Source organism: Balaenoptera musculus, chromosome 11 (genome assembly GCF_009873245.2).
Source record: "Balaenoptera musculus isolate JJ_BM4_2016_0621 chromosome 11, mBalMus1.pri.v3, whole genome shotgun sequence".
NCBI lineage: Eukaryota > Metazoa > Chordata > Mammalia > Artiodactyla > Balaenopteridae > Balaenoptera > Balaenoptera musculus.
Genome location: NC_045795.1, coordinates 26,457,644 through 26,529,732, shown reverse-complemented (window position 1 = coordinate 26,529,732; position 72,089 = coordinate 26,457,644). Strand labels below are relative to the sequence as shown.

At 42.6% G+C, this 72,089-nt stretch overlaps 1 protein-coding gene and 1 pseudogene across 5 annotated transcripts; both read left to right on the top strand.

Moving 5' to 3' along the window:
- Positions 1-5,804: 5,804 nt before the first annotated feature.
- On the top strand, positions 5,805-6,769 carry LOC118904202 (annotated as a pseudogene).
- Positions 6,770-34,122: 27,353 nt separating this feature from the next.
- TFAP2B (transcription factor AP-2 beta) lies at positions 34,123-63,287 on the top strand. Of its 5 annotated transcripts, XM_036870538.1 has the most exons (10): positions 35,111-35,776; positions 37,532-37,558; positions 38,766-39,224; positions 43,987-44,047; positions 51,541-51,760; positions 53,318-53,436; positions 55,573-55,714; positions 58,574-58,833; positions 59,897-59,959; positions 61,183-63,287. In XM_036870538.1, the coding sequence occupies exons 1-9, from the start codon at positions 35,615-35,617 to the stop codon at positions 59,956-59,958; spliced, it is 1,512 nt and encodes a 503-aa protein (XP_036726433.1). In that variant the 5' UTR covers positions 35,111-35,614; the 3' UTR covers position 59,959; positions 61,183-63,287. The 5 variants fall into 5 exon arrangements, with proteins under 5 accessions (XP_036726437.1, XP_036726436.1, XP_036726433.1 ...); XM_036870541.1 differs by lacking the exons at positions 35,111-35,776; positions 37,532-37,558 and adding an exon at positions 34,245-34,360 and having other exon boundaries at positions 59,897-63,287; XM_036870540.1 differs by lacking the exon at positions 37,532-37,558 and having other exon boundaries at positions 35,112-35,776; positions 59,897-63,287.
- The last annotated feature ends 8,802 nt before the right edge of the window (positions 63,288-72,089 follow it).

The following is a 72,089-nucleotide window of genomic DNA, read 5'->3' as shown; positions in this document are numbered from 1 at the left end:
CGGAAATATGTGGAGCATCTTTCTGTCTCCTCTTCCTTCGAATTCCAACCAGTATCTCCCATTGTCAGAACCTAATTAGAAGCTTGCTGGCAAAGGGTTATGAGAAAGATAGTTTCAGAAAGGCAATACAGAAAGGTGGGCACCTCTGCAGCTGCCAGCATCCACAGATGGCGATCCAGGCCACGTGGTCCCCCACACAGTTTGGTGGTACATAAACCCTCTCCACCCAGTTCTGGGACACAGATGGAAACCAAGAGGACCCTGAATGGACTGAGATAAAATTTCTGCCACGCTTAAAATGAAGGCTCAAATATATATAAAATAAAGTGACATTTCTCATATATCCACATTGACACAAAGGCATTCATACCTACTACTTTTAAAAACTGTATTTCAGCTACTTCCCATGTGCATCACAGAGGATTCAAAAGGACCAAGACACTTAAGAAAATTTGAAATAACCCCCCATAAAAGGCAGAAAAAAATAAAAATAAAAAAACATGGAATATGGACATGTGAGTGAGTTATTCCCAGTTAAAGTCTAATGTAAGTTTTCAAAGCTATTTTTCTTTAACATTGTATTTCCCTAATTATTTCTTTCATGTCAAGAGCTATTTGGAGAAAGAGCACTAAGATGATATTTAAGTTTGTGTTTAGTCTTCCTTCCAAGTTCAATCATGATGTTGTTGTAGTCAATAAAAGCTAACTGTATGCATAAATATTAGTATCAATTATCTTCCTACCACACCCATTCTCCCTGGGCAGTATCTTCTTGTATAATTTCAACTATCATGTCTTTTCTTATGGCAAAGACCAATAGCCATCTGATGAAAGTCCATTGGACATTTGTCCTGGGTGTTTACCTATTCCGAGGGTTGGCAAACTTTCTCTGTAAAGGGCCAGATAGTAAATATTCTAGGCTACACAGGCCATATAATCTCTGTTGCGACTACTCTGCCATTGTAGCATGAAAGTAGCCATAGACAATATGTAAGCAAATGGCCATGACTGTTCCAATAAATCTTTATTTACAAAAGTAGGCATTGGGATGGATTGGTGCATGCATTCCTGTAGTTTGCTAACCTCTAACCTAGATTAAATTTCTCAGCATTTCTTGCTGTTTGTAGCTATATGATTAAGTTCTCTCCACTGGAGGAATAGACGTGATATTTGCCATGTCCAGATTTTACCAATAAAAAGCAGCCCTGCACTTACTTTCCTTCATGTTATGTCCTCTTCTTCCTGCTGCATGAGATGACAATGAGGCCCTGGGGCAAGAATTCTCAACCTTGGCTCTACTGGGCCTTCATTGTGAGGGGCTGTCCCGTGTGTTGTAGGATGTTTAACAGATCCTTGGCCTCTATGTACTAGATGCCAGTAACATCTCTCCTAATTGTGACAATCAAAATTGGCTCCAGACATTGTTAAATGTCTCCAGGGGTAGAAAATCACTCCTAGCTAAGAACCACTGTCTTAGAGATGCCAGAAACACAAGATGGAAAGTACCCGGATCCCTGAATGACCATATGGAAGAGAAGTGCACATTACTCCAAGCTAAACTTCTACTACATTAAACCACTGAAGTTGGAGGTGGGCGTGGAGGGCAGGAGGGTCTTTTTGTTAGCCTGCCCTAACACAGTACTGATGAATTCCAAATCCATATCTCCACTGGTTTTCCGGCCTCTGGCCTTGCTCTTTTTTATTCCATTCTCCACACCGCAGAGAATCATTCTGAAAAGCAAATCTGATTTGCACATTGCAAATAAAACACTTCATGGCTTACTGTTGCCCTTACAATAAAGTCAAACTCTTCTAGAAGATTTACAACATCCTTCTGACCTAGCGTTTGCACTCTTCTCCAGCCTCCTCCAGCTTTATCTAGTATCTCTGTTTCCCCCATCACATTCCCTCCTCCCCCCAGCCACACACACACTCCATGGTCCAGCCACATAAGCCTTTTTTAAATTCCTGAAACTCTCCATGATCTAAGATTTAGCTTATTAGTCCTCTTAGCTTGAAACATTATGTTCTACCTAACCTCCTTCACAAGCCAGCTGTTGTTTATCTTTGGGATATCAACTTTGAATTCACTAATTTGGTGCAACTTTTATGAGTTTTCTATTGCTACATAACATTTTGCCACAAACTTAGTGGCTTAAGACAGCATCCATTTATTTGCGCACATTTCTATAGATCACAAGCCAGCCAGGCTTAACTGGATTCTCCGCTTAGACTCTCAGAAGGCTGAATTCAAGAAAGCAGCCGGGCTGGGAAGAATCCACTTCCAAGCTCATTCAGATGGTTGGCCAAATTCATTTTCTTGTGGTTGTAGCATACTAAGGTCCCCATCTCTTTGCTGGCTGTCATCCAGGGGTCACTCAGAGCTCCCAGGGTCTGCTCTCAGGTCTTTATCACATGCCTCCCTCCATGTTCAAAGCCAGTGACAGCACATCAAATCACAAGTATCTCTCTGACTTTTCCTTCTGCTACCAGCTGGAGAAAACTGCTTTCAAAGGGCTCACATGATTAGATTATGCCCACCCAGGTGATCTTCCTTTTGATTAACTCAGCATCAACTGATTAGTGGCATTAATTACTTCTGAAAAATTCCTTGATCACCCAAGTTAATATGCTTATGAATGTGATATCACAGTATATTCAGAGTCCCCGGGGATTAGGGTGGGAAATCATGGGAGTTCATCTTTAGAACTGGTCCTACCACAGAGGCCTTTTCTGATTCCCTAAACCAAGTTGCTTTTCTCTCCTTTGTGCCCTCATACCATCATTTATCCCTATCATGTCACTTATTAAAGACTTTTTAATAATAATTTGCTCAATTATCTTTCCTATGAGACAGATAATCCCCAGTTTCCATAACTGTAAAATGAGGATAATTATAGCATTCACATCATTAGGTTGTTATAAGGATTAAACGAAAATTTCCATGTAAAACAATAACTGAGCCTGAGACATAGTAAGGGCCCAAATGATGTTAGCTGTTAATATTATTGCAAATATTGGGATTGTTAGTATTAAACATCATTAGGTTTTGAAGCGGGAATCCATGTATCTTGCCTATTATTGTACTCTCAGCAACTAGCCCAGCGCCTACCCGGCATATGACTGGTAAGACACGAATGATGGGCAAATGAGGCAAATTCAAGGACTTGTCCAAGGTCTATAGAGAAAATATGTAAGGTTCTTTCTAAGAAAAGAGACAATCGTAAATTACTGGGAGCCCCAGAAGTGTTTTCAGATTCACAGTGGCAGAAAGAAAAGTGATAGGTGCAAAATATCTCCTGCATTAACACAGAAAGTCATTGTCATATTCACTCTCCAATGTATAAACCCTGTAAGCATGTTGCTAAAACCAAGATTTTGAATAAAAGAGCAATGCAAAATAAAACTGACAACTTATTGTCTCATGGACAGCAAAGCATTCTTGGTACAAAGTATCATATCCTCAAACAGCACTGAAATGGGTATAAATGCTTATTGTTCCTCATTATCCTAATTATCTATTTAAAGCCTATTTACTAGCAGTTAAGATGTTTTCTTTTTTCTGGGGTAATGGAGAGGGTATGGAGAAGCTGCATGTCCTTTCTGGCTTCCTAAATGTTTTCTCTAATTAGTCAACTTCCATTTTACAGTGGAAGATAAGTTCTGTTTTCTTAATGAATGACAGAATTCCACTGAAAATTATAGTCTTTTATCCTAGAGGATATAAAGCTATTATAAAGTCTTTGAGACAGAAGACTGTTATAATGGTTTTACTGAAAGGGTTTTGGAGAAGATTGCCTGTGACTGCCTTAGAACAATATTATGCTCAGAGCATACTGCATATAAGCTTTCCCTCTAGTGCCTGGCTACCCAGTATGAAAGCATGTATTTAATTGTTACATGGACATATAACTCCTAGAACAAATAACAGTAACTTTGGGAATTCCACATTTCGTTACAAATTGGTCAAGCTAAAATTCTAATTATCAGCAACAGATCATACTGAATAACAAAGACTTTCTTGAACCCAGAAAGTTTTCTTATAAAATCCTCTCACAGTCATTATCAGAATGGAAACTAATCAAATTTATTCATCTATTTATTCATTCAACAAATATTTATTGAGAACTTAGTATATGCAGGTCACTATGCTAAACATTTAATAGAAGATTCTGAATAAGTTCAGCCCTAGAACTTTAAATCTTATTCAACTTTTTGTTTTCATTCATCTTGTTCCTTTAAGATTCATATTAATTTCTAGTCCTAGACCTGAGAGATTAATGCTCATTTCCTGGCTATACAGCAATTCTTATTATGTACTTATTTTTTAGTAAGTCCTTGACTAGAAATACCATATTTTATTTTATGCATTAATACATGTATACCCCTAGATTCTTCAAAAATAAGATTTAATACAGCTTTCAGAAACTTAGACAAATAATAACATACTACATTTTAGGAACAGCGAGAAATACAAAGGCAAATTAATGATAAAGGTATAAAATAGAGCCAGAAATAAGGCTAAAACAAAATAGAGTTATGAGTATTTACAATACTACAGGTAAGTAACAAATTTAACTCTGAGCTTTCTCTAATAGCAAAATGGAAATTGAGCATTTATTCAATTCACTGTATTTGTGCCTAAGACTAAGCCAAAGCAATTGGTCAGCAGAAATACAACTATTTCTGAAACTTAGATTAAGGGAGGAAAAACGTTTTTCAAAAGAATCTTTGGAAAAAGAACTACGAATGACATTCTTTCAGCAGATTAGAGTTTCTCAGCCTCGGCACCTTTGAAATGAATTAACAAATAGACAAATTGTGTAAAGTGTGATTATGAAGACAAAATGACAAAGATTTAATTTCGACAAGAAGAGATAAGGCAAACCCCAGGAATGGAAAAGAATATGACCTGAAGGATGATGGTATTTACCCAGTCCAAAGCGGGAGGGGAGAGCATTCCTGGTGGAGAAACTGCGTGTGCTGAGTCCCCAAGGAGGGACAGAGCTTGGCATCTGTAGGAGCTGTCAGAGGTCAGTGTGGCTGCCATGGGGTGAATTAGGAGCAGGTGAGCCAGGGGGGGAGTGGGGATGAGACTGCAGGAATGTTCCAGACCTGCGGTCCAACTGAAGATCCTGTGTTTCATTATTAAGTGCAATAGAGAGCCAGTGAGGGTTTTTAATCCAGAAAGTGATGAAACCAATTGGAGTTTTCAGTCCTCAAAGCCTCTTACTATCTGCCCTTTAGAACTCTTATCTCCTTCTTTCTTTTTAGGGCTCCTTTCCCATTGGAAACAGGTGAGTGATTTTGGGAGCTTGGAAATAAGTGTTTTAAAATCTTATTATTGATAGAAAAGCAGGTGCATGTCCATAGGATCAGGTGGAAAAGGAGTGTTGGCAAGATCCCAGGGGGGAGGCGCTAGTATCTGCCCAGCCCCCTAACCCTCAGAAACAGGTGTGAGCATGATAATCTTCATTTTCAAAAACCAGGGATGCTGAAGCCCTCAGTGAAGACACCCAAATAAAGATCATATCAGAGCCACTTTCTTTGACGTCGAGGTTTTGAATTCCCTGGAAGGAGCTTGCTGATAGTGGATCTGGCAGTCAATTGATATTTGGGTATTTGCCACGTCATGTTTTATCTTTAGTATATGGCTTCCTTAGGAAGTGAACTTGACATTTTATATGTATTCCAAGCATTTTTGTAAAGTATAGTCAAGTGTGTTTCTGTTTTGTTTTTAATTGAGATATAATTGACAAATAGCATTATATTGCTCTTTTCTGGTTATCGCAGCGCGAGGCACCATGAGCAGCAAAGTCTCCGGCGACACCGTCTATGAGGTGGTGCGGGAAGTGCTGCAGGGGAACCAGCTCAAGCGCTGGAAGTTTTTGGAGACGGTGTAGCTTCAGATCTGCCTGAAGAACTATGACCCTCAGAAGGTCAAATGCCTCTCAGGCACCGTCCGGCTTAAATCCACTCCCGCCCCAAGTTCTCCGTATGTGTTCTGGGGGACCAGCAATGTAGTGATGTGACCAAGGCTGTGCATATTCCACATATGGACATCGAGGCACTGAAGAAACTCAACAAGGATAAGCAACTGGTCAAGAAGCTGGCCAAGAAGATGCTTTTTTTTTTTAAACTTTGGGATTATTTATTTATTTATTTATTTTTGGCTGTGTCGGGTCTTCGTTTCTGTGCGAGGGCTTTCTCTAGTTGCGGCAAGTGGGGGCCACTCTTCATCGCGGTGCGCGGGCCTCTCACTATCGCGGCCTCTCTTGTTGCGGAGCACAGGCTCCAGACGCGCAGGCTCAGTAATTGTGGCGCATGGGCCCAGCTGCTCCGCAGCATGTGGGATCTTCCCAGACCAGGGCTCGAAACCATGTCCCCTGCATTGGCAGGCAGACTCTCAACCACTGCGCCACCAGGGAAGCCCGATGATGCCTTTTTGTCTTCAGAGTCTCTGATCAAGCAGATCCCACGAATCCTGGGCCCAGGCCTGAATAAGGCCAGCAAGTTCCCTTCCTTGCTGATCCACAATGAGAACATGGTGGCCAAAGTTGGTGAAGTGAAGTCCACAATCAAGTTCCATGTGAAGAAGGTGCTGTGTCTGACAGTGGCTGTTGGCCACCTGAAGATGACACACGATGAGCTTGTGTTCAACATCCACTTAGCTGTCAACTTCCTGGTGTCATTGCTCAAGGAAAACTGGCAGAATGTCCGGGCTTTGTACATTGAGAGGACCATGGGCAAGCCCCAGTGCCTGTACTAAGGCACAGCTTAATAAACCATACTCCCACCATTAAAAACAAAACCCAAAGAACATTATCTTGGTTTCAGGTGTACAGTATAATGATTGGATATTCGTATGTATTGTGAAATGAGCACCACAATAAACCTAGTTAACATCCATCAACATCTACAGTCAAGTGTTTTGAACATGTCTGTGAACTGAACTTAATTTTCCATGTAAACAAGGTTGACAATTTCCTTGCAGAGAGGTGAAAAGAACAGTATTGGAGACTAAATATGTGTTAAATAAAAACTGATCTGGGGGCTTCCCTGGTGGCACAGTGGTTAAGAATCCGTTTGCCAATGCAGGGGATAAGGGTTCAAGCCCTGGTCCGGGAAGATCCCACATGCCGCGGAGCAACTAAGCCCGTGTGCCACAACTACTGAGCCTGCACTCTGGAGCCCGTGAGTCACAACTACTGAGCCCACGTGCCACAACTACTGAAGCTCATGTGCCTAGAGCACATGCTCTGCAACAAGAGAAGCCACTGCAATAAGAAGACCGTGCACCGCAACGAAGAGTAGCCCCTGCACGTCGCAACTAGAGAAAGACCGCGCAGCTACGAAGACCCAGCACAGCCAAAAATAAATAAATAAAATAAATAAAATAAATAAATTTATTTAAAAAAAACAAAAAAAAACCCTAATCTGGGCTTAGTTAAGGAGAAGCTTCATTCAAAGGGGTCATTCAAAAGGGTGAGGAAGGGAAGGGGGCCTCTTGCAGTAGGGAGAACCCCCCAACTGGAAGATCTGCCGGATCTCAACGGTCCAGCAGAAAAGGATTTTTCTTTAATACAGGATGGGGAGTAAACAAGGCTAGAAGGAATCTGGTGTGGGGAAATAAGTGGAGTGGCAGGACAGTTAATCCAGGAATGTCTTTCCTTTGGGTCAGCTGATTCTCAGAAGAGTGGTTAAGGAAGGCTTGTACACTGGCTCAGAATGAGAGTAATTCAGAGTTCAAGGGCTTGGGGGAAGGAGACCAGCTTCACTCTAGTTTGATCAAGTCAGGTATTTTGTTCAGATTAGTCAGTGGGTACAAACTGTTCAACCCGTCATTTATGAGACAAGGAATGAGAATGTGGAGGGTGTGTGTCTGGCATTGCCAAAGGTCAGCGAGGAGACATCTGGCTCTTATCTAAGTCATATGGGGAAGAATGTTTCTTGGCAGTAAGGCATTTCCCTGAACATAGAAGAGTGGGAGGATTTCTTAACCATTGCTGTTTCCCAAGAACACAGGGCTCCCGTAAAGTTTAACATTGTCACATGAATGAGATTGTTCCCAAAACTGATGCACAAAATAAGCAAAAAATACTGAGACTAGCCTAAAGAACTCCAGTTCATGCTGTGTTAATTTTCAAAACTATGAATGTTCCTGTAATATCAAGGAATATAAATATTGATGACATTAGTATAAAAATGCCCACCTTACCTTCTTTAGAGATAAAATGGGAAAAAGCCACTCCTATTTAAATAGGTAAGAGTCATCTAGATTTAGCATACAATTGTTTATTTAAAAAAAAGAGGACAGAGACTTGGGGTAAAATCAGTACGTGAAGTTGAATGTTGCTTTGGATTGATCAATGGTTTTAAACAAAATGAATCTTTCAAGTGTGAGGTTTTTTCCAAAAAAAAAAATCCTACGCCTACCTAATTAAGCCATTGGTCCTGTCGTCTTTGGTATTTTAAAGTACTTTTATCCATGCAACCCCCCCAAAATGGCTGTTTTGTATGTTTGACAAGTGTATCATTTCTCATTTTTAAAATTCATAATAATTATCACATAAGAAATGAAATATATGTTGTATGAAAATATTGTAACATGAAATGTCAAATTAACTAGAGTTCTAGAATTAAAAGTAATAATTAAAATATTATTTATATGATTAAAAACCACTTAGAGGCACTGGCAGAGTAAAGTAGCCATCAAAAAGGATGCCCAATTTAAATATCTTATTAAAAGTTTGGCCAGAAAATTCTCTGTGGCAATTCCTTAATAGCTACCACCTTGACAATTTTTAAAAACTGAAGTATAGTTGATTTACAGTGTTGTGTTAATTACTGCTGTACAGCAAAGTGATTCAGTTATACATATATACATTCTTTTTCATATTCTTTTCCATTATGGTTTATCACAGGATATTGAATACAGTTCCCTGTGCTATACACTAGGACCTTGTTGTTTACCCATTCTATATATACCAGTTTGCATCTGCTAACCCCAAACTCTGAATACATCCCTCTCCTACTCCCCACCCCCTTGGCAACCACCAGTCTATTCTCTCTGACAATTTTACTAACTAATTTTTGAGGAGAAATTTATTTCTGGGTATATTTTATCCTACCTTGTTCTTATCTTTTTATATAAACACATAAATGCCATATAAACAGAAAATGCTGCCTTGAAGTTTGCTAAAATGTGTAACAAACTTCCAGCAATCATAAAAGGGAGTATATAAAACCCCAAACCTCCCAGCCCCTCAGAACATGTCTGTAGGCAGGACTAAACTCTGCAGATCTAATGTACGGAGGCCAGCTAGTCACAAAAGCTCACCTGTACAGACCCACTAAGGATAGGTGTAGATATACTGTTTCTAATAAAAGGAACAGATGAACTTCAGTCTTATTTTGGCCATGTAATAATATTGTGGCCCAGGTTTTAAGTTGACTAAAACAAAGACAAATCTGTTGGAAGCCTGTTCTCCATGAGTCTCCTGTGTTTCTCTCTTTTGCACTGACTACTCTGGTCTGAACTAGCTCTTCGAGGTTGTTTGTATTGTAAACATTCTTGGGAGATAAAACAGTGTCTCCCTCTGGGGCAGGGGATAATCATGCTTCTGTTTACTGCCCTTTATAAATGATGTGTTCCATAAGCTCAGGTTTCCTCTCTTATAACACAACTCACTGCATGTACAGGTATCAATGGACCCTCTTCACATTGACCTGTAGGAACAGGTACAAATGCTTACATTCTAGTTCCTGCTATTACCATGAGTAATAAAGTCCTTTGTCTCTGACCCAGAAGTCTCGTGTCTTCTGCCAGCTTATATGAAATCAAGCCAAGCTAACTTGTTGGCTTGTAAGTATGGTAAAAATCTCAGACTCTACAAAGTACTTGACAAAACCATTCTCTGGGAAAGTTTCTTCTAATTTATTCCTTCAAATGAACTTCCATGTGTGGGAAAATTTAATGTTTTTTTCACTGATGTAAGTGTTCACTCAAATATTGATGAATAAATGAAATGAAAAGTAATCTTTGGAAAATACACATTTGATACAGGGTCCTTACAAAAAACTGTTTCTGCCATCCCCAAAGTAAGAATTCACAAAGTAGAAAATGGCACCCAATACCAAAGTGCATCCAGAAAATATTTCTTAAAACTTTAAGCAATTCTATTGAAGTGAATATTAGTTTTCCACTACTCTGTGGCAAAGTCCGAATACCTTGACTAGGCATAGGGACCCTTCAATTCTTTTGCTCTGTCAACCTCTCCAATTCCACCACCCACCACACTCACTCAGAGATCCTGGGAAGATCCTGAACATTTTCAACAATCTGAAAGAGCAAGTCATACCATCTAGATCCTGCACATGCTGAGACACTCTCCATCCACCACCTTCCCCTTTACCTCTCACACCTGTGAATCCTTTGGGTCTTCATTTACATATTATATCCCTTGGGAAGCATTCTCTGATGTCCCTCACCACCACCAAAACTACCACCCAAATCAAGGTTCAATGCGATCAGAGCATACGCTTCTCCCATCCACTCCATATTGTATTACTCTGATTACTTTTTTCATAGCACTTACCACTCACTCTTTGAAAGTATCTTATTTATTTGTTTAGTAATTTGTTTCATGCCTCCATGGGAGTGGGGTACCTGACACAGAGTAGGTCATCAATACATGTTAGTTAAGTAAATAAACAAAGGCTAAATGCAGGGGCAACACTATAATTCTTGATTAGATTTATCTATTCACTTGTGAGCTCTAATGAGCTGTAAAGTCCACGAGAGAGCAGGGTCTTCATCTGTCTTATTCCTACACTGCCTAGGACAGCAGGAAAATTTGTTGAAAATGTTGCATCAAACAACTCAGACAAACTCTCAGGTAAGAGCAGCTAATTAAATAATTTGGAGTTGGAATGAACCATACGTGTAATACAGTTCAGTCTCTTAGTCCTAAAAATAAGAATGAATACAGTATTTGAGGTGATACAGACTTTAAATCTTATCGAGAACAGCTACTAAGAACTGTGTTACTTTGTGACTTTGCTCAGCAAATCTTCCCATCTCTTCTATGGTGGCCCATCCTCCTTTCCTCCACATTGTTTCCCCAAATTCTAGTTTTACCTTCATCATGGCTAAGAAGCAGCTGAGTGTCTCCAGCACCAGGAGACCTCAAGGAGCTGTGATCTGGGGGAACAGTTCCATTTTCTTAACTCCTTGCACTTTGTCTTCCTAATCGAAACTTGGCACCGACAGTGATCACCGCAGTGGAAGAAGGGATGAGGGCGGTGGGGATATTTGTGGATGGTGGAGATGTGTACATGCAGGTGACAGGGAATGAAAATATGATCAAACAGGCAGTGAGATCAAAAAACTGAGGGGACTTCCTGCATATCTTCACACACTTACAGGAGTGGCATAAATACACAAGGTTTAGGATAAAATAATCTATAGAGGCAGGGCTCTGGAAGAGGATTTCTGCCCCCAAAACTTTTTTTAAGTTATTTTTAAATGTTTTTTGAATAACTAGTAAACAAACAAGTAATTATAGGGCACAGGTTTATCTGACTACTAAATCTTTTAGGAACTATAAGGCACAGATTTACCTTACTAAATAAACTAGTAACCATAGGGGTTATATTAATTTTCCTTATAACTCATTTCACAAGGAAATACAAAATGGATGAAATATTATTCAAGTATAGAAGATAATTCACAAAGATACAGGAAAAGTACAGGGTTATGTCATGATGAATGTTTTTGTGTCATGCACCAATTACCAATTCCCTGAAGAAGAAAAAAGTTACAATAAAAAATAATTTTTCATTCTCATAACAGGAATTAATGTAACCCTTACTGTTCCTCTAGATTTTTGCACCCAGAATTTTCCCATTACTCTATCTTCAGACGTATACTTCCTTTCCAAATATCAGCAATAGCTCCCAAGGCCTTGATAAGCAAGAGAGCGTATTCTACTGCCCTCTGCTGGAAGATGGAGTTATCACCCATCAACTGGAGAGGAAATGGCTGCTCTCTCCATAATCCCTTCAACTACTAGTTATCACCAGCCAGCTAATATATCATCTAATGTAGATGATGGATATAGATATAGATAGACAGACGATAGATGAATAGATCGATGGATAGCTAGATGTAGATAGATAGATAGATACATAGATACTAGATGAATGATAGATCATGGATAATAGATAGACGATAGATAGATAGATAGATAGATAGATAGATAGATAGATAGATAGATAGATAGATAGATAGATAGAGATGCTAGATAATTGATAGGTGTATAGATAGACAGACTATTATTCAGAGACAAGACTGAGTATATTCTGCCACTATATTATATCTATTTTCTGATCTAAGTCAAACTTCTATGAACCTGCAAAATAAAACTAGGATAACACTTTTTAAATGGTAAGCACTTGACAAGTAGGGAATGTGGAAGGAGATGCTCCTAACCAATGTACAGATAACTGATAAGCTGAAGATGCTCAGGACAGGGGAAAGATCTAGGTTAGACACAGGAAAATTGTTGTCAAATCTCCATTTACTTATGTGAAGTCCATGAGAGCACTTAATACAACATTTAATAAATAGCTGCATTGCTTTGTGCCTTAGATCACCCACCTTTAAAGCTTTTACTCCAACATTCTGAGCCCACTGAGAGTGACAAATAAACTGTGTGTGCTTATGTGTAAATTTTCTTAAAATATGGATGCTATATTTAATGTCATAGTATTATCAGAAGCATAGATTTAACTCAAAGTTTCCAGAAGGGTTATGTGAAATATAATGGCTTAAAAATTTGATAGGTCTTAGTTTGGGAACATGCTGTATCCTCCCTTGACAGTTACTGCTGACACTCCCTTCTGAATGATGCCTCCGTCCATGACTCACCGGGGTCGTGTTTGGGCTGGAACACTGGCTCAAGGATGTTATCCCATCATCAGGGAACAGGCATGGGTTTTAGACTCAAATAAACTTGGAATTTGATCTCGGCTCTAACAAAACATTGAATAACTGTTAGAGCAAACACTTGTGTAGTATGCACCGTGTTTAAGAGCCCCGGGAGAGAGGTGTCAATTTTACCAATGAAGAAACTAAGGCACAGGAAGTGTTAAGTAACTTTCACGTACTTGAGCCCCAGAGTTAGTAAGTCATGCAGTCTCTTCCCTGAATTATATTATCCTCATTTATAAAATGAGAGTAAAGAGATCCAGCTTGCTGGATTTGGGGCAGGATGAGGGAAAATGTATACAGAGTGTGAAGCACAGATCCTCGTACCTAGTAGGTGCTGAAAAAAATTGTTGCTGGTATTTTTGTCCCTTAATGGCTTGGTCCTTATGGACTACCTGACATTTATCCAGTTTCCAACAGCAGTAAATCACTCAATAAAGCCACTGCAGAGTCTTTCTGCAGAATTCAGGGTTAGAAGAAAAGCAAAAAATGACCTTTCCTAGACCCTCCATTTGGAGGGTGCAGACCCAAGAGCATGTGACCAGCTAGGAGAAACTGGAGCCCCTGTAGAGAATCGGAAGAGAGAGAGAAATACCCTTCTTTTTACATGTGCTATTGCTTCCCCAGCTCTTTCCCCCTTATCTATTCGTGACCAGGTTGGTCAGACCCAGCCGTAAGACGGTTTCCCTTTCTCTGACCTAACTGAGATGGTGTTCGCAACCAGAGCGGCTATGAAGGTGAGGTTTTCCTACTTCCAGCACTCACATCTTAACTAATGGAGTAATCCCATGACTTACCGAGACCTGGACCAGCTCACCCTATTTGAACTTGATATTTATTATAAGAATCTACATGTCCCAAATGCATAGAACAAGTGAAAATCAATCCATTCTCATGAGTCATTATTTAGAAGCAACGTGAGATCCGGGGACCACAGTAGAGATGTACTAGGTTGTCATTCTTGACTCACAGAGTCTCTTGGGCAATGAGGTGTCCTCCCTGCAGGTTTAATGGCTTCAGGAAAGATGTGTTTTGTTTCCTTTCAGCAGGCATGTCTTCAGCCCAGATTACTCCATTAATCATTCCATAACGTCCTCCCCTGTACAGAATGTTTACACTCCTTGGTTGCCTTAACCGGCAGAAGTGGTTCCTCCAAAGGATCAAAATGTTATCCTTCAAATCTTTCCTCATGTGTCTGCGGCTCCAACCTGCATAAGTAAGTAACAGATGGGACGGTGCCATGACCACACCTTACTTGTGAGCCACGAAATTATATGGTTCATTCATAAACCCTCTGGTGAAACAGGCTTTTATGACTCTAAGTTGGAAAATTTGAGGGGATTTCCACTTAACTTCATGTTAATTTCCATGGTACTAATCAGTACATTCCAACTGCATGTGGTATCTTTATTTCTTAAAAAATACTCTAAATAACTACTCCTGTAAATATAATACAAATTTATATGGCAGTAAAGTCACATTTAAGAATTCTTCACTTCTCAAAATATATTATCAGTTTCCTTTTTTATAAATGATCTTTTAGTGTCTTAAAAATATGCTTTGTTTTGTAAACACAAAAAATAGCAATTTTACTAACCTGATTTTTTTTTTTTTTAATGATTTTTTTTTAAATTTATTTATTTCTATTTATGGCTGTGTTGGGTCTTCGTTTCTCTGCGAGGGCTTTCTCTAGTTGTGGCAAGCGGGGGCCACTCTTCATCGCGGTGCGCGGGCCTCTCACTATCGCGGCCTCTCTTGTTGTGGAGCACAGGCTCCAGACGCGCAGGCTCAGTAATTGTGGCTCACGGGCCTAGTTGCTCCGCAGCATGTGGGATCTTCCCAGACCAGGGCTCGAACCCGTGTCCCCTGCATTGGCAGGCAGATTCTCAACCACTGCGCCACCAGGGAAGCCCCTAACCTGATTTTTGAAGTCTCATTTTATCAGCTAATTAAGAACGTGAGAGAAATAGGTGCTTCATATATATTTATGCATATTTTTCTTTGTTTTAAACATACCTTGTATTTTTATTTGCTTCCTGCCATTAAATAGACTGAAATTCTTCTGACACCTTCTTGAATATATGGGAAAATAGCTTATATGTCCACGGTCTTTTTTTTTTTTTTTTTGAAGTACAAATGTTATATTAGTTTCAGGTGTACAACATAGTGATTTGACATTTATATACATTATGAGATGGTTACCACCATAAGTCTAGTTACCGTAATTTAAAATTATTACAATATTATTGACTATATTTCCTATCTTGTACATTATAACCCCATGACTTATTTTATAACTGGAAGTTTGTGCCTCTTAATCCCCTTCACCTATTTTACCCTCCCCCCTCCATCTGCTGCTCTCTGGCAACCACCTGTTTTCTCTATGCATCTATAAGTCTGTTTCTGTTTTGTTTATTTATTTATTTTTTTAGATTCCACATTAAAATGAAATCATACAGTATTTTTCTTTCTCATCTGACTTTTTTCATAATACCCTCTAGGTCCATCCATGTTGTCACAAATGGCAAGATTTCATTCTTTTTTAAGGCTGAATAATATTCAATTGTGTATACATATATACATACTACATCTTCTTTATTCACTCATCTGTTGATGAGCACTTAGGTTTCTTCCATAGCTTGGCTATTGTAAATAATGCTATAAATAACATGGGGGTGCATATGTGTTTTCAAATCAGTATTTTTATTTTCTTCATGTAAATACTCAGAAGTGGAATTGCTGGATCATATGATAGTTCTATTTTTAATTTTTGGAGGAAACTGTTTTCCATAGTGGCTGCCCCAATTTGCATTCCCACCAGTAGTGCAGGAGGGTTCCCTTTCCTCAACATCCTCACCAACACTTATTTGTCCATATGGTCTTTTTATATAAAGACCAAATTATTATCTAGGCTCAAAAGCTCCCATCAGTTAATCAGTAAATGTTTACTGAGGACCTACTGTGTTCCAGACACTCTTCTAGGCACTGGGGGTATATTAAGCAAATAAAACAAGCTGATGTCCCTGCCCTCATGGAGCTTACATTCTAACTTGTGTTACCTAATGGAAGATCTAGGAAACAAGATTTGAGTTTGAATCTTTACTGTCCAATTTATTCTCCATTGATCATTTCACTTCTGTTAGCCTTATGGCTTTCCTTCCTATTAAATAATTGTTTTTTAAGATACCTTTTATCCATCTCATTTGAGTGTTTTGAAATTTAAAACAGCAAGGATACAGAAAGCCATGTACACAAAAGAATAGAGGAGGCATTTATGGGATACACTAAGGGCTAAGCTGTATTGTCTTCCCTCAAGGAAGTGTTAATCTTGTGCAAGTAGATGGCTATGCCATGAGATATATAATGATTAATCACTAAACTGCGTGCTGCTGACTTTAACTGCAGCTGGAGAAATCAAGGAGCACTAACTACTGGGGGATGATTCAAGGAGAAGGTAAAACTTGGACTGGTTCCTAAATAATATTGAAATTGGGAAGAGTAACAAAAGTCACTAATGGGGATTGGAATGATGTAACAGTTATGAAATGTACAATTATGTAATGATGTACAATTATGAAAATTGCTTGATAAGGACTGAGAGAAACAATAAGCCCTATAAGGGCATGGAGAAACATTTTGGAGGCCTTAAAGTCCAGACAGAGAGTTTGATGCAATAGAGTGGAAGTCTCAAGCATGAAGGGGAGATGCCAACAGTGCTGTCTTAGGAGGGTCTAAGCTAGATACTGAGTCTGCTGTAAGTTTCCCTCAAAAATAGGCATGTCCTGACATTGTCCACCTCTCCCAGGGATCAGAAGCTTTGCTCTTCCAGACCTAGTGAACTTCTGAAGTCTTGGAAGAAGAGGAGAAATACATGTACCCCTTGTGCACCAGAAGAAAACTGTCATCACTATACCTCTAGGCCCTCCACCTGCAACTATTTGGGAAGATCCAAAGGTGAAGCAAAAGTCTTGACTCAGCCTCCCGCTATAAACCTAAAGAAGAACAAATATTAACATTCTACCTCATTTGCTTTTTATATATCCATTTGAGAACAAACTGCAGACATAATGCTGCTTCATCCTGGAGTACTTCAGTGTGTGTTTCCTAAGTGTAAAGGTATTCTCTCTTTTTTTTTTAAATTAATTTCTATTGGAGTATTGTTGATTTACAATGTTGTGTTAGTTTCTGCTGTACAGCAAAGCAAATGAGTTATACATATATGTATATCCACTCTTTTTTAGATTCTATTCCCATATAGGTCATTACAGATTATTGAGTAGAGTTCCCTGTGCTATACAGTAAGTTCTTATTAGGTTATCTATTTTATATATAATAGGTGAAGGTATTCTCTTATATAGCCACCACACAACTTTCAAAGTCAGGAACTTAGTATTGATAGGATACTATTTATAATCTACAACCTTATTTAGATTTTGCTAATTATACCAATAAGGTCTTTTAAAGAAAAAAAAATATCAAATTATGCACTGCATTTGGTTGTCCTATCTCTTTAATCTCCTTTAATATGGAACAGTTTCTCCATCTTTCTTTTATTATATGAGCAATTATTTTGTCATATATCTCTCAAATTGCATGTGCCCCGTGTTCCCTCCTCATAAGAGAAAAGGAGTAATTTTACAGTAGAGACAAGTGGCAGACACCATTGGAGCCAAGCAATCAGCGTTAATAGCACCAACCATGGCACAGGCTGACATCATTTGCCTCCTGATAGGATGCAATGAGAACACATAATTTCTGTGCTATTCCTACCCAAAATTCATAACATGAATCTAATTTTGTTCTTTTATGTCTAGTAATATGCCCAAAACATTCAAGCAAAATGTCTCTACTTGCGTTCTACCCTTGTCTAACTGTCATAATTTCAGGATAAACCATGTGTCATTAGATCACAAGGACTGAGTTCTACCACCTTATTTACTTCATGATCTAGAGAGCAAGAAAAGGGTGAGTGCTACAAAGACAACTCCAAGTATATTTTTTTCGCTTGTAATCACATCTGGGTTTCAAGGCTCCCATCATTTCCTCTACCCTTTGTATCTAACCAATTATGTTCTCACTGTTTCTCTGTATGTAAATATGTACACCCATAATCTGGAGAGTTGAAGTGAAAATTTAGTTCCTATCCAATGTTCCAGAATTTGAAAAAAAAAAAAAGATTGCTTATTATGTTATTTTTTTATCTGATTCCTTGAAGCTGGTATAGACTTTTTCACTTGGATTAAAAGGCCCAAAATATTTTTTAAATATTTGTTAAAATAAATTTTCTTTCTCTTTTCCCATGAATGCTCGAAGTATAATATTGCTATTATTTGCATAGAAATTGAAAGCTATATTTTTCCCATTGTCTAATAGCAAACTGCCAAAGTTCAAATCTTCAGAGCCATATGAAGTTTCATTCCTCATGAAACCCAAGCTACATGCTAATGAAAAGAAATATTTTCTTTATCAGCATTTGCTATTTATCTTCCTTCACCACATTTCATTCATTTTATTTATTTCATTTTGTATCAGGGATTAATCTGAAATGTTTGATTTTAATGACAAATCCCCTTTATACAAAACTTTTTAAATATGATTTTTTTTTTTTTTGGCCATGCCACGTGGCATGTGGGATCTGAATTCCCCAATCAGGAATCAAACCTGTGCTCTCTGCATTGGAAGCGTGGAGTCTTAACCACTGGACTGCCTAAATATGATTTTTAATATAATTTATTCCTAACTTGAGATCTTGTGGATAGGGAATGTCAAAGGCTTATAACAACTTTCTTTTAAAGATTTCAAAAGTAATGATCCCGGGAATAGGCACGTGAGAACTGCTGGGAAAAAAATCAAAGAGGTAAAAGCAAACATAAATCAGTAAGTAAAAGTAGAGCCAGATGTGCTTTCCAAACAGAACAGTCTACTCCCTAATGATACAAGTCACTGCATGGACCCAGGAGTGTCCCTGAACTTTGCCATTCCTCCTGATTTCCTTACATAACAAAAAAGATAACCAGGCCTCTCTTGCATTAGTTCAGCTGGAGGTAGCTCTCCCCAAAAATATTATAGTAAATCAGTAGACTATATTTTTTAACCAAAACCATTCTTTTTAAATAGGAGATCCAACCTCTGACTAAGAAAAAGAGAAATGGGGGAGAAAATTAAATAAACAGTACAAATGAACTAAAAAAAAACAAAAAAAAAACTCACTCTGTTCAAAAGCTCTTTTTCAGTAATATTAACTCCATAAATGGATATCCTCTAAATCTGCCAATGAATTAAAAATCAAGGTGGCAAATATATGGATATATAATTATACAGAGCAGTATATACCCTCTGCTAATTGTTCCTCTAGCCTCTTGATATTCACTACCGAAATGTTAGCAGAAGAGTGGAGTGATGGATTCTATCCCCTCTTTAATCATGAGGTTTTTTTTATCAATTTATTATTTATACCCCAACTACTTCCCCAAAAGATTTTTTGACAGCTCATAATAAAAGACTTAAGTAATAGGACAAATAAAATAATGATAAAGAAAAAAAAACCAAAACATTCTTTTTAAACATATTTTTAATAAACCACGTAATGAAATTTCACACCTAGGCTTTAGGATTTTGTTACAATGTCTCTAAAATTATTTTAAAGTAATTAAGTAGTGTTATTAAACCAAAGGTGGTATTATTGCTGCTTTTTAAAAATCAACTCATATATATAAGGTTTGAATGAGTTACACCACTGAACAAAAATATTTGACTACATCAGTAAGCCAATTATCCACCATCCTATGCACATTTCTGGTCAACCGAGAAAATAGATAATTTTTTTTTCTTTTTTCCTCCCACTGAGTGAGATTGTTAGCTGGATGAAGAAGCAAACTACTGAATGCACTTTGGAGGCATGGACATCCATTTCTGCATCCAAGAAGAGCTCAGTCCCCCTGCTGGAGCCCCTCCCAGCTCTGACTGCCTCTGGCTTACACATAAAGGCTTCAGGTCCCAAGTTCAGGAGTGTCGAGTTGAATTAGATCCATCTTAAATCATTTCATTAGCTTTAGAACTCCACCTTCAGATATAACCATGGAAAAAGATCAATCAAGGGCACGTTCCAGTATCATTCACAGGATTTCTCAGTTGCCATTGGGAGGGGGTGTCTTTATATTTTCACAATGCCTGGCACCCATTCCTCCTGTGCCTCTCTTTGTGTTTTTCCTTCTCCTCTGCTTCCCTTAAGTTGTTTTTTGTTCATGTTTGTTTATTTGTGTTTGTTTTGTTTTGTTTTGTTTTTTGCTTCCCTTAAGTTTTAGCTGCACATCTACATTCTCCTAGAAATTCTTTATGAATACAATCATGTTCTGACTAGTACTAGCTTTCCCTCCTACCCATTTCCCTGGGTCAGGCATTTACATATATAAGTGGATTTCAGTCTCGTATGCATTGCTTCTCTAATTAAATACATATTCCCAAAGGACAAAGGAATCCTACTTCTATTTCTTCTCATTTCCAGATCACCCAGTGGCTAGTGCAGTACATGGGATAACACCTATACACTTAGAGCTTTGCCTGACACAGAGAAGCACCTAATAAGTGTTAGTCATCCTTATCATCACCTAAGTGCTGACAACAAGTAATAGGCATCTCACAAATGTTTACATATTAATGCACAGTTCATTCATGTATTTGATTTTAATTGTTGAGCTCATTCTTCTGTGGTTAAGTTACACTGATACGGAAGTCAGACACATTTGAAAACTGCATTAAATGAAGAGAAACATTGAAGTAGTATTTTCATCAGTTACTGTGAGTTATAAAAGTTCATGAACTACAGTCATGGCAAAACTGTAATCTGGTTCTATCAACTGCAGTACTTCATTATTCTTATATTTCTCTCCACAGAAGAAAGAGCAAATATTGTATCCATCATCACAAAACTTTTAAGAGAGTGTGCCAATGCTAAAGTGTGTGTTAGGGGACGTGCTTGTGTCTTTAGATGCTTTTAACCGGTAGACCCTCGGAATTAAAGAGAAAGATGCTTAAAAAGTCATTTCCATGTGAGGGTTAGTAATGAACTACAGAAGCAAATTAGGTGAAGGTGAAAAACTGAGAATTAGAAGGTGTAAGAACTGGAGTTTTGTCGCAGCCCAGCCACTTGAGATCTCAGGCAAGGCACTTCATCTTTCTGAGCCCTAACTTGCCCCCCTGTAAAATGAAGGGCCTGGCATAATGATTCTTTATGTTCCTCTCAGTTCTAATACTGGCCTCCCAAAGTCCTCACACAGAACAGTTAGAACTAATTGTTCAACCCAGGGCTGTTTCCTTAGAGCTGGCTGGATTTAGTTGAATTGAAACTTACATGGAATAATACATATTTTCAATTTATATTAAAAATATAAACTGTATCACTCTAAAACTACACTATAGAATTTTTTTCTTTCAAATCCTGTAGGAAAAAAAAAAAGAGAGAGATTGACAGTACTAAGGCTTCTTTCTTTTATGTGCCCTAGACTTGTTTGAGGATTATGATTTAAAATCTCTTAGAAAATTACAAAGTTATTCCAAAATGTCCCATCTTAATGGTTGGACCAGCAAACCCTAGACTAGTGTTTCTCAACCTCAGCACTTTTGACCTTTTGATGATTCTTTGCTGTGGAAGCTGTCCTATGCATTGTTTAATGTTTAGCATCATTCCTGGTCTCTACTCACTGGATGCCAGTATCACCCCCTACCTGCCAAATCGTGACAATTAAAAAATGTTTCCAGACATTTCCAAATGTCTTTGGGGGATTAAGATCATCTCCACGTTGAGGACCACTTCCTAGACAGAAAGTCAACAGCCCACCACTGGCTGTATCTGTTTACCTCCCTTTCTGTCCATTTTCTAACTTTCTTTCCCTATTCATCTTTGTTCCCTTTCCTCCATTTGATTTCTTTTTTTCTCTTCCTTTTATTCTTCTCTGTTTCTTTTTTTCTGTCTCTACTGCATCTGATTTAGCTTTTCCATCATCCAAACCACTGGCACCAGGAGGTCAGAGAGAAGCTGACTCTGGGCCTTGATGAGCACCCATAGAACGGCTATAAGGCTAAGGGGACAGCTTTGAAGTCAAGGTTGGGCTCAGATCCTTTTTCTGCAACATTTATTTGTTCTGTGACAATTTGGCAAAGTTGTTTAATCTCTTTGGGCCTTGGTTTCCTTATCTGAAATACCTTTTTCATAGACCTTGTGAAGATTAAATTAAGTGAGCTAAACTATTTCATGTCCTTAGCTTAGGGCATGGAACATGGGGAGGTCTCAATAGGCAGCAGCTATTACTTAATAACATTATGTTACTGGAAATGAGGAAGCTATACCTCAGTCACAGTGAAGAGATTTTAAGAATATAAGAGCTCACAATAGAAATTAAAGCATTATCCCTATATATATATACCGTATATAGTATATACTACAGTATATATGTATACTGTATATATATATATATATATATATATATATATATATACACATAGGCTGATGCAAAAAAAACCCATTCAGTTAAAAGTTGAATAAGTTCCAGTGATCTAATGTATGGTGTGGTGAAATTATAGTTGCATTATTGTATCATATTATTATATTATATTATATTATATTATAGACTTGAAAGTTGCTATGCATAGAGCTTTAATGTTCCCACCATAACAACAATAAAATGGTAATTACATTAAATGAAGGATGTAACTAACCTTATTGTGGTAAACATTCCACAATATATATATGTGTATCGAATTCACATTGTTTGCCTTAAAATTATACATTGTCATATGTCCACTGTATGTTGATAAAGCTGGAAAAAAATCAGTAAAGTTTTAACTTCAAAATAAAAAAAAATTAAAGCATTATTATTGTTAGTTGTCAAAACAGGTACAATCTAATTAGCCTAAGAAAATAAATGTAGAATAAAGGGCAAAGTTAATGATGGTCATCCTTTCAGTCTTTCTGCCGAGTTACATTAAAAAATTGCTAATTCCATCAAAGTGTCTGTAATGTGACCGTTTCACAGGAACAACTGCATTTATTCTCAAATGTAAATCGGTGGTACTAGAAAATATATTAATATAATAATCATTCCAAAAGTAATTGCTCCCTTCTATTGAAGAAAAAAATGTTAGCTGGAAAGAGTAATTAAACTCACTAAATAATGTTTGGAGAAAATTTTTGAAACACCCTGATTTCCAAAGGCTTGAGCTGATATGCTGCTTCCCTTCAGGTTGAACGTGATTTGGAAGGCCTCTCTTTGTAGCCAAAGTCATTTTTGTTGTTGGAATCACTTGGGTAAAAGGTCTCTTTGCAGCCAACATTATAACATGCTTTAAAGTTGTATTCCTCATTTTCTAGTACTGTCGCCATACTAGAACTGAAATGAAAAGTATTTGCAAAAATAACATCAAGCCCACTGATTTAAAAAAAGAGCCATTGTCCCAAGAAACCAAGTTAAGAATAATCTAAGGTCAGGCTTGCATTCAAGATTTGTGAAAATCAGAAAAGCTGGTAAAGCTGTTAAGTCCTGGAACAGATCCTTTTTAGCAACTCCAGTAACTGACTAGTTGCTGCGTTACTGCCGGAGCCAGCTCTCTCCATGATCTGTCATTCAACAGGCAGGCACACTGAGTCACAGAATCCTAATCTTGGATTCTGAGACCCAGGGAGGCCAAAAGACCAGATAGTAAGTACACTGGTGTCAAGGCCAAGAGTAGCCTCCTCTTTGGTTCACAGTCCAATGCTGTTTTCTTTCCTTGGGCCAAGGGTGATAAGAGATGTGGCCCTGAAGGTAGGCTTCCACTAGTGAGTGTGTAAATCAAGATCTGGGGATGCTCAGGGTGAGACTTTATGGGACACAGTCACCAGTAGCAGAATAGGGAACAGTTTCTCCTATTAAGAAATGAAAACTCTGGGATCGTAGAGCCTGATAAAGAACAAATAGACCCTCCCCCCTACACATACACACACACATGCATTTCATTTACTAATCAATAATCATGATTTCTATTTGAAATAAAACAAAACTCCTAGGCAAAAAAGTAAAATTTGTCTGAACTAGGGCATTTGAAAGTGATAAGTTACTTAAGGCTTTACATTAGAATATAAAATACCATTTAATGTAGTTTCATAGCCAAAATCACAAACTCTCCTCATCCTATAATATTTCACTTCCTTTGATAAGACAGTAAGATCTTTCCAAGCAATTTCCTTCTCTAATTTGCCTTTATATCTGCATAATGTGCTGCAAAAAAAAAAAAAAAAAAATAGGCCCTTGGTAAATATTTATTGAAAGAATGGGCCCCATAAAAGCATCAGCTTCAGAAGTTGCAAATATGACCTAATGCAAATTTCCATTTCAATTCCCTGGAAGCTTTCAGAAAGTTTTCATGCCAAAAACTCCATATTTCATATATTGACCAAAATTCTGAAGGAAACTGGTGAGAGAGAGAGAGATGATTAAAAACTGACTGTCCATGCTTAGTTGGGTCTTAAAATATTTTTTCACTCTTTGTTTAGGTTGTGATGGTGGAGTTAATAAAAATATTTTACAATACAACAGGAAAAGAACACACTTCATAATTTCTTTAGAAACAATAGTGAAAGCAATTAAGGAAAGATTTAGAAAGAATGACTTCTCTATTATTGTGTGCTCATTAAATTGTCTAAAGATTTTGTTGTTGTCATTGTTTAAAATCATTTATATATACCTTTCTGTGAGTTAAATTGACACAGTATTACTGTAGTATGGGGAGCAAAAAGATTTGATTACAAAAAAGAATCCAGAAATAAACGTTACTGTTCATTGTTCAAAGCAACAAAGCTCTAATAGCTTAAAGAGTTTTGAAACTGGCTCCAAACTGGTTTGGAGTGAGATCATTGGATAAATCCTCTGCAAAGGGTTTATTACTTTTCTGGATCAAACAAACGTCCCTCAAAAATGATGACAAATGAAAGCCTAAGTGCCCTTCAACCATAACCTAAATAAATAAATTTCCTTTTTTAATTCTATAAAGCTACCTACAGAAATCCAATTAAATATAGAAAAGAAGCGATAATGACAGAAGCAAAGCAATCAGAGACTGACAGACCAATAAGGCTATTGAGTATAATTACTGTGATGTTATTTCTACTAATAGAAATCAGATAACATGGGCAGTACATGAAAACATGGGCTCAGTAGATGTGTATCATTCCCCAGTCAGATAATACTTATACAGATGCAGAAATAATGGGATCTTCCACATATTCCTCTCAATGCCTGTCCTTTACAATCAGTAACCTGCTAAACTTGCAACAGAATGTCAAGCTAAGCTCATGGAGTAGAATCCCAATACCTTGGCCTCATTAAGGACCTCCCGCCCAGCTCTATACAGGCTGTGTGACACCACCCCTGACAGAGGTCGCCCAGGCTCTGCTTGTATTTTGCAGGGATGGTCAGTTCACAACCAAAGCTGCCTTTCCCAGCACTTTAAATTTTTAGAAAAAAATTTTTCTCACATTGAGTTTAATCGGCCTCCTGGTAACATCTCTGTACTGATCTTTATCCTGTATCTTTACAGGAAAAGAGCGTTATTTCACCTAAAATGCTTTGAGCACATCTGGGCCAGCCACTTTGCTATATGCTGGCAATGTAAAATTCAATCGACAAATGCCAACTTCTCCCCCAGTCTATACCTTCTTCCCCAAAACCAGCCCCAAATATTAGAATACAGGGTTCACATCCTTAAGTTTTCTCTATTCTAGGATGACTATCCCAGTCTCCTCAACTCCTTCTCCCTTGACATGGTGTCCAGGATTTTCTTTAATCTGGTTGCTTTCTTTTAGGGATATTTGTATTTATCAATGAGGTCTTCAGCAGGTCATCCCTGAAATTTACTAATGTAACCTGGGATTTCACTCAGTCACTCACTCTGGGTTTGTCAGTCTCAGTAAGTTGTTGGGTATGATGCTGATGTGATCATTGTGTTCCAGAAACCACAAGGACCTTCTGCAGGGGAAAACTGTACAGATTTTCTTTTTTGCTGCTCTGCACGGTTTGCAGGATCTTAGTTCCACCACCAGAAACTGAACTCGTGCCCTCGGCAGTGAAAGCACAGAGTCCTAACCACTGGACCGCCAGGGAATTCCCAAACTGTACGTATGTTCATGTCCTCCTCTATCAGTCTCTGATCCTCCCCTTCACACTTAATGTTTTTGCTACTTTTATCTTTGTTAAATTATAGCTTTGGGGATTTGTTCCAGAGTATTAGCCTGTTAAAATATTTTTGAATCCTCATCCTGTAATCCAAGGAACTAACTCTTCTCCCCAATGTTTAGCACCTGAAAAATAATGAACACGTATTCTAATTCTTCTTCTGAGTCACCATTTTTCTTTAATATTAGAAAGAATAAGACTAAGAACGAGCCCCATAGCAAACTATTGAAACAATTGCCTCAAATTGGTTTCCATTAATCAATCAACCTCTTTGGGAGAGACTTATTCAAATATCTGCAAATCTGTGGTTGTAACAGTAACTACAACATACTGAGTGCTTTCCTTATGCTGGAGGTCATAAGCATTTCTTATGTATTATCTCATTTAATCATCATGAACACGCCCATGCAATGATTATTGCTATGCACATGTTTCATACAATGAATGTGTCTCTTACATGGAAATATATTTCAAGTGTTTCTTTCTTTTTTTTTTTTAATTTTAATTTTTTGGCTGCGTGGCATGCAGGATCTTAGTTCCCAGACCAGGGATTGAACCCACACCCCTTGCAGTGGAAGCGCTGAGTTTTAACCACTGGATGGCAAGGGAAGTCCCTAAAGTGTCTCATACAGGAAAATTATGGGTCAGGGAGGTTAAGTAATTTTTTAATATCCAAGAGAGTAAGGGGTGGATCTGCAATCACACATGTCTGTCCCACTCCAAAGCCCATGTCCTGAGTCAGAAGGCAGGCCATCTCCACATACCATGGCATCACTCAGCTCAGACTGGGGAGCCAATGAGAAAGTTTTGAAATGTCTCCGTGAGCTCCAGATACATTATGGGCCTGATACTCAGTCTAGTAAATCTATAGCAAAGGACATGAGGATACATGGAATGATCTCTTCTTCCTGAAGCCACTCTGGTGTCTCGGGATATCCCCTCTTTACCTCCCAGAGTGCATGACTAACCACTTTGACAACCTAAACTATCATTTTTCTGAGGAAACAATAGCGTAATTCCCCACCTATAACTTCTAGAACCCCTCTTCTTCCCTCTTTCTGAAAAATGAAGTTTTTTTCCAGCCTCAGCTATTAGACATTGCTTCTCTTTTGCATGTGTTATCAAAGGTTACTGATCATAATTTCAAGATCAAAACTTCAAACTCTTCACTATATTAAGATGTCACTCATCTAGACTTGATGCTTCATCTCTTTCAAAGCGTTAGTTAGGTACTAACTATTAAAATGATAGCCTCTTCCCTCAAGCTGTATTCTTTTTTCTTTTACATCCTTATTGGAGTATAATTGCTTTACAACGTTGTGTTAGTTTCTGCTGTATAACAAAGTGAATCAGCTGTACATATACATATATCCCCATATCCCCTCCCTCTTGAGCCTCCCTCCCACCCTCCCTATCCCACCCCTCTAGGTGGTCACAAAGCACTGAGCTGATCTCCCTGTGCTATGCAGCTGCTTCCCACTAGCTAGCTATTTTACATTTGGTAGTGTATATATGTCCATGCCACTCTCTTACTTCCTCCCAGCTTACCCTTCCCCCACACCCCATGGCCTCAAGTCCATTCATTATGTCTGTGTCTTTATTCCTGTCCTGCCCCTAGGTTCACCAGAACCATTTTTTTTTTTTTAGATTCCATCTATGTGTGTTAGCATAAGGTATTTGTTTTTCTCTTTCTGACTTACTTCACTCTGTATGAAGTAATGTCCATCCACCTCACCACAAATAACTCAATTTTGTTTCTTTTTATGGCTGAGTTATATTCCATTGTATATATGTGCCACATCTTCTTTATCCATTCATCTGTCGATGGACACTTGGGTTGCTTCCATGTCCTGGGTATTGTAAATAGTGCTGTAACGAATATTGTGGTACATGTCTCTTTTTGTATTATGGTTTTCTCAGGGTATATGCCCAGTAGTGGGATTGCTGGGTCATATGGTAGTTTTATTTTTAGTTTTTTAAGGAACATCCATACTGTTCTCCATAGTGGCTGTATCAATTTACATTCCCACCAACAGTGCAAGAGAGTTCCCTTTTCTCTACACCCTCTCCAGCATTTATTGTTTGTAGATTTTTTGATGATGGCCATTCTGACCTGTGTGAGGTGATACCTCATTGTGGTTTTGATTTGCATTTCCCTAATGATTAGTGATGTTGAGCATTCTTTCATGTGTTTGCTGCCAATCTGTATATCTTCTTTGGAGAAATGTCTATTTAGGTCTTCCGCCTATTTTTGGATTGGGTTGTTTGGTTTTTTGATATTGGGCTGCATGAGCTGCTCAAGCTGTATTCTTATCCTTTCTTTGTTTTCTTCTAAGATGATATTCCTAAAAATGTGTGTGTGTGTGCGTGTGATTAGTATTTATCAAAAGATCAGGGTCAGTTCTCTTAAACTCTACCGTAGAGGGTCCCAGAGAGCTGAGATTTTGCTGCAACATGTTCAGAAAGACTTTCATTTTAAACTTTTCATTCATTACTATTTGCTGCTTTTAAATCTCATTAAGTCTGTTTCTAAGAAAAACAAAAAACTTAGATATCATCCAGTAAATTCACTTCATTTTATAGATGAGAAAACTGAGACATGGAAAGGTCAAAGGACTTGCCCAAGATAACATAGCTGGTAAGTGAAAGAATCTTCTTATGTTAAAGAAATAAAGAGAGTCATAGAATACGTATCATTCTCTATTTTTCTCAAAATGCATGAATGTGAGTTTTAGGAAGTAGTTCCAATGTAATGCTAATTTCTCCTAAATGTTCCTTGTGCTTAAGAGACATTTCAGCTCTGATGTTATGCATCATTATGTGTTTATTCATGCTTTAAAGGTTAGATTTCTGCTCTACATCTTTCCATGCCTTTATTTGCAAATTTTTCCTCTCAGATGTGTATTGGTCTATTGGTTGCCTTTTGAAACCAAATTGTTTAGTGTTCTCACCCTTTGAGATTGCCCCTTCTTAAATCAATAATATGGAAAATATCCACAATGATGGAAATACCTGTCCTCCTGCCTTGGTCACTCCAGGGAAGATGAGCACCTCTCACATTGTGGTGTGAAGTATCCATTGGTATTGGAAACCATTGTTCTCTGGCTGTTTGCACCATTTACTCCAAGCCCATTACCCGCCCCCCCCCGGCCCCGCCCCACCCCACCCCCTCCCGCCCGCATCTTCCATTCCTTAACCTCTTTATCTCCAGGAGATAGAAATTTGAAATCTGTCCCTTTGGCAACTTCACAGCCCCACAAGTAAACAGAAAAGCCTGAGGACTTCAGAACATCTAACATATGCAATAAAATTACTGCTCCTCCTCAAAGTCCAAGACCAAGTAGAAGTTTCCATAGTCACACTGCTTTTCATTCTCACAAGGGATTTCAATTTAAACACCACTTTAAAAATTCACAATTGTGCCCTTGATTAAATATTGTGGTTAAAGTAAGAAATGCTATTTCCTTTTCAATGTTTGCCTCAATCTGTAAAATCACGAAGAGTCGTTCTGGAGATCATTCTACCCCCGTTTAATTTTTTTAAAACCCCCTTATGCAAACATTAGTCCCTCCTATTTTGTTCTCTCACACCCAGATCGCTGACACCTATGTGGTAGCAAAGCCCTATAAATCTAAGGGCAGGGGTTCGAATTGTAGTTTCACACATTCAACAGTAATTTTTCCAAACTGATGTTAAAAACACATAATCAAGATTCCCCCAAAATATGATCATGAGAAAGCTTCCAGATAGAAACATGGTAGAAAACTAGAGTTAGACTACCACAATGAAACGTGCGCCTGTCATGTCTTATTAATCGACTTGGTGGACGATCATGCTTCTTGAGAAGAGGTGGAGGTAGTATCTTGGTATGTCACAAGTCAGTGCTCCCTGGTCTCTCTTCCTTTGCCTGTTTATGAATCCAGGACAAAAATAACTCTGGAAAAAAGTAATTGTCCAAAAATACTGTCTTCTTCATTTCGGAAGGAAGGAAGGAAGGAGGGAAGGGAAGGAGGAAGGAAATAAGGAAGGGAGGGAGAGAGGGAGGAAGGAAAGAAGAAAGAAAGACAGTATCACAGCGCTGTGGGCAAACTGCTGAGTCTGTACATAGTCGGGAGATCTAGGCTGGGGTTCCCGCCGACACTTTCTACACAGGAAATTATGCACGTCCCTAGCTGATGGAAGCCTTCACTTTCTTGACACCCAGCTCGGTGTCTTGAGTTGATGAGGGGAAATTAAATTGTTTTACAAAGTGACAGTATGGAATAGGTTCCTTTCATACTGTGTTGTTGTAACGAATTCTCACATACATTCCCATCGTATAGCTCAGTACCCTGGCTGTTAAATAGCTTACACGACCGCCCATAGTGAGAGGGGTCGGGGTCCTGACTTGTCCCAATAATCCTAAGTCTTGGTTTACCATTTTATTATGTGTGTGTCTTGGGAAGATGGAAAAGGGAAACCCAGGCGGACCGTGTGTTGTGTAAAAGAAAAGGCAGTCCGTCAGGCAGCCGCAGAGGGAGAGAGCTTATGAAGCCTTAAATCACAGGTGCCAAGGTGAGGAATAGGGGGAGGAAGGAAGGAAGTCTGAGAACTTTAGACAGTTCTTAATTAGATTTTTAGAAGAAAGAAGTGAGACATGAGAGTGCTAACAGCTGACCTCGATTTAATATAATGATATTTTTCGGTGAAAAAAAAAAAAAAAAAAAGTTAGAAACTGACTCGGACAACCGCCAGCAGAGGGCTCTATGCTAGGTGCATTCACCTCCATTAGTGGCTCCTACAGTGATCGGAAAACAGTTCCTCTCTCCGAGGCTGAGAAAAGGGGGGTATCACTAACTCGCCTCGCTGCTATTATAAACGGAAATAAGTATAAGTGAGAGGGGAAAATACGAATATAACTACCTGGGATGTCTCCAGCGCGCTTCTACTTAGGCAAGCGTGTGCCACCCCTAAGAAAACAAAAACAAAACCAAAAAATGGGCATAGGGCAGGACGAAATGGAAAATGAAATGATGATGAAGATACATATTTTGCTCGTTTATCTTCCCTTCAAAACCAGAGGGTTTTTTGCCTTTGCCTTTATTTTGTTTTGCATTTATTGAGTCCTTGCGGAAATCTTTCCTTACCTCACGTTGATTGGAAGGTTAAAGCGAAATGCAACAGAAAGTTAAGAGCGAGAGAAGCTGGTTCAAGTTAGGAAATTTTTCTTAGTAGAGAATGAGATTTTATTTGTACATTTTTTGAGGCATTTGAACTTTATAGATGCTCAAACAATCATTTCTAAAATTAGGAGATATGATAAAAAATTGAGCTTTTAAAATGCTCTTAAGCAATAACAGGTTTTCAAGAACCGGAAGAAATCGCAGGAGAAAAAAAAAAAAAATCGAGCGGCCGTGCAGGATTTGCTTACACAAAATCCCGACAGAGTGCGCTGTTGCCCGTTCAATGACTTATGGAAGGTTCCCTAAGAAAAATTTCCCTTGCAATTTCTAGGATTTTTTGAATAAGGCCCACGTTGAAAAATTGACTCAGCCTTTAATTGTATTTATGTATTTCTTTGGGTATCTCTTTATATGTGTGTATATTTTTAAATTTATGCTTCATTCTTAATAAACCAGATTTCAGTTTTTCTGAAGAGTTTACATAAATGTTAACCAAATATTTCCAGATGTTTCTAATTTTAAAAATATCTATTTTACCATAAAATAAAATTACATATGCAAAATTTGAAATTATATATATGTATACATGGCTATATAAATAGTTACACTAAAAACATATATATTTTTAAGTAGTTTTTTAATATAAAAGTATCCCTCTGAGACTTTTTTTTAGTTTCAAGTTTTAGAGTTTATTTATTATAGATTAAGAAATGATATACCAAAAACAGATTAAAAAGGTGTTAAAAGCATTCAGAGAAAAAAAATTAAGATTTTTCCAAGTGCTTTTTATTTGGGTTGGAATGATCTTTAGGTAAAAAAGATAAAGGAGTTATTGGTTTGAAAAGGAAAAGACAGTTATTCCCATTAATAAATTTCTGTCTAGAGAATCTGAATTTGCAAGTCTATATTTATCTTGCAAAATATTGATCTGGGACTGATTTTAGTTCTGGAAAGGGAGGGTAAAAGCCGTTTCAAATCCCACCACACAACAAAATTAGGAAGAATGCCTCCCCATGTCCAGACTAGCTCTGGGGGCAAAGAAGGAAATCTTCGCTCAAGCTCCTAGTGGAAAATCTGTACAGATTTTGTGTACTTTAAGCTGTTAATGTTTAACGTAGAGGAAAGGAGAAAGGAAGGAAAAAGGAAGGAAGGGAGGGAGTCAGGGAGGGAGGGAGGAAGGAAAACAGGATGGAGGAAAAAGGAAGGAGGGGGAGGGAGGGAGGGAAAGGCAAAACATAAAAATTAAACAGGAAATGAAGAAAGGGTTTATTTCTGAAGTTCCCTCTGAAGCACCTTCTTCGAGTTCCTTTCATTTGACTTATCTTTGAAAAAATTAAATTAAAAATCTGTAGAATTTTTCATTCTGCACGATATGAAGCATCTCCCTGGTTTTTATCGAATCGATATCCACCGTGGTTGGCCGGAGCCCTCTCTTCGGAGCGCACAGCACCGCTCAGCAGTCCTGAGATTTACAGACAATCACCCTTTGCAGATTCACTCTTATCAGGTTTAATAACTTCCACCCCAAATTGCCCTGGTCCCTCCTCATTCCCTCCTGTCATTTATTTTCTGCCCCAGGGGCAGAGAGCCTTCACTGGACTTCCCTTCTGGCTGTGGGAATCCTTCCGCACCCTGGAAGGAAGTAGAATAAAAGGGGTGGGGGTGGGAAAAGGGGCCAGTGAGGTGAGTATTCACTTTGTGATGAAATTCGGGAACCCTGTGCCTTAAAGGGTGCCCATTTTCGAAGTTAGGTTAACTTTGTTCTTGTTGATGTTTATGTTTTCCTTTTCTTGGGGGGAAAAAAAGCTATACAAATCACCTTACCAAGAAAAAATACATTCAAAACAAACAAAATCCCCACACCCTAAAGTATTTTTCAATACCTCCTTGAAAAACATTCTGCTTAAACCTTCCAGAGGTTCAGGCGACCATTTCTTGACTCTCCATGATTAAAACCACTTAAAAGTTATGGACAGCAGATGCAGATATAAAATGTCCCACACCTCTGCAAAGAAGGCTTGAAATTAACATTGTGTGATTGTGCATGTATGTTGCTCCCTACATCTGAAAAAAGAAAGAAAAGAAAAAAACCTTCATAAAATGGAGACTTCAGCCAAGAAAAGAACGGCACATGGAATCCATTGAAAATACAGACAAACAACCCTTAAACGATAGGCAGTACAGACTGAGGTGGTTCATATAGTATTTAAGGTTTCAAATTTGTTGGGCAGAATGACCGGAAGATATGAGAAATGGTCACTGTGGTGAGCCAGCTTTTTTGTTCTACAGTGACTAAGGTATGGTGAAAAAAAAAAAAAAAAGTTGTGTAGCCATCAACACAGAGAGATCACCCTTAAAATCCCCAAATCCAGCTTTCAAAACCCTCCTGCTGAACAAACAAGAAGAGGAGCTTTTGTGTTTAAAAATCTCAGTAATGGTCCCCCTTTAAAAATCTACATAGAAAATGGGGGACTGTTGGCACCCTGGTTTCTCCTTATGAACTGTAAAGACTTTAGTCAGTGGCTACAATGATTCATCGTTTTCAATATAGAGGTTTTTAAATGTCTATATTTATATCAATCACACTGACCGACTCTCTCTCCTTTAAATGCACGTTTAGAGTCTGTAGGCTCTGTGTGACCCAGGGGTGCTTATATAACTAAATGTGGGTGTCTGGGTATAAATACGTGTTTATGATTTTTATAATATATATGTCTGTGGGTTGCATCTAACTCCTGTGTGTGTAATAATGTTTTTCTCTCAGCTGAGGCTTACTTCTCCAGCCTATTGTTTGAGACAACAGATATAAGTTGCGATGGGAGAGGAGCGTCGGATTTGGTGTGTATCCCCCATTTCCAATTATAGATGGATCATTACAGACAGCGGAGTCCTGAGAAGCCAGACATCTGCTCCTCACATGAATGCACTCACCTCCTAGAGACAAGGCTGCCATCATGCTCTGGAAGCTCGTGGAGAATGTCAAGTACGAAGATATCTATGAGGTGAGCCTACACCCCCGGTTGCATCTTAGAGCTTTGCAGATAGAGAATTTGAGCTTCTTGACACCCCCAACTCATCTATATTTTTAAGCTATTTGCTCGTAGATTTCCGGTCGGTTTTCTCAGCTTTCTCCAACTTTTGGAAAAGCTGGCTTGGGGAAACTTCGCTATTCTGAAAAAGGACTTTAAGGTGGAAATCTGACTACTTTAACTTAGGAGATTTCTCTTTTTTGTTGTTATTTTATTTCTCTTTCTCTCTTCGTCGCCCCCCCCCCTTTAGGATCTGATGGGGAACAGTGGTGCTAGTGAATGTGGGCAGAGAAAATAGAGACTGTTAAAGGCAGAGACTCTCCTCGTTTTGAGTGTGGGAGAGAATTAGGTTTTCAAGCCTATTTCGTAACAGATTCGAGCTTTTAATTTTTATTTTCAATAACATTTTTGAAATCGATAACCAACGGATCCCAGTAGAGGACGAAAATATAGGAGGAGGGAGGTAGACGGATAGACGGACAGATGGATAGATGGATGTAGAGAGCACAAGCCAAGGAGCCATAGCAGACAATTTTTTAATTTTCTTTTTTTTGTCGTGTTTTGCTTCTTTGAGAGTCGGGGCGTTCAAACCACCCCATGTCTTGGCATTTTTAACGAAAATTTCTGCCCGGGTTGAGTGCGCACCGTTCTTTACCGCTGAGGCCAGGGAGACTCGGGTGGAGATGCAGCTCGCAGTCGGGCGGGAGCCTGCCTCCCCGCGGGCGGGGCGCGCCGGCCGTGCGCTCGGGTCTCGGGCGCCGACGGAGCGGCGGGGCGGCGGGGCTGCGCGCGGGCCGGGCTGCCGGGCGGAGAGGGGACGGCGGCCCAGGAGCGCGGAACTTCGCTCCGAGCTCACCAGCCTGGGAGTCCCCGAATTAGGCGTGAGGGGAAGCGGGGAAGCGAAGACTCCGAGGAGACGTCGAGGGAGGGAAGCGGGAAAGAAAAACTTGGCGGAAGGCGAGGAGAAAGGGGCAGAGGAGTAAGGGACGGGGAAGGTAGAAGCTGGCGAGCGGGCAGTGGCTGGAGGTCGGAAGGAGGGGAAGTCGGAGAGGGGAGGGAGGACGAGAAGCCAAGTCTCCGGGCGATCGGCGCGGGAAGCGCTCGGTCGGACGAAGCGGTCGCGATGGGACGCAAAGAGGATCCCCACGCCGCGGGGGACACGCCATCCCGACGGCTCCGGGACGACTCCTGAAAGCCGGGCGGGGAGCCGCCTTGCGGGCGCTAGGAATGGGCCCCTCCCGACGCCGCCGGCCCAGCCCCGCGACCCAGGCTGCGGCTCCGAGGAGCCCGCGCGCGCCCCGCCGCTGCCCGGTTGAGTTTCGCAAGCAGCGCCCGGCGCCCGCGCCAGAAGCCTCCCAGCTCTGCCCAGCCCCGAATCCTGATTTTGGGGTGCGTGTGCGTGTGTGTGTGCGTGTGTGTGTGAGAGAGAGAGAGATGAGAGGGAGAGAGGAGATTCGTCTTTCTGCGGAATGATGATTGGGGCTTTCCTTTCCTCTTTGTGGTTGTGTATTGACTGTAACGAAGAGCCGCGCCTCCGCCTGGTGGGGTTTGTTTCTGTTCGGCCTCCCCTTCCTTCTTTAACAGGCGGGATAATGGTCTAGTCGAAGGAGCTAGAACTGTCCTAAAGAATGTGAGCGCCCGAAGTGGGCTTGGTACGGGCGGGGAAGGGGCCACGGTGTAAGTAGCTCAGGGTATACAGAGAGGGACTTCACTGGGTTCCGAAAAGTAAGCAGGATAAAACTCGTTCTAAGAGTCTGGAAGGTAGACTGGCTAAATGGGAAAGGAGGGAGGGAGAGAAGAAAGCAGGGAGGGAGGGAGGGAGGGAGGAAGAGGGAGGGGTGGAGTGGAAGAGGGAAAGAGGGGAGAATAAAGGGGGAGGGAGAGAGAAGAGACCGAGAGAGAGAGAGAGACAGAGAGAGACAGAGAGAGACAGAGAGAGAGACAGAGAGAGAGAGAGACAGAGAGAGAGAGAGAGAGAATACTGCAGGTATTCCTATCTGCCTAATTTTTCTGCTCAGAAAATATAGGAGAACCCGCAGCCCGGTGGAAGGAGCCTATTTAAGTCGGGAGAAAGGTTGAACTTTAACAGAAATGGCAGTTAGGCCAGTTGAACGGGTTCCTGAAACATCCAAAAAGGTTTTCTGTTGCCCCTGGCTTTGCCTGGAAAGGATAAGTTTAGTGTACTTGAAGATTGATTGCATATATTTTAAATTGAAGTAAAAAAAATCACAGACTGCAGGAGCACTGAAGAGGGAAAGGCTGCACGAGGGATGGAAAGCCCCCATCTCGCCTCTATCCTTTAATAAATAAGCATAATCTCCAGTATGCGTGAAAGTCTGCAAACGTCACTGTAAACAACCGGGCCCACCGGTTTGCTTTGCTCTCCCCTCCAAAGGAGGAGGCAACGCCTTTTTATTTTGTTTTTTAATCTGCACACGAAGCACCTAGGGCGATCCATTCTTCCCATTAGGGAAGTCCCTCTCCAGGAACCAGGACACCTACGTTCTGCACAAGCCCCCAGCGATGCTCTCTCTCCCTCGCCGCCTGGTCCAAGGGAGCAGGGGCTGCTTTACGCGCGTCCCCGGCTCAGTTAATTGAAGTTCTGCCTCTTTCCTGCTAAACTTTTTCCCCGGTCTGCCTTCGCCAGCCCCCTCGTCTGATTACATCTAGTAATTCTCCACTGAATGAACGTCATTTACAATAGTAGGGAGCTCTGCGCCCGCTGCTGCTTCACGCTCCATTTGTCCTCCATTCTCCCTTTAAAGTACTCGTGTAATATTAATAGTCATGAATATCAATTATTATGAGGCGGTGTAGGCAAGCGGCGGGAGGAAGGGGCGCCCGAGCAGTCTGAGCCCAGCTTCGGGCGGAAGAGGACTGCTTCTGGAGCGCCGAAGAACCGCAGAAGAAAAAAAGCCAAAAAAAACAGCAAGAGACCGATGAACAGCTCTGCGTGTGTGTGACAGGCGACGCCAATCTCGTTTGGGGGGGGGGGTAAAAAAAATTTTTTTTTTTTTGATGGCTTGTCCTGGAAACACCTCAAGCTCGGCTCCTGTGTCCAGCTCGTTTCTCTGCTGGACTCCTTGATTTTTTTTTTTTTAATCATTGTTTGATTTTGAGCAGTAACCAGGCTTTTTTTTCCAGATGTTAGTCCACACCTATTCATCCATGGTGAGTTTGGATTCACGTTGTACCAGAATTGCATGCTCCCTCCTCTCACTGTCTCTCTGTCTCTGTCTCTTGTGTGTGCGTCTCACTCTCTCGTGTCTGTCTTCCTTCGAGCGCCTTTGGCTTGGTAATTTAGCACCATAATTGGACGAGGCTGCAGCTGCTTCTCTGCATTGTGTGTTCGTCTGAGCTCCATGAGTCAACTGGGGACGGGGGGAGGCCGAACAGGAAAACTTTTTATTTGCTATTGCAGTTTGGAAATTTAGGTGACTATTTCTCCAAAAAGAACCATGGGGACTTTACCATGGCATTTCCACAGAGGAGAGGGAGAAACTCACACACACACACACACACACACAACCACACACACGCGCGCGCACACACACACACACACCCCTCCCCCCTCCCCTTTCACTGAGTTTAGCACTCCACTTAGGACCAGTGCTAAGTTGTCTGGGCCTTTTTTTGTTCTTTTTTTTTTTTTTTCCCCCTCCCAACCCCAGGTCCTTCATCTTCACTCCCTGGAGTAGGACAGCAATAGATATATTTAGAAAAGCAGCCTTAGAAAAACTCCTGCGAACCGCAGTTCAACTTTAACAGGGACTCAGGATATGATTTCGAATGAGATCCATTTCAATCAAACACTACATAAATTATTTAATTCCTCTTGGGGAGGGAGGGGGGACTGGAAACTCAGATCAGGCAGATTGCTGGGTCTCCTGGAATGACCAAGTCGTGTGGGGAGCTCCTGGTCAGCCGGCTGGGTTAGCAGGAGGAGCAGCACAACCAATAGTATGAAGTTTTATTTGTCATGCTTTGGACCTCTGGAAGAGTTAGGAAAAAATAGTGTAAAACACCCAGAAGAGCAAATACCCCATGTCAGACTCCTGTATTTTTCATTAGGGAATTGAGAATCTCCCCCCCCCCCATACACAGTTACTTTACCCTCACCCCTTTTGCCGGCTTTGCACCCCAACAGAAGGCTTAGATGTTGGTTAAGTGGGTGATTCTCCCCCCTTTTCCCCCCCAAAGCCTCGCATTTGGAATTGCTGAAATCATGTACCCTCTGAGTCAGCTTGGGAGTCTAAGTTTCAGACTCTTGCGTCCCCTATCCCGGGAAGAAGAAGATGCCGAAGGCGGGCTTCTCCATTTGTCGCTTGTGTTTTTTCCTCCCCTTCTCTCTCTCTCTCTTTCTCCTCTCCGCTCCCAGGACCGGCACGATGGCGTCCCGAGTCACAGCTCACGGCTCTCCCAGCTGGGCTCGGTGTCCCAAGGACCTTACTCCAGCGCCCCGCCGCTGTCCCACACGCCGTCGTCAGATTTCCAGCCGCCCTACTTCCCGCCCCCCTACCAGCCGCTCCCCTACCACCAGAGCCAGGACCCCTACTCCCACGTCAACGACCCCTACTCCCTGAACCCCCTGCACCAGCCCCAGCAGCACCCCTGGGGGCAACGACAGCGGCAAGAAGTGGGTTCAGAAGCCGGCTCTCTCCTGCCCCAGCCTCGGGCCGCCCTGCCCCAGCTCTCGGGCCTCGACCCCCGGAGGGACTACCACTCGGTCCGCCGGCCGGACGTGCTCCTGCACTCAGCGCACCACGGCCTGGACGCGGGCATGGGTGACAGCCTCTCGCTGCACGGTCTCGGCCACCCCGGGATGGAAGACGTCCAGGTAATGGCACACAAACAAACAAACAGTAAACGAATAACAAATGCCCCCCGGGAGGGAGGAAAGGCGGGGAGGGACAGCTGTGTCTCCTTTGGGGGACGTACACCACACGTACGTAACTGTGTGTATACGTGTATGGCTCTCTAGTGGCGATTTCTGGAGGTCCGATGATGAAAGCTAGAAGCACTAGAAATGAAAGAATGAAGGAGAAAAATATATGTGTTTTGCTAGTTTAGGATCATCAGAATCAAGGCTAGATGTTTTTGTCTTGCCTTAGCTATGCGACTCCTTCCTGTTCTCTTGCGCTTCGTGCGAGCAAGCTGGGTGCCCTCCCCAACCCCCCCGCTCTGCATGCCCAGTAGTGGGCCTGGGCCCCCTGACATGGCAGGTGGAGTCCTGACTGCCCGAAGCTACAGCATGGAGGCGCAGGGACCTCTATAGCGGTTCTTGCTGGATTTGCAAAGACTTTGTTAAGCATGACAACGCACATTGGAAGAAAAACATGTGCTATTTTGTCCAAGCCAGGTCTTACTTTGAATGTCCCATAAGCTGTTGAACCCTTTTCCAAGATAATTGAGTTCCAGGGTCATCATCTGAGAAATGGAAGATTTGTGGGGAGAGACCCAGAAAGTCATACTTCTGTTTGGGAATTCATGAGGACACATATGATTTTGGAGATTCTTTTCCCCCTTTGGACCATTAAACGACTGTTGAGCAATGTTCTCCACATCCCTCTCCAGTCCTCCTTTCCACTAATACCCTCTCCCTGGTGTCACCACCCCAGCTGAAGAGGCATCATATGTTTGTTTCTTAAAAGGCTCCAAACACTCCCCCACCCACTCACTATCCCATCTGCAACCTACACAATGGAGCCTGATTTGGTGGAGAATACTTGGTTAAACTAAACAAAGAAACATCAAAGAAATGGTTTATAAAAACTCTCTGGGTGATTCTGAGCAGGTCTCCTTTTCCTCCCTAATTTAAATAGTCTCCAGAAAAGATAAATATGGTTGAAAGGTATTCAATGGATCCTTCGGTCTCATTGGCATGGTTGTATATATCATGCATCATTATGGACATACCTCTGAAGAAAAGGAAAACAATATGGGAAAGGGAAAGGGTGCATGAGTCCTTCCTCTTTACCTTGCTGAAGAAAATGTATTTTGAACAGTTAAAATGTGGGGACAGAATTAAATGCTGTCTGTGTGTAGTCTATGATGGTTTACTGCTTTAAAGGAAATTCAGTTATTTAATATTTCCAAAAATGACAGAATCACCTGAGTTGTGGCTGGATTTACCCATAGTCATAAGAATGGTAGTTTTGTTGATTTAGCTGACCTTAACTGTCCCTGTCTGAAGATAATGCTCATTTCAGAATATCATATGAGAAAGGAAATATTTAATCGTTTTTTTTTTAATGCGTTGGGGTAATATGTGTCTGGGGGGGAAAGTTTTTAAATTAACCTTTCTGGGTACGGTTCAAAGTGCTAGATAATGAAAGTGGATCAACTCATCAGCACTGCTGTTGGCGACGCTGCACTGGCTGTGTCACCATGCTCGGCAGGCCTAGTGGTTTAGGCGACCGAACTCAGGGACTGCGTCCAAAGAGGGAACAGATTTCTCTGGTTTTAGTTTTTAGTTTTTTGTTTTTTGAAAGAGAGAATCGTGAGAGGTTTGGAGTGTTTGGTCAAATGCAAGGGGCCAGAGAAAAACAGGGCCAGGTCGGTGTGCATTTGGGAGAGCACCCTTGTCCGAGTTGTGGCCGGAGCTCAGACCCGGGAGGTGGACAGAGCCCAGAGCAGAGACGGCGCAGGCCCAGGGCCCTCGCTGCTCCCCGCCCACCCCACCTCTCCCCGTTCCTCCCCGGATGCGTCCCAGCATGTCGCCTGGCGAGGTGGGGAGGCCCGCGGGACTTTCTCGGGTCGACCCTCACTGCAAGGGGTCGCGGGGGATGCACTCCGCGCCTGTCCCAGGAGGGGAACGACAGAGGCTGGGGCGATCTCTGTCTCCGCCGCGATGACAGGCGTCCTGAGGCCGGGGTGTGGTTGACGTGACACGGGGCAGGTGACAAAGAAAGACAGGGGAAGAGATGGACCTAGGACCAGACCCTCAAATCCAGAGGCTCTGCCTCCTCCGTCCAGTCCCGGAGGACCCACTTCTGACTTAGGGATCTGGAACTCGGTGGGGGACGGCGGCTAAAGTTGCAGGAGCTGACGGCGGTTTCAGCGTTTCGCGTTTCCTGCAGCTACGGGATGGGTGGGCTGCGCCCCACCTGTCTGTAAAAGGGACCAGGGGTGCCTCAGCCTGGACCCCAGTCACTCGTTCCATCTCAAGGGCCTGGGGTGTGTGCCGGATCGCCCTACGCAATCCATCCGCGGATCAGGCAGATCCCAGGGCGCTGCCAGGCCCGGGGCCCTCACACCCAGCGGTCCTCACCTGGCCTAGGGCTGGGGGGAGATGTTATGTGACCCAGACACACACGTGGGGCCACCGCCCCGACCGTGAGAGAAGCAAATGAGGAGAACTAATTTACCAAATGCTTCTAATAATTTTTTAAATGAAACTATAAAACCCTGTCAATTTCTATTTCAATTTACTCACAGGGGCTATTAAACCAGCAAATCGCTGTTTGGGTTCTGGGTATGCTACATTCTACCCATTGTGTGTGTGTGTGTGTGTGTGTGTGTGTGTGTGTGTGTGAGCGTGCACGCGGGGAGGGGGGGCAGTGTTTAAAACTCAGAAAAACAGCATCAGAAAGAAAGAGAGCGTGAGGTGACACCTAGTATTTTGGAGCTTGTTTAGTTGCTGTGAACACCTCTTTCCTTCTTCCGATCTTTGCTCTCTAACCTTTACCACCTAAGAGTGTAAACATATAAGGATGTTAAGTCAAAGCCCCTACACACACACACACACACACACGCTCTCAAACACACCCTAGTGTCTTAAAGCAACCCCTGGTATCACTTTTAACTAAAGAAGTCTAGTAATTACGAGTCTGAGTCGTTTTTCTGAGCTTCCGCATGCAGTCCTAATTAAATCTTTACGACCCTCCCTGTGACGATTAAGCGCCAGCATGCTGCGTGAATATCCTGTACAAAAACCCAGCAGGCGTCCGTAATTAGATAGAAAATCAGACAAGAGCCTTCTCATTAACTACCACAACTACCCCACGTCGCTGATGAGGCGTATATACATATTTACGTACCGACGTGAGGGTGAGGTGTGGGCGCTCACGGTCCGGGGCCTGTGAGATCGCGGGTCTGCCCGCCCACAGACACAGGCGAATACTTCTGTTCTGTGTGGACACGTCGCCACTGTAGACACGTGAGCACAAAAGGCGTGAATCTTGTGTGTGCGCGCCCGTGTGCATGGTGGGGTCTCCTGGGAGCTCCGAACAAGTTACATGAAGCATTTTTCTTTTTTTCTTTAAGCTTTGTACTATTTCTTAAGTTGGAGATGGCATGTTGCGACATAGAAAATGGTCCTTACGGAGAATAACAATTTTCCCCATCTTTCTGAGAACAGAAGAGTGGCTATGAAAAACGAAAAGAAACAAATGAACATGACCCCTCCATGATTAGATCATCTCGTTTCTAATGTGCTGCTTGTTTGGGGTAGACAGTCTCTTCCTTGTGATGAACACACGCCCTGTCTGGGGATGCAGCTTGAGTGGGTGGGAGGTGCTGTCTAAACACAACCCCCCTTACAAGCCCTTTGCTTTTTACTCCTCTGTAGAGTGGGTGACAGATTAGTCCAAACGTAGGTGTCTAAGGATCAAGGAAAGCAGCTGTACATGGCAGAAAGGCCTAGCATTGATTTTCTCTGGGGAGTAGGGGGGAGGGAATCCCCTGCCTTTGGATGCCCTGGGATGCACGGCTAGAACCCTGTTCTGGTGCATCCTGACAGTAAGAATATCATTCTAACAGCTGTTTCCCCTCTGAAATGCAGCCAACATCTAGGGTCGAAACTTTCCTTCTCTGGGATGAAAATGGCAAGGAAGGTGAATGTTCTTTGCCATTACCCAGGTGCTGACTGGGAGATCCTCTGTGTGTGTGTGTGTGTGTGTGTGTGTGTGTGTGTGTTGGTGCATCTGTAGTTACTGCCTTCCTAACAGGTATGCTTCTTGCTGGGTAGCAGAGGTGGCAGGGTTGGGAGGGGGAGCAAATTGTGCAGGTCCCCCCAAGCGATTGTCCTGCAGCAGGAAGCTCACCCAGCACAGGGATGTGTGTGAGCTGCAGTGGGTGTGCGGTCCTGACAGCCTGCAGACGTGTTCCTATGTGTTGCTGTTCGCATTCCATTCCAAATTGCTCAGACTTTAATTAAAATCCTATAATGTAAACTATTATGTATTTGTAAAATGACTCTGGGGTTAAGATGCACTGGGATAGCATAGAAAACAGAAATTGCTCTGACTAATATTGGTGAAAATCTTTCAGTGCTGCCAGATTTTCACAACTCATAAGAGCAAATAATATAAAAGTTTGTGTCTATGTAATATCTATGTTTAATGTAATAACTAAACCAATCCTGCATCCCAGATGTCTCTCACAGTTTCCTTTTTCCTCTACTTCCATTGGAAGAATTTATAATTTGGGTGAATTTCATTTCTGTGTCCATTTGGAGGTAATAATGATAATAATAAAACCTCCCTTTGTGAATTAATATAAATGGAAATAACAGCAACTCCAGTTTGGAATGACATGATTTATGAGTGTGATTCTTTAATATCCAGTCGATTTGAATAGTGATGTTTTTATATTCACAGTCAGTTGAAGATGCCAATAACAGCGGCATGAATCTATTGGACCAGTCTGTCATAAAAAAAGGTATGGATTCTTCCCCCCGCAAAGTAAGCAAAGTTTCCTCTGCGTTCATGTCTTTATGATGAGTTTTCACTTTGAAGGATTTCATTATTTTATAAGGCACAAATGTTTGTTCACAATCATAGGACAGCGGCTATCTGGATGAAAATGCCTGTTGGGAAGAAGGAATGGGGGTGGGGGACCGCAGGGAGAAACCCGGATGAGGGAGACAGAGGAACAGAAACTATTGCCATTTTTCTCATGGTACCTTCGCTAGCAATTCTAGATACAGTGTAAATAATTGAACTACCATCACGTATGGAACTGGCTGGGAAACACTGCTTTCAAAAATATGCTATAATTATTTCATTGATAACTGGAGTTTGTTGAGCTAGACCCTATGCCATTGGGGTAGCTCCTTCTCTTTTGGCCTTTGTATTTGATTTTTGGGGTGGTAATTTTGTTCCCAGTTCTCTGTGTTTTAGGAGTTGTTTCTTCTGATTTTTTAAAATTGTGCTAAATGTGTTGCTAAATACGCTCTTCCTGAGAAGCTGAGCCGGGCTCTGCACATTTCTCAGTCTTCCTACATATGCATTCATGATTTAGTGTGACTGTGGAATCACCCCATACTGTTAAAGGGCATGTGATATTAACAAATGTTTGCAGTCTCTTGTACAGCTGTAAGCAAAATAATTAACTAATTAAACTAATTAAATGTAATTACAATAACTCATTTCGGGCGTATTGCAGCTGCTTAATTTTTCCCCCCTCTTCTCTGACAGTCACTGAGAGAATGCCTGGCGATTAGGATGGCTGCTGAAAGGCCCGAATGTCACTCACATGCCACAAATTTAGGAGTTTGAATGTGTAAACAGTGCAATCTTTAATTATCACAAGAACTGGTATTTGGAGCTACAATTTTAACTACTGCAACCCTTTCTTATCGATGCTGGAGAAGGCCTGTCCTTCTGTTTGGTGTCAACAATCCCTAGCTGCAGTCACTTCTGATTCATTTGAGCCAGATGACATTCACAAAAACAATTAAAAGAGAAAAAGATGCTTCAGAAAGTAATGCAGAGTCAAGCCGGTAGAATAGGAGGGTTGTGAAGGAAGGATTCCAAACAGGGTGAGGAGTTTTCAATTTTCTTCTCTCACAAAAGCAGAAAAAGTCGCTTTGAGAGGTGGGAGGTGGGAGGCAGAAGCTGTACCTGAAATGATGCCATTTGGCTTTGGAACGTAATATCCCCAAGAAGACTAGTAGGGTTTGGGGCAAAACTATTTTAAGTGTTGCTCCAAACATCTCTCCTGCTCTTCTTTAGATAGTATCGTTTCGGTTTTTAATGCCAGGGTTTGGGTTTGCTGGGACACTCAGGCTCGTGCTTTGACTTGCAACTGCGCTGACAGCTCACTTTCACCATTTCCTCCTGGGTCTTCTCTTCTGGTTAATTGCTGGTTGATGGGAGGTGGGTATGGGGAGGAGGAGAGGCGCTTCTTCATTGGCTCTCGTGGTTTCTTTTCTGTTTTAGTTTCCGTCCCTTTTCATGGAAAGCTAGAACCCCTTAGCTCAGGGTTCTGTGTCCTGGAAACAGCGTTGGGGCTGGCTGTAGGGCATGCCCAACTGATGACCAATCAGAAATGTTCTTAATAGCCAGGCCAATAAAAATATGTGGAACAAAATGGAGCTGAAAATATTCTTAGATGTGGGATGCTTTGGTTTCAGGGCTTGTATATGTTTGTCAGTGAAATGTGAATATGTATGTATATGGGTATCTCCAGGAATAAGAAGAGGAGAATGTTGACTAATGTCACTGGTTCTGTTCTGGAAACGCAGAGTACTTTTTATGGCCCCCAGAATCTTTTTTAAACATGTGCAGCTTAAAGCATCTAAGTGGCACCCCAGTCATTTTATTGATTTAGGGAGTGTGGTATGAATATAAAGTGTGAGGTCAATTCCATTATTTACTATTTCGGGTATTTGCTTTATTACATGATGAAAATATCCTAATATATTTTTATCTTTAGAGAGCCATGGGCAAAAGAGGAATAAGTGGTTGATTTACTTTTCTAGATCACTGTGAACCACTTAAAATAAGGTTATGGGTTCATTAGCTCCTTCCCTGCCCTCTGGTCTCCCGTCTTTGCCCCTCCACCACCTTTATGAGGGATGACTCCCAGAGATTAATTTCATAAAAGAGGAGGTGAGAACGTTTCCTGAACTAAATATTCTAAATTTCAACAACTGGCAAGGGACTACGTTGCTTTATTTGTTTTCTAATGGGCTTTTAGAGAGATTTAAAAAATTCTACCTTATTAATAAAAAAGGCAGCAACTGGCCCAGGTTTACGTGTCTCTGCTTCTGTGTGATGTATTGAAGGCGGAAGACTTAGACATAAAGGATATATGTCTGTGTGTGTGTGTCTCTCTCTCTAATTATGGAAGGTCTCTCTCCTAAAATTTAACCAGTCCAATTTTCACCCGTGTTGATATCACCCCATAGATTGTAGGTGAGCTCTCTTGTTATGTTTGCTATCTGGGCTTAGCTGACATTTCTGAAGTAATTTAGTTAAGAGGAAATGAGTTGTTCCCAGTAGAGAGAGCAAACGAGTGGAGTGAAGGTAGCCAGCGTGATAAATGGCTCTTTCATTTGAAGATCTCCAGAGCTCGTTTACGGCTAATTTTCTGTATTGGCCCCCTTTGAGCTATTAATGCAATCGGCAGGGACGGGGGCCCCTCTCCTCTTAGCTGCCCCATTAGAGCTCCCATTAAGCCAGCGAGTCTCAACTCCATGGCAGGAGTGGGGGGAGTAATGAAAGGTGCTTTTTAAACTCTCCTAATCTAAACCGGCAGAGGGTGGTTAATACGATTTGAAGGGGGCTGGTCAATGAGCAATCAATAAAGTAATAATGAGAAGGATTCGGTACATTAACAGTCTAAAAATCCAACGAGACATTAAAAAATCATTCTTAACTCTCAGTTCCATTAAGATTAGGAATCTGGGCTGGGAGGGGGCAGGGTGGTGCCCAGCTCACGTAAATGATCACTGCCACCATCCTACAGCCTAACCTAAAGAAGGCTCACCTAGGCTTTCAGAAAAAGTTTTTGGTGCAATTAGAGGCCAACATGCAATCGGCTTGACACCTTAGATAGCAGAAAAGATGCTGGGATTTCTTGGAAAGGCCAGAGTGGCTGGAGTCCAAGGTCCAAATGTTGTGACTGTGGGGCATTTTCCTTGGTCTTAGGGATATCCTGTTTGGTTAGTTTCAGTTCAACCTCCGGTTCTCTCCCACTTTTTGCCCGTTAGTTCTGGCCCCTTCCCCACATAAACACTTTGATTGGTGTGGATTTTCTCTGGGTGGGGGGAGATACGGAAATTGCCAATTTCAATTACAAGGGGTTCTGTTGGGATTCCTCCTTCTGACCTAGGAGGTAAAAGCACCCAGAGTCTGTCGGAGCCTTTGAGAAGGGTATGAGTTTCCTCTCAGATGGAGAGGTTCACATTTCCAGAGCTGACTTGGATCCCAATTGGTATTTATTCAACTAGAGACTCTCAGCTATGTTTCCAGCCACCCAGGGAGTAATCAGAGTTCATAGAATTTCAAAGCTGGAAAGGTTAGACACTCTTCTCCAACTCCCATCCCCATCCCCCAGTGTGGAAACTGAGACAGAGAGAAGACAAATGATTTTCTCAAGGTCCCACACATGGAGTAAGTGATGGGACCTAACTCAGTTTCCAGCCTCTTAGGCTTTGCCCCTAAAGGATGCCAACACTGGACATTTGTAATTTTTTTTATGTTCCAGCTTTCTTTGTGGGAATCCTTTTATTTTTCTTTCCAGGATTTCGGTGCTCACATTTATACACATGCTTTTATATACATGTGGAATAACATTTAGCCCGCAGGTAGATGAGAAACAATGCAAGTATGAGGAAAGCGGTGATCTGCTGGTGAGAAGTAATCACTTCAAGCAATGCTCTACCTCTTGTGGCTTCCTGGTGTAGTTTCCATATTTAAGTCCAGGTACATTACAGAGGGACTTATGCGTCCATCTATTAGATGGGTTCATTTCTTCCTTCTCTCCCCCCAGAAGGTCAGACCCACAGAGGACCTGCCTCCAGTCAAACACAAAGATCTCAAAGCTGTGATTTCATACTTAAGTTTAAAGAATAAAGATGAAGAGCTAACTTATTAACCCTTTGGCTCCATAGAGTCCACTAATGAATAAGATTTTCTCCAGTTTTCCTTCCTCTCTCTTAAATAAAACTCCAGTCCTTGTAATGAAATATTGATCGGGTTTTAAACCTTTTATTTTCTTCTCCTCCCATATAATGCAAGTTTAAAGAGAGGGGAGCACATTTGGGAGGTGTTACGTCCAGAAGTTGACCATGCTATCCAACTTAGAATTGAAGAGGGGGGAAAAAAAAAACCTCCCAGTTTTAATGTATGCACAGAAAATTGTAAACATGTAAAGAACTGAAAGCTTCACGCTGAGTTTTGCTATGCTCCATTTCCTTACCATTTCCTGCTGTCGCTTTAAACCTATCTTAGTCATCTCTGGGTTCCGTGGGCAGGAGGAGTGCACTCATAATTACTAACAAATCAACCGGGCCCTGTTGCTCCCTGGGTTTATTGATAAGCTGGAGGAAAGCAGAAGGGAAAAGACAAAGAGAATAAAATATGGGGTTAATCAGCTGAGGAAGGCATGTGTGAGAGTGGTGGGGAAGGTAGATGCTAACAGTAGGACGGACTTAGAAAAGCGTAGGGACAAGAAATATGTAGAGTCTAGTCTAGGGGACCAAAAGGAAGGCCCGGGTGGGAGAGAGGTTTAGAACCTGAGGATGGGAGAGTAGAGGGTGCAAACAAGATTGATACTTAAATTAGAAAATAGAAATATAACCTGAAGCACCTCTGCTCAAATAGTCTTGGTCTTTGAGGGGAAAAAATGAGGCCACCCTCCTCTTCCCCCTCCCCCTAGACAGCAGAGTGCTGAGGGGAGCTGACTGGGTGGGTGATATTTAGGTGATAATGTATATGCAAAAAGGTACAGCCCTTGGGAGGGAGCGATATACATTCCCCAAAGGAAATTGCTCTTGTCTGGTAAATCAGGCAATTAACAATAGTGAAATGAGAGGGCAGGTTATAAAATGTCTCTATAGACCTAGCTTTTCAAGAGATTTGGCGCCTGGGACTGTGAAAAGCGGGTAAAATTCCAGTTCTCAGGAGATACTCAGTGATCCAGTCTGGGAAACAGGAACTGAACTTACTATTTTCAGCTTAGTGCTAAGGTGTAGGGCAAGCCGTTAAAATATTCTTTCTAAATAGTATTTAAATTTTAAAATGTTGCTGAATATCAAAGATGAGAATTTTTATATATTTTATTTCTGTAGTTCATACCATGTTAAAACTACAAAGGGCTGTCTATATTTTGGGGAAAAGTTTTTCCAGGGTTACCATGATTATATATTATTTGCTTATAGTGCTTGAATATGAATCTTAAATATAGAAATCAGGACTGCAGTGAAAATAAAGACATATTAAAATAGATGTGGATATTGTGCAAGATAATTAAATGACAGGGTGTTCCCACCCCAATCACTGTTTTTTTAAGTAAGTCACTTAAATCCATATTTTACTCAAATTTAATTAATACACTTCAAATTTGCATTGGTTCACTCTCAAATGAGAAGCACTTCGCTGATGAGACTATGATGAGGAGAATCAGAAAGAAGAAAGCCCCCTCTGTAACTCCCCACCACCGCCGTGACAGGGCAGAAGATTCACTCTGTTACCTAACATCATTCATCTGCCCTGAGACAGACTCTGTAGACAGATCCAGAAATCCCAAAATGTCTACTAAGAAGTAGAAAAAGGGAATGCTTCAGTCTTCCCATCCACTTTCCTCAGAAAGCCCTTTCTACAGGTGTTTGAAAAGGGCCAAATGCAATTCATAGTAAATAAAAGATCTGGGACCTACCTGGCTTTTAGGAGTCTCTAAATAATCATGGAGGTCTGAGTGCTAGGATCTGTGGTAGAGAGAGTAAGCTGTTTCAAGAACCCTCAGGGCGGTTAGTCTGTTCTAGACAAGGGAGGTTATATAACTTATTTTGTGTGCGGGGTTCTAGGCTCCAGATGGTAGAAAGAGCATATCTTTCTCTTACTAGAATTATAGAATGAGACAGAGTCTTTATTAAAGAGGGGGAATGGTAGCATCCTTTTTCATGCCAGAAACATTGCATAAATCCCCTGGACTGGTGATCACCAAATAGTGCTTGAGGGGCTTCAGATCCCAATGGAAGTAGCTAAGGTGTAGGGCAAACCAGGAGGGGACGTTGCCTGGCCAGTGGCTTCTAGAGCCTGCAGAAGAAAAATGGGCATCAGCAGTGTAGAAGTCCAAGGGAGCGAGACTGCCAGGGAACTGGGAGGCTGACCTTTCACTGTGACTCCCAGCTCATTCCCAGCCTCTGGTTCTATCAAGCGCCGCCTCTTCCTGAGGTGCAGATGACACTGAAACACAATTAAACAGAAATACAGGCTGAAGAGACTGAATGCGCCTGGGTAGCAGTGGCAACCAGCTGTCAGCTCTTATTAACTTCCGCATAAAACATACCTTGAGTGCGGTTTGTTATCAATTACTTGCCGAAATGAAACAACTGGGGCAAGGCAAGACCGCTGCTCACATGAATTAGAGTGATTGGTTGATTGATCAGGGCACCTGTTGTAAATCATAACTGCTCCAAACAATCACCAGCCGGTGCTTTACATTAATTTGTAAACAAAATTCATGTCACCGCAGAATTGCTTTCACTGGAGAGGAGCATTTGGGTTCCTTTCTAAATGAATCTGTTGTTAGGATGTTGGAAAGAATGGGGTCCACTGTAGAGAAATGAGCAGCTCTTTTGGGCCCAACTCCCCCGTTTAATGGTATTATTACTTGGCTGTTCTTGGGCAGGGTGACAGATGGTGCCCACCCTCCTGATCCTCGCCAGTGATGACCATAGATTTGTGTCCAATAGGAGAGGAGGGAAGGGTTCCCATAAAGACCATTGGTATTACTATTTTATATCATTGATAGGGATGATCACCTTCAGGCTTCAGCACCAAATGTGATTATCAGGAGACAGATGAGGACACTAAGATTCAGAGATGTTTAGTGAGATGTTTAAGGTCACACAGCCAGCACGTGATGGAATCGAATTTGCCAGGTTTCACAGCACAATCCAAACTCCTGGGTTGCTTGTTTTTCTTGATTTGTGTAGTGAGCGGGACAGCGGCAAGCGACTCTCACATGTCCACACGCATGGGGTAAGTTTCCAGAGGAGTGATGGCTTTTGCATTTGTTCGTACACAGTGCTCTGAACGCACCGCAGAACCACGGGAACAAACACTTCCTCCTGCAGCTTTCCGCTTGGCGCCTGCCCTGTGGCCTCGCCCCTGCGCACGCAGCGACACATTCTATCGGCCGGTCACCAGGATCGAAACCCGGTCACCTTTATGGCATATTTTTTTTTTCTCCCTCTCTAGTTCCGGTTCCTCCCAAATCTGTGACTTCTCTGATGATGAATAAGGATGGCTTCCTGGGAGGCATGTCTGTCAACACCGGTGAGGTGTTTTGCTCGGTCCCCGGCCGTTTGTCTCTGCTCAGTTCAACTTCAAAATACAAAGTAACTGTGGGGGAAGTTCAGAGACGGCTGTCGCCCCCCGAATGCCTCAATGCGTCTCTCCTCGGCGGCGTCCTCAGAAGGTAACCCCCCGTATCAACCACTTTTTATACTGCGCGGTTGCCTAGCAACCGGATCCCTAAGTGCGTGCAGCGGCAGCCAAGTGCTCCGCGCGACCCCGCACGCGTCGCCTCGTCCTTCCGCTCACCTTGCGGGCCTGGGAACCTTCCACTTTCACTGCCCGGCACCTGGCGCCCCTCTCCCCATCCCCAGGACCCTTCGGGGGCATTCTCTACCTTGAATGGGACCCACGACCTAAACTTACCTAAAACAGGAGTTTCATGGAGCAACCCCTTTCGTACCTGCAATGTACTCTAATCTCTACTTTGTTTGAAAGTGCACTTGGCGGCCGACTAAGTTGGTCCTGTCCCACTATTGCATTGTGCCCCGCAGTTTGAAAAGCTTTGTTCTAGACTTGTGTGGCTTCCTTTCTTCAGTACCACCACCAGTAATAACAATGACACCACTTTAGAAATATTGACAGTTATTCCTTGGGACCATTCATATGCTCCCCGATATTGGAGAAAGACAATCTTATAGACTCCTTGTGGAAACTGGGGAAGGAGGTGGCTTTTATCTTAAGATTCAAAGCCTCCCCAAAAGTCCCTGCTAACGCCTGAACCCTTTGGTTAGTGTCCCTGATATGAAGGTGACATTGCATGAGATGAATTTTTCAAGTTAGCCTATCCTGGGGGTTGAAAGTCCCTTTCTTTCCTAAAAGTGGCTGGGTGAACAGTACAGCAAGAGAGGTCAGAGTAACTGTTTTTTTTCTTGTAGTTTTGCTCAGACCTTAGCACATAAAAGGAGGATCGTTGGGAAGCCCTAAGGGTGTGACCCACAGACTTTTCTCACTTTGAGTCCTTTTGCTCTGGTCTACTTTGTAGTTCAGTTTTCAACTGAGTCCTTTGAGCCCCACAATGTGGAAGTTGCTTTCAGTCACCCCTGGGCATTGATGGTGGGTGTATGAAACTTACTATGAGATTAAGTGAGATAATCAATATGAAGTGCTTATCACATAACTAAACTCCCTCTAATGCTAGCTTTAGTGTTATTATGATTACCATCGTCATTAGTTTCATGTTTCAGTCTTCCTTCCCCTTTTAACCCAATTCCATTTTATAGCAACTCTTGACCTCTTCCTCTCGAAGCCCATCTGTTTCAGACCAAGCCTTCTCCTTTCTGAACCACAGTTCTTTCCCTTTTTTTGGCAAGGTTGTACTTGCCCGGCTTCTGCTCACCTCACTGGCTCCATGACAAGGAAAGAGCTGGGCTTGTGAATGTGCAACTTCTACCTTCTCTGGACCCACAACCTACACCCTAATTATACCCACCTGGTATCTTTTTTTTTTTTCTCACCAGATAAAAAAAGTAAACGACTCAATTTTTTTTTTAATGCTCTGTATTGCAGAAATTAAGCAAACCTCAGCAAACTATCAGCAAATAACCAAAAGGAAGAAAAAAAATGTGCTAACCTCAAGTTAAAACCTCTTCAAGCTCCACTGGGCTTTAGCTTGCTAAGTCTAAACTTTGTTTCAGGAACACTCTGAGGTTAATCAGAATGTTAATTCTTGCAATTTCAGAGCCAAATCGAAAAATGGGGGGAGATCTTTGCGAGAAAGGCTAGAAAAAATCGGTTTGAATTTACCCGCGGGCAGGCGCAAGGCAGCAAATGTCACGTTACTCACCTCCCTGGTGGAAGGTAAGCAAGACGTTTGGCCATTTCACGAAGTGGTGGAGCTTAACTGTCGGCTGAAGGCTGACATTTTACATGTTTTATGATTAACTGGAAATCATTGCAATTGTTGTGCCCTTTTGAGTTGGATGTCAAGCGATTGCTTGAGAGAAGTTCAAAGGTCCTTTTACTTAGAGGGAGCGGCAATTGTCCAGAGGCCAAGGGACAACAATGCAAGGGTCCCTGAGCTCTGGAGAGTGCTCAGGTCTAGTCTCCAAGCCAGTGCAGGGGTCGTCTCTGCCGCCAGGTGCAGAACATGGTGCCTGAAACACCCTCTGTATGAACTCCTGCAAGAGTAACTCTGTAAGAAGCAATGCATTCTATACCCCTTCTCCTTCCCAGATTTTACCTCTGAATCGTCAGTAGTAGAAAACACATTGTCGATTTATGAAGCTATTGTTGCATCATGACCTCTAATGGTTATTGTAAAACTCGTGTCACTCCCAGGGCCCCTATCTCCTGCTGCTTACCTGGGACTTATTGTTATTGAAATATAGCTTTATAAGGCCAGTGACCTAGGAAAAATATGGGGTGGGGAGTGAGGAAACATGGAGGGGAGTCATATATGATCTTCAGCTGTGAATTTAAAGGCCCATACTTATAACAAGCACACTCTAATTTGCTCATCATTTTGGGATTGCGGATGATACTTATGGTATGTAATAAACAGGATCTTCTTCACAGTCTAGAGCAAGAGGATCTGCATTTGAATCTGTGGGATGTGGAAGGGATAGGAAATAGAGCCAGATGGACCTAATGGAGGAAGTTGTAGAATTTTCTCTAGAGTCTAACATGTAGGTCTTGGTTTTTTCTTCTATTTTTATGGATGTGATATTATGACACTCCTGTGGGGAGTTAGTTTTTAGAGGAGGGGATCTTCGAATATTTAGGCAGCAACCATAAAGTCATCACATTTACAGGCATTGCACTTTGCTATCTTTAAGGCAAAGTTGCCTGGCCCAAACTTACCCCCAGGGACAGCGGTCACTAAATTTCTAGACCACACTTATTAGTGGTTGACTCTTAGCCTGGGGGTTTTACTTTTTGCCCTTTAAGGTATTGCTAATATCACAATCTTCATTTGGAAAAGCAATCAAAGTAATTTCAGCCCAAGACAGGGATTTAGGTGGAAAAGGAAGGAAACTGGAAAACGCACTGAAATGCCAATATTCATTTGGCAGTTTTCAGTGTTATGAGTTGTTGTAAGCAGTGTACCTGAAGTCTTTGGTCACTATGCTAATGATGATTAAAAGTAAGTCATGCTCCTTAAAAATAACGTAGCTATGGGATAATTCAACATATCTCTTTTTCATGTCGGGATCTTCCCTTGAACCCCGAAGGCTGTGCTTTAAAGGGCAATAATGCTTGATTCGAAAGGGGCTTCCACATAAGTTAAGGAATCTTTCAGCTGTCCGGGTTTTCTATAGCTGCTGTGTCACCTTTGTGCAGTAGAAAGTCTGTAAGTAAGAGAATGATGGCAGGAACCACTGAAGAGGAGAAACCTGAAACCTAACTGGCAGGAAACTGACAAGGAGAATAAATATTTCATTGCTGGTTAGAAACGGATCCATATACGATTTACATATTCTTTAATATATGTGGACATAGACACACAGGGATCTATATTTGTATATATTAGTTATTATAGGAAGATACAAAAGATAGGAAGACTTTTAAATTTTATTTAAAGCAGGTGTAACAGATGCTTTGAAAAAGAAAGGGGGAATCTGGCTTGACTATTCAGCTCACTGTCTATCTAGGTGCAATTGTAAGGTAGCTCCTGAATGTCTGCCCACCTTTCCCTTAAGACAAAGCATGGGGTGTGGGGGACCTGAAGTTACTCAGGGGATGTCTAGCTAGGACTTGGCTGGAAGGATGATCAGGGAGAGGCTGGAAAGAGCGGCAGGAACAAAGTTTGTTCCATCAACGTTAATTACGGTCTGAGAACCATGTTTAGTTTGGGCATCTGTCTCATCTTTGCTATTAACCCTTAACAGTTGGCCTCTTTTGTAAATAATAACAGAATTGACCAGGGAACGCCTCCTGCCCTTGGGATGCTCAGGGACTGGGTGCTGATTATTTCCTCTGCGGTTGTGTTTTCAGGAGAGGCTGTTCACTTAGCTCGGGATTTTGGGTACATTTGCGAAACGGAGTTTCCCGCCAAAGCTGTTTCTGAGTATTTGAACCGGCAGCACACGGACCCCAGTGACCTGCACTCCCGGAAGAATATGCTGCTGGCCACCAAGTGAGTGTCCTGGACTCGTGGTCCTCATTCCAGACTCCCAACCTGCGGAGCCGCCTCGCTTGGGAGGAGGCGGTGGGAGCGGCAGCGCAGACTTCCTCCGTGGGGCAGGGAAGCAGCTCAGTGGTGGAAAGCCCGTGGATCGCTGGCTAGGGAACCCTCCCAGCTCCGCCCCCCTCCGCACCCCACCCCTCAGCGTTGATTGTGGGCTTCGTATTTGTGTGTTTTCTCTATTTCCTAGTTTCTGAGAGGGATGGCTTTATTAATCCGAATCCAGGCTTTTTACAATTCACATCCCCAACCCTGGGGATGGCAGGCAGACCTTTTCCGGTTGGGTCCCTGTTCCAGTTCTTTTCCTGCATCCCTGGATGCATATTTCTCCGTGGGGTCCACATCTCCCTGTCCTATCCACACAGCCACGCGTGCTCGCTCAGGGTGTCTATATGTCACCCACGTGCACCCATCTCTACCCGCAGCTCTAATTACTCTCTTTCCAACGTTGCTGTTTGGCATCTTCCGCAGACGTAAAATTTACTACAACTCCAGAGGGGAAAATAGTAAATCTCTGGCTAAATTTAGGTCTAGAGCTCATTTGAACTTTTACAGTGGGTTTTCTATTTATTTGATTTACTCCTGTCTTTGGCTTCGAGGTCATATTGCTGGTGTTTTATGGCCGGCTCAGGCCTGAAGTGGGCGGTGCTGCGTGCGCCCGCACGTTTCTCTCGCAGGCGCGGCCCAAACAGCGGCGCTCATTTATTTAGTGCTGGAGGACGCGGTTTGTTCCGTTGACAGCGTAATTTAAAGAAATATATGGAAGGCTGAAAAATCATTTGCTCAAATTTGTCCAGATGTTTTTGAGACGTGATTGGAATTTGATTGCCCCTTTCCGCAGGGTCAAAAAATATTAATGTCCCAGAACTTTAATTGCTTACAGACCCTGGTTTGGGCTTTGAAGATTTAAAATGTTTGACTCTAAGCATTTGTTCTCCTCAGTTCAGCATTTCCTTTTTTGGCACTTTGGTAATGAGTACAAACTTCAGGAAAGCCTTTAACCATCTCTTCCAACGATCAAAACCTGGCACCCACCGTCTTTTTGGAAGGCTTTCCTCTGATGTACCAACTAGCAATATAATAGATCTTTATCAGTAAATTGCCCTCCTACCCCTTGCCCTGGTGGCTAGTGGCAGGGGAACTGTTGGTGCTTTATAAAAGAGTAAAGGTACTTTGGGGAAAAAATAAAACTAAAGTGGATAAATTAGATGACAGGATTCCACAAACAACTCTGTGGTTTCCCTAAGGAGTGCTTGTGGCTTCTCTTAGGCCAGCACTTCTTAACCTGGGGGGAGTATCAGAATCAGCTGGGAGCATTTTCAAGATAATTATTTGTGGACCTAGCCCCAGGCTCCCTGAGTGGGAATCAGTGAGGGTGGAGGCCTGGATGTGTGTATTTGAACCCCACAGATGATCCTGAGGTATCTCTGACTTAAGAACTGCCCTATTTAGGTCAGAACTGTTACCCGTTTCTTCCTGGTTGGAAGGATGTATGTATGCATTTCGAACAGCGAAACGAGTAGTGAGAGGATGCCTGGTAGTGTCCTCTACCCATCAGCCTTAAAACCAAACACCTTTTCTGGCTGCTGCAGGTTGGGGAGGAGGTATTCTCCGTCTAATTTGGCCATTTCTCCTCCTGGGAGTAATCCCCTGGGAAAAGGTGCCCCAGGGTCACTGACATGGGCCTCCAGGTATCTGCCCTATTCACCTGTTGGCCAGGCCAGGTGTCACCAAGTGTCAGACTATCCCAGGGAGGCCTGTGATTGGCGTTCTGTAGTTTTTCTTTTCTCACCACCCTGGTGAGAAGTCTACCAGCCTGTGAAAGGCTATGACCTTTGGGATGCCATACCTCTGACCACAAGGTGAACCAAGCCATTGGACCTTCAGGGCTAAAATCCTTTTGTCCACCTCCTATATTAAACATTTCTCAAATAAGTTTAGTCCATAGTTAGGCACGCAGGATTTCTAAGGCTGGGAGATTCCTCTAAATTGTCAGTGCCTTGAAATAAAAACCTTCAACAATAGAAATCTACCCTCCCTGGAGTCTTAACCATCTACCTTTAGGTTTTATTTAAACAATGTGGGAATCCTTTTATATGGACAACAATATTGTTGTACAAAGATCTTCGGTAGCCTATACTTTAAAAGAAAGGGAAAAAGGGGGGTGGTGGTGGTGGTGGGAATACTTCCCTTCTCAAATACTGCAGGTAAACAGCTTTTTGCTTTGAATGGAATCAGCATTCTCTCCTGGAATAAACAGTTGCTTGCCCTGGGCCATGCAAGGCTCCAGCAATCTGCTTCTGTGCCAGGGACAGGCTTGTGGCCCAGGGCCCTAACTCTTTCCCGGCTTTTTGAGTCTGATCACCAAGAGGTTGGAGAGGCAGGGGAGAGGAGGGGGAAAGGGCTTTTAGAGGAACTGTCAGGTAAGAGCTAAAAATTACTGAAGATTGCAAATCAAACGCTAAAGCCTAGCACATTTCCCAAAGCGGGGTTTATGCAGTCCTGGAATGAAGGGGGAAAGACGGGCAGGGAGCGGGAAAAAAGGCCAGGCTTTGGGATGGAAGGGGTGCCTAAAGTCCCCACCCCCGCTTTCCTTCCAGTCCCAGCTGCTCTAGAAGGGAGAGCGCTGGGAAAGGAAACAGAGCGGAATCGCCCACATTAGCCTCGCTCTCCGGCTCTCCGGTGACCGGGCGCCTCTGGGCTCGTGTGAGCGTCTCCTTTCGAATGTCAATGACAACGACACTGAGGATGTTTTTTGTTGTTGTTGTTTTGCTTTCTTATTGTTGTTGTTCCTCTCCCGCCCCTTTGCAGGCAACTTTGTAAAGAATTTACGGATCTGTTGGCTCAGGACCGGACGCCGATCGGAAACAGCCGGCCCAGCCCCATCCTGGAGCCGGGGATCCAGAGCTGCCTCACGCACTTCAGCCTCATCACGCACGGCTTCGGCGCCCCGGCCATTTGCGCCGCGCTCACGGCCCTGCAGAACTATCTCACCGAGGCGCTCAAAGGCATGGACAAGATGTTCTTGAACAACACCACCACTAACAGGCACACGTCTGGGGAAGGCCCAGGTAGTAAAACTGGCGACAAGGAGGAGAAACACAGGAAATGAAAAATTAACAAAAAAAAAGGAAAAATGTTTTAAATACAAAAGGAAAACAAAAAAAAATTTAATTTTAGCTTTAAAAATATTGGATTGGCTTTGGAAGAATTATATTAGGTAGAATACACATACAATCAAAGTTTAAAAAAAAAACAAAGCTAAATAACTTAAAAAAAAAACAAAAAAAACTTGAGGCGTACCACGGAGCAACAGTATCGGTTCTCAGTGTCTATTTCAAGATACACTTGGAGACAACCGTCCGGATTTTCCACTTCGGTTCTTTCGAGCTTAGTAATACTGATAATAAAAAGAAAACCATGATTTTTTTTTCCCTTTGGAAAATAAACATAAGACTAAACGTGAGAAAACTCTAACTTATTGGAAGAAAATTGGAGAAACCTTGTCGGTGTCAGTGCTTTGAGAGCTGGTTGACTGAGACGCACGAACTTTTTAAATTTTTAATATATTTTTAGGAAACTCTCTGGCAGTCCCCGCCCTTCCACCTCACCTCGCCCCTCTCCCAGCCACCCTTTTTCTACGTTGCCCTCCCTCCCTCCGGCTGTCACGGGAATCTTCCGGGATGAAAAGGCGTGTGGTTAGCCCTCTGGTGCACTGTTGCGGTCCCCTCGGTGACCCCGCCCCCGCCCCGCCCTGTGTCCTTAACTCAAGGGGGCCCAACTCCCGGGCCCTTTGCTTAATTAGGGAGGGCGAGGGCGGGCGGGGCGGGCGGCCCTCGGGGACGCAGGCGGTGGCTGCAGCTCTCGGGCCGGCTGGCCGAGGAGAGGCTCCCGCGGCCGAGGAAAATCCGGAGCAATAAGTTGATTCAGACTCATCAGTTCTTTTCCGAAACGTTACTAGTTCCCAGCCTTGCCAGCATCTGCCTACAGAGCATCTTGCATTTGTTATCATATTTGTGTCATCTACCAATTTTAAGAACAATAGTAAAACCCAAACACAATATGAATACGTTGATTAGTATGTAATTCCTTCGGAGGGGTATGTACCATTTCATTCTCTTCTGTTTTCCAAAGCTTTGCCCGCATGGTTTATGAGCTTCTTCAAAGAGGACTTGGGCTTCCTACACAATCTATAAGGTACAGAGAAAAAAAAAATTCCGATCCCTTTTTAATCAAAGCCTGTGTGTCAGAATTCTGCAGGTGCACTTCTTTAAAGAAGCTCAAAGGGAATAATTTAGAAAGTGGCCAATAAGAGATTGAAGCAGCTTTGAGTCTAGTTGCTAACAGATACCTCAACACAGAATTCCGGGGAAGTGGGGAGCTGCTAAATGAATTTTAGGGGAGAGGAGTAAGTGTTCTTGGAGCCCAGTATTTTAACATTATTGCCTTGCCTTTAAAACGGATTCCATTTCCTTGGGCTCTTTGGCGATTGTGGGGAAAGCAGCAGCTTTGCTAGTGGTCGAGTGGTCGTGGGGAGGGGGTTAGTGCAAGCTCCCGTGTTTCAGCAACAATTGCTTTCTTACAAGATGCTTTATGAATGAGGCGTTTTTTCCCCCTCCCAGACGTGCACTTGTTTTGGGCAATAATGGTAAAATAATGCAAAGTGAAAGGAGATGTATTTCAGCTTTGAATGTTACTGTCTGGATACACTGGGACTATTCCCAGTGGATAAAGTTTCATACATTTAATATCTCTCACTTCTGGCAGCCCTGCTCCTTTCTTGGGCTTCACCTGAGCATTATCTTGAAATAAGATCTGAAACCCATTGTTCTCACCGTCCCCAAAGCAGTGGGAAATCCCCAAGGGCGAAGGAGTGGATGACCTAGGTCTCTAAATAGAGTGTGCATGAACGCATCTCTTTAAACAAAGTAGGCATTAGGACCTTTGCAGCATCCCTTGAAGATAAAGATCCAGAGGTTTGTTCTGCAGGATTTACAGTTAGGACCCACGGGGACTCTCAGGTCTGCCGCCCCATGGGCCTTGGCCTGGGGAGGAGGGAGGTTAGAGGGTCGGATTTAGGAACCTGCTGAGTTTTGCACTGACATTTTAATGGGGGGGGGGGAGTTAGGGAGCTGGTTTCAGGCCACCAGGAGGGCCCAAGCAATGGCTGATGTCAGACCCCAGCCCATCCACGGCAGCTTCTTTGGGGGCCTCTGGGTGTGCAGGGCTCAGCCATAGATGAGTTGATAGGAGTGCAAAGGCCGGGAACTAGACCTCAGGGAGCGTGTAGACACTCCATCTCTTCCCAGCTCAGAAGCCTGCGCCTTTGTCCGAGGGCCTGGCCGCTTGCATTAGACGTATTCTGATTGCCAAAGGCCGGGAGAAACCGCACTGAAAACCATCGTCTCCTTTCCTTGCAGGGCAACGCGCCCCACGCGTGTGACGTGCGAGAGACGCGATGGACGCGCCTTGCTCTTACTGTGCAGGTCCCGAGAGCGTGGGGGCCACTCGCGCCCAGTCGTGTTGAGGACATAGAATCAGCCGCTGGAGGGGCCGCGGGCCGCGCGGGCCCTTCCCGCTCTCGGTCTCACCCTAAGGGCTAAGGCGACCGAGAAAGCCCGGTGCTCCAGTAGGTAATGGGGCGGCGCCCCGCGGGCTGCAGGCGGGAGGGGTCTCAGCGCTGCCCGAGCCCCTTGCTGCCAGCGGCCGCCCCGGGCGCCAGCTTCCCGAGGGCGAGTGGCCTAGAAATGTCCAGGTGATCGGAAGCTTCCCCCGCCTTTGCCGGTACGCAATCTCTCCACCCTCAGGCTCCCAAAGGCGGGTGATGGGGTAGGAATTGTCTTACTGGGCTACGCAGGCTCCTTCGTCGCCCTTCGCCCTCCTCCGTGCGTTCCCTTGGCGCCCGGGCTGAGCAGAGCGCTTAGCACCTCTCCCCCGCACCCCGCCTCCACGCAACGTGGAGAGAACCCACTGCCCCCTCTCCCTCCCTCACTTCTCCTTTCCTGTACGACCCCCACCTCCTTGCTTTCGTTAGCCAGGCCTGCTACGTTTATCTGATAATTGAGTTATTAAAAGATTTGGTTTCCTTGGGCCCATAAATCAATAAACAGTGGGATTAACTCAAGAGTTTGCCTTTTAAGTCAAGGGAAACGTTTAAAGCAAGCCCCTTTGAGTCTTGTTTTCAAACTAAACAGGTGAGTTGCAGCTCTCCCCCACCCCCACCCCCACCCCCCTCACTCTTAAGACACTGTATCCAAGCCGCGTGCCCCCTCCTAAGTGCCCGGTCCCAAACCAAGAGAGCTAAAGGTAGAAAGCAAGAGTCAGGACGTGGCAACGTTGCCCTCACACTTTCCACTTTGCAAGTTCCTTTGGAGGTTCTAAAGGTCTCCTGACCATTCTGTGTCCAGTCCTGCCTTCTCTTACACATATTGTGGCTCTCCTGGAAGCAAAGGAGAGAGAAAAAAAGGGCTGTTCTGGGCGAGGATTCTCCCCTAGTTAGCTTGCTTTTTTTTTTTTTTTTTTCCTTCTCTCTGGCACCACATCCTTAGCTTTCTCCACCCCTACATAAAGAACTGAAGAACCTTTCAAAGACCTGGCTGTTTTATTTTCTTTGGCCAAGGAAGCCACTTTCTCTCAAGCAACTATTTTATATCCTATGAAAACTTCGGTCGAATGGAAAACCTGAAATACCCCGAACTTATCTACACACTGTTCCTCCGGTACAAAGCCTTACTTAAAAGGGCAACTCGTTCCTACTTAGAGTGTTTATAGGGAGTTTGTCCTCACATCTGATATCCTGTATGCGTAATACATTCTGTGGAAAGGAAATAACCTTAAACCATCTGATGTTGCCTCAAGAGCCCAAACAGTGTTTCCCCTCCTGTGCCGATGTATGTTAAATGATCAGGTTAAAAAAAAAAAAAACAAAATTCGTTTTGTTTTCTTTTAAAAAGTAGAATGAACACTATTCTTTTTTTTAACACTATTCTTCTTGAAATGCCAAAATCGACTCCTCTGTTGAGTTGGTCTCTAATTCACTAACATCGTTTTTGACACACAATCGAGAAATATCAATCTATTGACTCTTCACGAGAAGAGCTCTGGAGGGTATCCATGTTAAGTTTGTATATATTTATTTATGCTTAATTTAATGGGAATGTGTAAATATGGCGAGCAGGTAGTTTGGGATTATTTATCTGTGAATCTATACCTCTGTGAATGGGTGGTTAAAAAAAAAAACAAACCGCTTGACCCTAGGTAGAATCCTATCTGAATTTTTCTGTTCTTTATAGACAAGCTGTTATGGTAATGGGTAGAAATTGGTTTATTGTCCAGTGTTGACCTGATTTACATAAATAAAAAGATTGTTGTGTTTTTGTTGTGTTTTCATCTTCAGTTTCTTGAGTATAGATATTGTTTAATTCTACAGACAGAAAAAAATTATAGCCAAGAATTTTTCTTTTTGTCCCCCCCCAATCATTGAAACACAGGCAGTGTTTTCCTTACAATAAATACAATAAATTTTGCTTCCCAGAAAAATGGACACTTTTGTTTTCACTAGAAGGTGTTTCTGATTTTTTAAAATTCCAAATTGACACTCTTCTCTCCTATTTCTAACTGGATTTGCAATAAAAGCTCATGTTAACTGCATCTCTTGGTTTATATTGCCCTTTAAAAAAATGAGGTTGTCAAATTACTTACTTCCCAGGTTATTAAAAGACTCCGTGTCCCAGGAATGAAGGGCCTCTGGGTCCAAGTCAAAGATGATGCTCCCTTCATGTTGCTAGTGGGATGGCATTCTGCCATGATGTCTTTGACGGAGATGGTGCAGGAGAGAAGCCCACAGGGCCAGGTATGGGCTCCTGCACCCCCATACCTTGGGATCTGGGGGAGTTAACTGGCTCATTTCAGGAGTGAACCCAACCCTGACCTCACCAGCAGTGCAAGGCCTTCCGTAAACGAATGAGGAAAAGCTCCCTTGACCAGAGGAGGAAAGAGGCTGTCTTAGGAGGTTTCCTACCTTAGGCTCAGAGGATGCCCAGGGAAGCCAGAGCTTTTCTCATTTGGGTTAATGGGCTGCAGCCCAGCCCTAATGGGCTGCAGTGATCAAACATCTTCTCAATCTGTATTTCATCCCAAGGCTTGGGTGTCTTCCCTGAGGCTAGGAAAGTAAATCCGTCCAAGCTGTTAAACGGTTTGCACGAGTCACTGTTTCTCTTTGGACCTCAAAGTCTTTATCTGTAAAATGTGGGCCTCCTAAGGTCCTTTCAAATATTGTCTAGTTTAATTATAAAAAGCAGGAACAGAAACATGTATATACATTTAAGGATAACTGGCAAAGTTAAATCTCGATAACCCTGGCTTAGGAGAGTGCTTAGCATATAGTTGGCGCTCAGGTAATTAATAATATGCCTCCCATATCAATTTTCTGTTTTTCAGGTGACTCATTCCCAGTTGGACTTCCCTATAGGGAAAGACAGAAAGGACAATGGAATCTGCTTTATGTGAGATTTTCCACTTCTTGGCTTCCCTATTAATTAAAAAGGGGGGGTATCATGGCTAGAATTATAAATGAGTGAATCGAAAAGGGAAGGGAAGTAGAAGGAAGAAAAAAAACACAAGGGAAGTGTGATTAAGAGGGCATGCAATCCATTTATCTAGAAAGAAAATAGGTATATGCCTTTGTCTCTGGCTCAAATGTTTTACATTGAGTTTCCTTTTCATTTGCTTTTTGGAGAGTGAGGGGTTGGTTACCACTAGGATTATACAAAGGATTATACAAAGGTATACAAATTTATACAAATTTCCATATCCTATGGCAAGTTTTCCTACTGAAGGGTTAACACCAGCTCTGGAGAAACAGACCTTCCATCTATTATTCCATAGGTAAATTCCACACCACCTCCTCTTTCCACCACTATTTGACAAGGATCTGAGACAGTCACCTTTACTACCCCAAACTCAAGGTCCTGAGGGGCCTGAATGTGAGGAAAGAACTTGAGGAGAGGGAAGGAAAGATAGGAAGCCAGAGAGAGCCTTGCCTAACAAAATGGCCCTGGGCTGCTAGTTACAGCTTCTCGCCGGCCCTTTTGTTACTGTCTTAACCAGGCTGCAGAAGGAGTAAGGAAAGAACGGCAGCTGGAACCGCTAGGCCGTGGACCCTGACCACAGGCCCAGCGCGGGGACGCTGGGTGACCTTGGAGGAGGTGACCTGGAGGCAGCCAGCCCAGGTGCACGGCTTCCAGTGGCCAAGAAGCCCGCCTGCTCGCCCGCCCGCATTAGCGGCTTATGGGCCCTGATTAAAAATAATACTAGGAGGAAGAAGAGCCGATTATTTTTTTATGACGCCACATTCTTTCTCTTCATTTGCAAAAACAGTCCCATGGGGTCCTTTCCCAGGGACCCCGGGCAGCCAGAGCTTAGAGCCACCAGAGATATACTGGCCCGATGGGACGTGTGTCTTCTTGGGGGCGCTCATGACTCCCGACGCAGGCTGCCTTCCATGCGTGGACTTCGAAGTCGGTTGTCTGTCATGTCGAAGCCTCAGAAATTAAACGTGCAGCTCACAAGTCCATTAATTTTAGCTTCCCATTAATCTATTTATAAGTGAGCCAGCAATGGCTCTATAAATACAGTCCTATAAAGTTGAACTCCTTCCCATAAATCTTCTGAGTTGTTTATTTACATGTATTCCCTCGCCCTCTAACAAGCTTCGTTTCAACTTGGGGAAGACCCGAGCCGACCCGACCCGCCACGGGGTGGGCTCACCCCTCCGCAGCTTCCCCGCAGGAATCGTGGGCGCCTTGGAAAGGAGGAACTGAGCGGGGGCAGAACACGGAGGGCGAAAACTCAATTTTCCTTCTTGACTTTGTTTCCTTGTGTCTATCCCAAACTCATGCTCTCCGTTATTTCCCATCACAAGCTCCACATTGATTTATACCGTCATAAGCAGCATTCTTAGGACTATAACTTCTCTCATAGCTTGGGGTGAGCTCCTTTTTCACTTCCCTGGCAGCCACTACTTTTAAATAAGGCCTCATAAATAATCCCAGCGCTTCCTGAGGGCGAGGTCAGTCAAACGTCTCCCCGGGTCCACTTTCTTGGCACGGGTCCCTACCCCAGGTCACAGGTTGGAGCACTCCCACCGCCTTTTCTCACGTTTCCAGGACGCAGCCGCGGACACCAACGCGGAGACTAGGCACCAGCGCTGAGCCATTCACACCCCCGGCCCAGTCTGCGTGCGTACGTATCGCGCGTGAGCCGCCCCTGCCCGCGCGGAGCGCACGCACGCAGCGCCCCTGCCCGCGACTAGGCACGCTCTCCGGGTGGCTGGGTCGAGCGTCAACGAGCGCGCACGCGCAGACGCCTACGCACGCGCACGCACGCACGCGCCGCGGCGCCCCGGGGCGTAACTTCAGGCCCAGCGACTACCCAGGGCGCGGTCCGCGCGTCAGGCCTTTCGCTGCGCGCCCTTGAGGTCAAGTTTGCAAACCGGTGCCGCGTGGGCAACCTTTTTCTTTTTCTTTTTTTTTCAAACTGTTTATGCTGAGATTGAGGGAGAGTTTTTGTCACACAAGTTCAACACGTTCTACGCTGCCGCTGGTCTCAAACTAGCAAGGTCAAGCGGCGATTTTTGGCCCACTTGTTCGGAACCTATTTGTTCCTGCCCACTCTGCTGCTTTTCGCTTTTTCTCTTCTCTCGGACGGGCTGCAGCCTTCTGGAGCTGACTCAGGCGAGAGGCGTCCAGACTCAAATAGGGGTCACACATGCTGCTGGGAGAGGCCTCAGCATAAAAATGCTCTTTAAAATTTTTAAAAAGCAGCATAATAGCCAATGGACTTAGCAAAGCGTGACCTGCCCACGCCGCTCGGAGGGCAGCCCTGGCAGTCATCTGTGTCTGGACCACCAGTTAACATCCGGGACGTACCTGTTCGCGGACGTATTAGCAAACGTTTCAAGGATGTGGCTGTCAGATGTCATTAGCCCACGCGTTTTACCGGGAGGAGGGCACGTCCAGGGCGTGTTTGCGTAGAATATGCTGGGGAGGTCAGAATCTGACCTCTGGAACAGTCAAATGTTCCTTCTTGTACAGACATTTATCAAATGACTGGAGAAAAGAAGCTGGCACATGAGCACTGGGGTACAGAGGCGTGGAAGGGACCCTTGCAAGTCCTTGGGGAAACTCGGACCCAGATCGGACACTAAGTAAGCTGAGGTGGAGGATCGGATCAAGTCAACCCAATGAGTTCTAGCGCTCCCTGCGTGAACCATCAGGTCCTGAACGCTAGAACCTGGCGTCCGGATGCGCAAGTAGAGGCCGGGCTGCTCGGAAACACCTGATGACCTGGAAGGGCCGGTGGCTGTTCAAGTGGGCAAAGTGAGTGCGACCATCATCCGAGTTTCCAAGGAAACAGGATTTTAGATAGCTTCTACACAGCAGTGGGTTTTACTGGGAAACTGTCCACCCTTGTAGGTTTGGGAAGGGGCGGGGAGGGGTTGTACAAAATGGCAGTCAATGCAGAGAAAACAAGTGTCAAACCAAACCAAATCTTAGTGCTCCATTAACCAACAACCCCCGCCCCCCCCGCCCCCCAAAAAAGGTGCTAGTGCTAACTTTGAGATCAAAGTATCAATCTTGGACCAGGTTGAATCTTGTGTATATGTTATCCTCATTGATAAATGATTCTACCAGAAACAAGGTATGAGACCTTTTTGGGGGATTGTAGTTAGGGCTTTATCTCTCTCTCTCTGTCTCTCTCTGTCTCTCTCTGTCTCTCTCTTTCACACACACACACACACACACACACGCGCACACACAAAATATGGGAATTCCCTAATAGCAGGACTACAAAAACATCCACAACAAAACATTTACCAGTGTGAATTTTCTTTTCCAAGGGAGTCCCATGTGGTTTCCAAGGAACCCAGGAAAGGTTTTTTTGTTGTTTGTTTGTTTTTTGTTTTCTAGGTTTTAGGGCTCTTGCATTCAAGAGAATTCTTTTGGCCAGAGATTCCTAAAGATAGGAAACTACCAAGATTTGAGGCAGAAGCACAGTTGACTCGTTTTATGGGTTGTTTCACGCACTTTCCCTTTTGCTGTTTTTAAGAAGGGGTTAGGCTTAGGGTTAGGGAAGGGGTGGGTACGGCACAGGCCTGAGCCCTACCAACAAAATGGGCCCACTGAATGATTTCATTCACTTTTATGTGCAATATAAATATTCTTTTCTTCTTCAAAGATAAGGGCCATTCTAGACAATGGGGTCAAATAGTCCAAAGAAGGATCAAGCTGATCTGGGTCCCTGTGACCTTTACCCTTCCTTTAATTCTCAATAGTGAACATCTGTGTTTGGTGGCTAGTGTCTGAAAGTAATAAAGACAATTAGAGCATTTTATTTGTTCTTGGGGGAGGGGTTTGGATGCTGGTGTGGAGAGGTAAAAACTTTGTTTATGATACTGCTCTGCAGTATGAAACTAGGGGAGTAGCAGCCGTAGGCCTTGCTGCTTTGTAGGCCCTGAGGAGTTGAGTGTGGTAATCGTGTACACTGAAGCTCTAGGTAATTCATATTGCTCTTTTCTCGATGAGGCTGTGGGCAGTTTTTTCTTACAGTCCTATCATTTGTCACCTCTGCACCAGAAGAAGAAGATAATGTCCACCTCTCCCCGGCACTGTTCTGAGTTTACTTCCAGCTGTGAGGACAGTTAATGAGGTTCCTGAATACATCCTCACTTTCCCCCTACTTTTGTGAAAGCCCTTCTCTCTCTTGCACCTAAGAACAAACTAAAACCAAACCAAACCCAAACAACTTGACAAAACACAAACACCCACCACATGTTAATTTATTGAAAAGTATTTCAGCTTCCACTGTGTAAAACTTCAAAGTCCACCCATCTTGAGGCCATTTGAAAGGGGCTCAAGTTCTGAAAGAATAAGATATTCCAGAGATAACCAATTAGAGAAATTCATTTCCAAAACAAATATCGAGTGAAATAACACGTTTTTCTCAGTATGTGGCGTCCCTGTGGCACTCTGCTGTGGGTTTTTGATGATTCAAAGCTTGTTTCCTGTAAAGAACATGTATCTGATCTTGAATGAGCAAACCTATTACTAATACATGCATAAACTTACATAACAATTTAAGACTCTTGCGTGAAGTTAAAGTTGAAAAGTGACAAACTACACACACATGCACGTACACACACAGATATAGAATCTCAGTTGCAGTGAAACATTTTTCCTAATGGAGGTTTTTGGAAAAGTCCTATTTTTAATATTCTAAAATTCGTACAAGGGGGTATGTCTAAGAATCAGAGGATGAAGCCTTAACATGAGGGTATTGTTTTCCTGTCAGCTGGACACTGGATGGCTTCTCCGCATGTCCTCACTCGAACGCGTACACAGGAACATGCGTCTGCAGTGCAGTCGTTCTACGTTTAATCTCATATGTGCACAGGCACACACAGAAGACTGTTTTCATTCATCATTCCTCCTTGATGTTAAACATGTGTTGGGAATTTTGGAACTCAGACTTCTCCAGATCATATTTGTGACTTTGTTCTCACACATGCAGTTTAGAAACCTACAAGGTGATAACTAGGTTATTCTTCCTCTGTCTCTTTTTTTTTTTTTTTTTTTTGCTGTTAATAACTCTGTCCTTCTTCCTTTCCTCTCCTCCACTGGTTCCCCCCTCCCCAGCATTCTGTCAAGCAATAGGCTGTAAAATAGTTATCCAGACCAGCAGCCAGGCAAGTGCCTTTTGAGAGTAATTTCTGCCCCAAGCGTTTAGCCCAGGGCAAAGCAAGCGTGCTCTCTAACTGATCAACCTGGATATTTCATTATTCATTAATTTACTGTTTAACCAAATCCCACTCATTATCAGAGGCAACGCTTGGCAGAGCCCAGCGAACAGTAGCAGTTGGTGTCAGGCGTGGAGAATTGGCCCATTTGATCCTGGGCTGTTTTATTATTCAACACCACTGACTGGGAAAAAGGTCCATGAATAATAAAGAGCCAAAGCGTGTTTGAACTGAGAAGCATGACACGGCCTTACAAAACAGCAGTTAGAAAATTAAAGGCAAGGTGGCCCAGACTTTGCATTTTTTATCTTGGCTGTGGGCACAGACATTTATATCCCTACATTGTTTTCAATGATTTTTTTTTAAGTCCTGAAGACAGAGGCATTTGTTTCAGTCAGTCTCACCCTTTCAGAACAGACCATTGAAGAACTCAGGAGCAAACTCACACGGTAAGAAACAAACATGCCTCCAGATGGGAGCTTGAAAACATAATTTCTAACCTCATAATCAGTTAGGTCCTTTGTGGCCCTTCTCAGCTTTGGGGAAGATGTGGGTGATTTTAATTCTCCTTTGGACCTGCCGTCATTCATACCCTGGGTTGGTTTAATAAGATAATTCATGATGCTGATCAAATGCACGTTAAGTTCCCTTTCTGTCCAATTGGTTCCTTGACAAGTCTTTGGCTTTATAAGTACCTGGCCACAAAAATACATATAGCAAGGGTTTTAGAGATTCTATAGGTAATATCTAAAATCTCATTAATATGAGAGAAGGGCCTATGAAATATATAGACGTGAAGGGAAAGTTTATGTTCCCCCAGAAGCACCTTTTTTTTGTTGTTTACACAGGCAATGGAGGTCATAAATTCTTTCCAGCTCTGTTAGATCCGTAAATGCAGTTGTATTGAATACACCTGTTGGATCCACTGGTGGTGAGCCTGAAAGTATGACTGTCTTTAGAACTGATCCGCCCTGTCATTCTACTCACATGTCCTTTTTATTCATTGCTTTATAGTCCCTGAATAAGTATGATGAGACAGAAAACAGTAATTATAACAGTACCTTTTGTATGTTGCCTTCTACTGCCTCGCAGCCCCTTCCTTTTATTCACATACAGCCTACCTTACACAGAGAAATAAAGCACATGAGCTGTAGCTCTTTCGTTTAAATGAGCATAGTTGTGTAGGAAGAAGTTTCTAGGGACCAGTAAAGTCCATATGGGCTGCCTATACTCATAAAAGTTATATAGATGTAATCTTCCAGGATTCTTCAGAACTTGGTCAGGGTAGAACTGCCTTGGTGCTAAGATACTTAGTGAGACAAAAAAAGGCCCTGTCCAAAGGTGGTGGTGGTGAGATCAAACCTCAAATGATTTTTAATGTAGAAATCTGTAAACAAATATTGAAAGCACTAGGGGGAGGCTTGGCTTTTTCTTACCTCAGGATAGTCTCTTGCTTGCCTTGGATGCGTTTGGAAACTATTGTCAATGTGTTGAATTTAAAGTAGGACAAAATGTTAACATGGAAAAGTTTCTTTTAACGACATCAGCCTGACCACTTCATTTTACAGATGCTTAGAGAATGGCTTGTCCCGGTTCATGCATGTAGCTCCTGGCAGATTGCCATTAGAACTTTAGTTTCAAAGTGTTCTTTCCTCTACAAACGATCTTAGGACTTTGGTTTTTATTCTAAATAAGTGTCCAATTGTTTTTCTACATATCTTTCAGTACTTTTGAAGAAGAGGCCTTAAAAAATTCTGATCGCATGGGACTGAAGTACAGTATTTTAAAGACAGATCCCTTACGACAGATACTCTCTTGGCATTACAATTTTTTGTATTAGTTACAAAAAGAAGGTGAAAATTGTTCCTCCAACTTAGTTGGGATTGGAGGGTCAGGTTCATAAGATAAAGAACTCCCTTGTTTTTCCCTCCTAATGTGGTGGACCAGGTTCTTCACTTATTTTAAATAAAAGTAAGTGTAAGTTAACATAACTCAGTGTGAACATGATTGAAACTTGTGGCAGATAGAGATGCTGCTTTGACTTCTCAGATCATGCCAGTCATGATTAAATCTGAAACCACACACCTTTAATATGACCACATGTGAAGAACTCCCAAAGTGAAGAAAAGTGGACACTATTAGCCAGTTCATCCATTTGAGAATCACAAGGTCTCTGTTCTGCCTTTTATTCCAGACTTGCTCCAGATTGAGGTATTGAATCTTACCCTCCAGGGAGGTGTGACTTTAGGACTCTGAAGACTCACTGATGCCCCTTTCAGTCCTTGAGATTTATAACTTGGAAGAGTCTATAGGAGCAGTGTGGGAGAAGCAGGTCTTCATACTCCCTAGAGAAGAGACACTCTGTTGGAAATTTGGAAGGGGAAGAAATCTTAGCATTTTTCTGGGCTCGATGGATCATAGGGAAAACAGACCCAACATAAATATCACCTCATCTGAGAAACACTTCTTTCCTAACTCCTTTACCTCCTATTATAATTACTTGTTTTAACTTCTTGTCCCAGGGTTCTCAAC

Bases quoted from the DNA above. Each gene is read 5' to 3' on its own strand.
- TFAP2B (XM_036870538.1), top strand. From the start codon at position 35,615: ATGGGCCCCTCCCGACGCCGCCGGCCCAGCCCCGCGACCCAGGCTGCG. The intron at 39,225-43,986 runs GTAATGGCACAC...TTATATTCACAG, and splicing joins CCGGGATGGAAGACGTCCAG to TCAGTTGAAGATGCCAATAA. The intron at 58,834-59,896 runs GTAGTAAAACTG...TGTTTTCCAAAG, and splicing joins CACGTCTGGGGAAGGCCCAG to CTTTGCCCGCATGGTTTATG.